This window comes from Bicyclus anynana, chromosome 4 (assembly GCF_947172395.1).
Source record: "Bicyclus anynana chromosome 4, ilBicAnyn1.1, whole genome shotgun sequence".
NCBI classification, from domain to species: Eukaryota; Metazoa; Arthropoda; class Insecta; order Lepidoptera; family Nymphalidae; genus Bicyclus; species Bicyclus anynana.
This window is the reverse complement of record NC_069086.1, coordinates 547,883-619,971: the sequence shown is the minus strand read 5'-3', so window position 1 is coordinate 619,971 and position 72,089 is coordinate 547,883. Positions and strand designations below refer to the sequence as shown.

The 72,089-nt window shown below is 36.8% G+C and overlaps 1 protein-coding gene across 2 annotated transcripts; it reads left to right on the top strand.

Moving 5' to 3' along the window:
• Positions 1 to 53,424: 53,424 nt before the first annotated feature.
• LOC112048935 (peroxiredoxin 1) lies at positions 53,425 to 67,628 on the top strand. 2 transcript variants are annotated; one of them, XM_052881148.1, is made up of 6 exons: positions 53,454 to 53,559; positions 53,949 to 54,054; positions 62,018 to 62,158; positions 62,844 to 62,983; positions 64,999 to 65,167; positions 66,353 to 67,628. In XM_052881148.1, exons 2-6 carry the CDS (start codon positions 53,963 to 53,965, stop codon positions 66,498 to 66,500), a joined length of 690 nt encoding a protein of 229 aa, XP_052737108.1. In that variant the 5' UTR covers positions 53,454 to 53,559; positions 53,949 to 53,962; the 3' UTR covers positions 66,501 to 67,628. The 2 variants fall into 2 exon arrangements, with proteins under 2 accessions (XP_023942413.1, XP_052737108.1); XM_024086645.2 differs by lacking the exon at positions 53,949 to 54,054 and having other exon boundaries at positions 53,425 to 53,559.
• Positions 67,629 to 72,089: the final 4,461 nt, after the last annotated feature.

The window sequence follows — 72,089 nt, the reverse complement described above, 5'->3', positions numbered from 1 at the left end:
GGTGTTTTATGTGCTAAAATAATAATATTTAAATAAATTTTAATTTGCATAGATTGCTTTTACAAACTTCATTGTAGCTATTATTAAGTAAATGTTTTTCAATAATAAATGAATAAATTTAAATACATACTTATAAGAACATTACACATATCGCCATCTAGCCCCAACGTAAGCGTAGTGCTATTGGGACTTGTTTTACCATAAACAATTTACTTACCATATAAATACTCATACAATGTGTAAATACACCCTTATGCTTGTCACAAAAATATTTTTTAGTAGTGGAAATCGAACCCACGGCCGTGGATGAAGTAACTCACTACCCCCTGCGCCTTAAAAACGATATTGGAAGCCTAAGATGCTTCTCTGAAGCTTGGGACCCCGTGTCGCAAACTGTCGAAACTATCTCTCATCGAGCATGAGACATTCGTTATAGCTCAATACTGCCGCGCCGTCCGAGGCTTAACCCTTGTAATTATCGGCAGACAACCGAATACCTTCTAATTCCAATTTCGAATTACGGGTCCAGGGGGTCGTTATCGAGGTAGTTTGGTCAGCGCGTTGAAGGGTTAATTGATCGTTTTACGTTCGTTTGCGTTAACTGGCAAAGGTTGCTTGATATAAACTTGATAAAAATCTAAAGTTACGAATTTTGAGAATAGAAACAAATGTCACATTGCAAAAGTTCTATATAAACAATTTTTTTTCTCTGTAACAAAGTTCCAATTTAAAAATTATCGTATTATGCTACTAAGAGATCGATCAATAACTTAATTTTAGTCTTTAATAACTATTTATTTAAGTCACTTTTCATGTGATCAAACTACAAATTATTCATTTTATTTGCGCTAAAACCCGTCAAAGCACGCCAGACTGACCTGACAAAAACCGCCAGCATTTCACTTCGAAAGCGCTGCATCCAAAGGAAGTATTCTCTACCGACCTGGTAAGAATAAGTACCTTTTTGATTGCAATAAATAATCAGGTTAGTAGCATTTTTAAGTTATGTAAATCACTCACGATAGTTTAAATTCTAAAACAGTCATATTAAATCAAAAAACTTAAAACAATAATCTCATACTACCCTCAATAGCTAGGACGGGTTGATTAAAACCGCAGTGGGAATGAAACTGTTCTACATTTTACAAGGCGCTCTGTCGCTGTAACTTATGTGCATACATTAGTGTACTCCGCAGCTTCTTGAGAATACTTGAAGGAGATAAAAAAACTAGCGCAGATAATGGCCTGTTCACATTATTCCAGTTCACATTCAAGCTTTAATTTTAACTATCTGATTCATACCGGAGTTCCAGATTATTTGGATACACGCAACTATGCCTCAGTAATTTTACAACCAATGCGATCCCCTACCGTTTTTTGCCGAATATTGTCATGCTTTTCCAAGGAAAAAGTAAATAAGGAAGAAATCTGGATGTTAGTCTTAATAATAAACTATAGTTTTTTATTCATGCTATTTTTATAAAATACTAATGGAAATATGCAAATTCATTGCATATTTCCATTTCCCATAAAACCGTATTTCCTCACTGGCCACAGGTCATCACAGGACAAGACACTAAAAATATTGATAAATTCATTCAATTTAAAATATACCATCTTTAACAATAAGCCTAAAAAATCTATTTTTGTTTATTTATTTTTTTTGTTATTTTTTATATATTTTTCATTACTTATATACGTTTTTACACTGTAGGTTGAACCGTGAGCACAATAAGTAACTGATTAATAACGTTATTCATAGCTAGCACTAAAGTAATCTACACTTGAAAAGTGTATATTGACCATAACATGTAAAACTCTTGTGTTAAGTTTTGCTTACATGGTAATATTTTTAATCTTATAATATGGTAATAGTGAGATCACGTCCCTTTACACAAAGGCACCATTCTACATTGATAAGGTTCAAAGAACAGAAAGAATATATTAAACATATTATGTAGGTACTTCATTATCTCTTTATTTATTTTGTTAGAGACTTGTAATATGAAATGTAAATTGAATAAAATATATATGATGGAAAATGAAGACAAAAATTTTGGCATTTAAAAATTGTTTAGAATTAAAGATTTGTAAATGTATTAAGCCTTTAACTATAAATACCGCGTTGGTGGTTAGCCCGTGTGGCTGCGGATCACGAGGTCCTGAGTTCAGTTCCTGTGTTGGGCTATGAAGTGCCTACTAAGCTTTAATAGAAGAAATATTCTTCAAAATGTATTTTTTGAAACTTATTTTTCAGTGTTTAGTTTCTGAAAACCTAAAAATGAAAAAAAAGCTCGTCAGTATAAGCAACTTTGTCTGCATTGTTTGTATTGATAGCAATATGATTGCAATTTTGTACATCCGCACGCTCTAGTGAGTTTTCGTTTAATTAATTGCAATATCAATCGATCAATCCTCCGCTGATTCGACACTGTTGACTATTGTTGAATTAATTACTCGAATCTCTAGCCCTCTGTGATACTTAACGAGGAATAAAAGCGCCATGGAGTCATTCTCGCTTGTTAAATAATAGCATCTTATTATTTCTTGTTATAATTCATGCGAGTAAAGTTGATTTCTGAGAAATGACATTTACTTTTTTTAATTTATTTATTAATTAAGGTACTAAGTGCAAAAAAGTTTTCATCGTTTTTAGATACATATCTACCTACATACATTAAAAAAATTTGCAAAATAACCAAAGTGATGCATAAAGGCGTAACTGCGTCCAAATACCAAACGATGAAAACTTTTTTTGCGCTTAGTACCATATTCAAATACTATAAAACAAAAGACGCGCGAAACGTCTAGGTCAGTCGCACGAGCTATACTCATGTAGTAGTAGGTACTGGAGAATATTTTGTTAGTCTCATTCGAAATTTAAAATGTTGTTCTTTGAAAATTAAGCAAAGATGTCATATTTTACGGTAACGGTTTTTTGTCAGACAGAACGTGTAAACTAAAGGAACGTTTATTAATAATTTTGTTCAATATAATACATACACACAGCAAAAACGTGTTGTTAAAATATTATTGTTTAGAGTGATACATGCAACTGCACCATATTGTTCCGGGCTGTAATTGAAATAAAGAAAAACAAAGCCCGACCTCACAGATCATAGAACTTAAGCTTCGAATTCAGATTTCTTAGCTAATGGACGAATAAGGACCTAGCTACTAAAGCAAATTTAAGTAAGAAAAATAAGAGCAACTATGCTCCTTCAATTACTGTTCTAAATATTTGGTGAGCAAAATTTGAAGAATCTGCCACTCCACAGAGTCTCTTATTCTCCTTGTATACTGTGAAGGCAATGTACCGATACAGGGAAATGGGATGCACTCACAGACGATGATCAGGTTGTAAATCGAGTTTGGCTCTTTAAGGCTGCTTAACCTTACAATGCAACAAGGAGCATTCTGTTAATTATAACTTTGTTAATACAGCCATACAATGGCTAATATGGCTGTTTTATGGCAGCTTTATAGCCTCAGAGTAGAAAACTGGCATCGCCTAATTCTACAGAATCTTATCATTATATTATCTTACTTGAACAATAGATGCATTATAAGGCCTCCTTATATTTATGAGGTTAAATTTAACGCAAAAGTTCATTGACTGCGTTTATATTACATTTTATATAGTTGCAATCCTAAGGTTGCAATCAAATATTTAGATTTAGGGTTTTTTCAGCACGAACGAATGTTAACCAACTATTTACATTTTACAAAATCTCAATTAAGTCATGTAAGAAAAACGGTTTTAGCTTCGTACAATTGCTTGTATATATATGTATTTCTATGTCCAAAAATATGACCTCGGCATTCTCAAAAAATCCACCAATTTAATTTATTATTTTAATTTTATATGTAAAATGTATGGTGTCTTATTAGTATTGAAAGTCACGCCACAAACGCACACTGCAGCCGACCCGGCAATAAGTTCAATTTCCCTAAAGCACGTCCAGCTCAGAGCTTTGATATCCACCAAACTTCGTAAAAGCATTTTCGTTGGAACCACCCTAAAAAAAACAAAGCAAAAAAATCATCAGTAGTGCAACTTTATTTCAATAACCAAGCTTTACTTTATAGAAAAAAAAAGTAATTGTACTTTTAACATAGGCGTCCACTTCTGCATCCTATGAATCGGACGCAGCGAATTAAACGGATTTTTAATTTTACTGTAGGTAAAATCCGTTCAATGCGATTCTAAAATCCGTTTGATGCAATGCATTCACTGCGTATTACGATGCGGATCTGTAGATCTACCGACTGCAAAAGGCGGGATTTAGACAAACTCAACGTGACGTGAATCTGAAACCATTATTAACCATGCCTTTTATTACATAGCATTTTAACAGTAGTAAATCTTCTCTGCTAGTTAGGCGTGAAGTAATATGAACACTGCAGACGGGTAACGGGTTGTAATTTCTCAAATCCGTTTGCAGCGAGTGAAAAGTCTAACAGCTAAACAAATCATCGCACAGACAGCTACAATTTGGCTAATGACTCGCCGCTCGTCGCTCTTTCGACGAAAAAACGTCTGATTTATAGGTTGCCCTACGTACGAAGTTTGGCTCGGTAATTTTGGGCGAAGCTTTTTCGACTTTCACAGTTTTTACGCTTTGCTTAGTGAAACTTGATTATGTTTCTTCATCATATATTCTGATTTTTTGAAAATGCTCTTGGTTATGTCACAAAATAAATGACAACTTCCTGTATATCCACCACGGGTCAGTTTAAAATTTAATATTTTCTAAATTGGTTCAGGTCTGGTCTGGTGACTTTGGTTGTGGCTGGTTACCACTCTACGGGCAAAGACGTACCGCCAGCGATTTAGCGTTCCGGTACGATGCTGCGTCGTATAGCCATCAGAGGTATAGGTACGATCAGAACAAACTTGTACCTCTTCCAAGGAATCCCACTTCCATCTTAGACTACGTCTTAATTTATAATCAGATCGCAGTCAAGAGTTAAATTGTCACAGAAAAAACAAAGAATACCTACACAACAGGGGCTTGTATCCATTTTTTCACGCCTCAGCATAATGCGACGAGTTTCATTTTTTACTCTGTAGGTACTCGTCAAATTAAAAACGATTATGTACTTCGAGTGCCTGTAGTAATTTATCACATAGACAAAAAGAGTTCAGCCGAGTTGTGAGTTTCACATTCTTTGTAAAATTTGGAAACTTTTGACACCATTCATGAATGGAACTATTACGAGTCTCATCAAGTTACTTATGGATCAGGATAACTAGATAAATTGATACTTTCGAAGTCGATACATGACCTGAGTAAACTATGATGATCGATGTACTTTACTCCTGCAGTACACCGTTTTGCTGACACAAGCGATACTGATTCTTCAACATGTCTTGATAAAGTTCATATTAAGTTAAGCAATAACAGTTATTGAATACCATACATAGTTTAGATCTTTTAACCAAATGAGCACCATAATACCTTCACAATAAAGAATAGATTAGCTTGTGAAGCAAATGATCGTAAAGGTTTATGCTTGCTTGTGAACTATAGAATAATGGCGTCTCCATTAGAACAGGATTAGCATAGGATTGAGTGGCCCTGGAGACTTAACAGTGTACAGTGTCGACTCTTAACTATAATATGGTTGTACTGTCGTAGCCAGGTTTCAATTATCAGTATAAGGTAACGACCACACCAGACGTACAATATGATATTTAGTGAACAGTCTCACTGTCAGTGCTAGTGACTAACTGTGTTCGGACTAAATACCAGACTATCTAGATATACATACCTCATTATGTATGTATAATATGAAGTTTGAAAGTTTGTCAGTCTATGCTCCTTATGTAAGTACGGTAGTCAAATATGGAGTTTGGACTGTTTCCGCCTTGGAATGTACCACGTTCCAAGGGTCTAGACTCTCAATCATTTAAGTATAAAGCGTATTTAAAAAATATACTGAGAATTACACATATTATATGAATATCATTAGAAATCAAGTTCCTACTTGCCCGTCACTTAGCTTCGCGACATCTTTTTTAAAAACACACACATCATTAATTGGTTCTCAAACGAATCACATTTAACAATATGCATTTGTCTTTCACCAATTAAAAGGAAATTATTATGGTTATTAAGTTAGTGAGTTGGGCATCATTTTCAGTCTAGACTTATCAAATTCATGGTCGTTATCATAAATCTCATCCTTCAAGTGGCTAGAAAAGTGGCACTCGAGAAACGATCGTCAAGATAAAGAAGAAATAAAAATAACCCGAAATGTTTAACTTAATTCTCTCTTTGTACGAACAAGTTTTGAGTGCTCGATAAAGGGAAATTCCGAAAGCCCTTTGTATTTGGGGTCGATTAATTAAGAGTGCCGATAGAGTGCCCTCGGCGGCTCTACTCTTATTTAAAGTTTGCCCAATAAAGGTTCGCCGAGTAGTTCTTTCGTTTTCAATGACTTTTCCAACTAGTTGAAAAAGTCGCGAGTTTCTGCTACTTGGAGTGGCGAGAAGTCCTACACTTGGCTTTCCTGAAAGAATTTAGTTTTTAGTTTTTACCAGTGGGTGAGGATTTTGTTTTTATTTGCAATAACTAATCCATATCTTATACTAGCTGACGCCGCGCGATTTCACCCGCGTGGTTTCCGTTCCCGTAGGAGTACGAGGATAATATAGCCTTCCTCGATAAATGGGCAGAAGTTCCTGAAATTAGCGCGTTCAATCAAACAAACAAATAAACTCTTCAGCTTTATATATTAGTATAGATTTAAGAGAGTCAACACTCAGTTGGTCGCCGATATCTTTCTTGCGATTGGTTAGTTGCGTAACAGTCAAAAGCGGAGCTTAGTTTATTCCTTCACCTAAAAGGAGGGAGACTTAGCCCTGTATTAGGCCTTTAAAATCGGCTGATAATTATGAATCATTATCAATATATATTTTGCTCACTGCTGAGCTCGAGTCTGCTTTCAGAATAAGAGGAATTAGGCCAGTAATCCACTACGCTGTTCCATTGCGGATTGGCAGACTTCACACACGCAGAGAATTAAGAAAATTCTCTGGTATGCAGGTTGAGAAAACGGGAGAAGTTACTCCATTTTTACAGCGATACTACTGTAAGGGCTCGATCAAAGCGATCTACAGGCGGACGAAGTCGCGGGCATCCGCTAGCTGAATAAATACTTAAATGTCTTAAGTTCTCATTAGAATGAGGCATGATCATACATTTACTCTGCGGTACGTATTAATTTTAATTACAATATCCGGAGGAAGGCGCAGCAGCAACAAAGCCTTTTGTGTTGCGGCAAACCAAATTTCTCCCGAGATTTGTTCACCGCTTTATAATCCACGTGCTCCGGAACGCTGCTCCGATAGCACACAGAATCCCGAGATAATCCCGCAGGTGTGAAGCCGACTCGCTAGCCTACATAGCCGTGTCTAACGCTTCTGAAGCCTGCTTTTTTAACTTTCCTCGCTTCAGCCAACAGCTTTTTCTGCGTGGAAATGAAGATGAGTGGCGTTTGTGTGCTATTTTATACAAGTTCAAATATTTAGGGTAATGTATTTAACCCTAAATATTTAAACTTGTATAAAACTTGGTTATGTATTTATGTTTATTTATTGTAAACTTGGTGATAGTGGCGTAGCTTGTCTTGAGGGGGGCAATAGACCAGCGGCATATCCCGAAAATCTCGTTTTTTTTCTCCGGCACCAAATTAAGTGAGTTTGTGTTTAAATGTTACTAATTTTAACTTTCACACTTAAGGGCCCCCTGTAGTCCGGGGGGCCCGTATCATTGAAACGGCTGATACGGCAGTAGCGACGCCCCTGTTGGTGACTAGCTATGTTTTATGTGCCATTTTATCAAGGTTTAAATTTTTAGGGTTAATAAAACCAACCATTTCAGCTTATTCCCGAATATGCACCCGTGTAGCTGTGGTTCAATTCGCGTATGTGTTGTTAGGTTAAAAATTGGAACTATTATTCCAAAATCATTACCAAAAAAATTATTGACAATTGATAACTTTTTTTTTGTTTCGTTGCATCATCCTCCTTATATTATAAATTAGCCAAACTTATTATATTGATAAATATCATGAAATAGCAATAGTGAAGTGCGAAGTGCCAGTTGTAATATCTCGTCGATATTGATAGTCTTAGGTACCTCTACGATTATGTATTTTAAAATGCAAATATAGATAAAGGCGGTTGTTATGGATAGTTGGAATTATTTGAATTACTTTATATGAAAACATAAAAAGTTCTTTTTTTAGTTAAAAAAAAATAGTTATGCAGTTCAGGTACTATAAGTGGACTTGTCAACATTTTGAACTTATGGGAAATACTCTGCAAAACCCTAATATAAATGGTCATAAATAAAACATCATCTACACCGCCACACAAGGATTTATTTTTTATTACACCGAGTATTGTTCAGCAGGATTCACGATTGACCTTGCATTCAGTACGCGTGGCTGAGTGCTAACCGCCCTCTAGCACAAAAACAAAATCGCAAAAACGGTTCACCGCATGTAAAACCAAATTTTTCACAAATTTCCCGTTTTATATATTTTTTGATGTTATTCCTTGAATATGATCTCATCCGATGTTAAATGACTGTGCAGTCCAAGATGGAAACGGACTTACTTGGAAGATTATTCCTATAGGAACAGGAACTTTAAAGATGATCCTCGTATCGTACTGGAACGCCAAATCGCTTGGCGGTACGTCTTTGGCAGTACCGTGGTAACAAGCTACAGCCGATGCCTCCCACTAATTTGACCCGAGCTGGTAATGGAGCAGGACCTCTCTGTAGATGCCCACTAGTATCAACTGCGCCAGAAAGGTTGTCAGCTCATTTTAAATGTTAATATGGATGTTTTTGGGAGAACTTCGCAAAAAATCGAATTATTAGCTTATATTGAATGTCTTATAACTCAGACAAAATTTTATTGGATTTTTAGGCAACATTTCAAACGCCAAAATGAAGGTGTATGTACCTACATAAAAGATTTCATCATTGACAACCCATGGTCGGCTCACTGTTGAACACGAGTCTCCTCTCAGAATGGGAGGGTTTAGGCTAATAGTTCACCACGCTGGCCGAATGCGGATTAAAAGATTTCAGCTTATTATATTTTTGTTGATCCTAAATTGACTGAATATGACGCACAACCGTGCGTACTTTGATTTTTATCGGTTTTTTATTTTAAATTCCATATTCAAATTTATTTGAATAAATTGAACAAAAACTGTTAAATAATAAAGTACATAGCTCAACCCACTTTCGCAACAATAAAAGCAATTAAAAATAAATATAAACCATAAAGCGTTCCGTAAATACCTCTTCATTTCGGATACTTTTATTCCGAACGGTTGAAATAACGGCTGGTATTTAACGGAAGAATTTCGCTGGAGCCGTTGAGGTGTCAATAATTATATTGGAACTTTCATTTTAATAAAAGTTTATAGTGTTTCGTTGGCGCGTTAAGTGTTGCCAATTAAACTGTATTGAGGATTTATTTAAATGAAAATTTACGTACATCAAAAATACCTTCATATAAAAAACTAGCTCCAATATTTATTCCTATCTTTTAAAACGCATAAAAGTCTAAACCGCGCCATAATAAGCCCTGAGGCTTATTATTTAAGATGTTAGATTTTTTCAACGGTAATGGAATCGTACTCATCACCGTTGTCGATCGTCATCACAGAGGTCGTAGTTCGATCTCCGCCTTCTAAGGCTATTCTCCTAATACAGTCTTTCCTAACTAGTTGGAGGGGAATAGGTCATATTTAAAATTAAAATCTAAACTATATAATAACAAATATTATAAAGCAAAAGAGTTTGGTTGTTTGTTTGATTGAGATTATGCGCTAATCTCAGGAACTACTGGTCCGATTGGAAAAATTATTTCAGTGTTAGATAGCCCATTTATCGAGGAAGGTTATATTGTCTGTTAAAAAAACAAGACAGGGGTAGGGTATGGGCAGGGCATGGGTATACATCGAATTTCACGACGTCACGCGGACGAAGTCGCGGTCATCCGCTAGTATATGATAAAGCTGAAGAGTTTGTTTTTTGTTTGTTTGGTTGAACGTGCTTATCTCAGGAACTACTGGACCGATTGGAAAAATGCTTTCAGAGTTAGATAGATCATTTATCGAGGAAGGCTATAGGCCAATATTATTTCTGTATTCCTACGGGACATGAACCACGCGGGTGAAACCGCGCGGCGTCAGCTAGATTAAAATATATGGCAAATATTAAAAATAAATAATGGTAATAAGTGTTTATTTCAACGCTCCTCTCTAAAAGGCGAAATCAACTAAGATATTTGTCAACATTAAAAGTAAAACATCTGTATTCCTAGCTTTCTAGATTTAGTAGTTTTTCCTCCTGTGTTGAATCATGAATGAATCAATTATTCTGTCAGTCACGTGAAGTACTTATACAAAACTTTGGCCTTTTGGCCTTTACATTTTGACGGCGGTTTCTAAGATTTTTGTATCACCATCACCACGTCACATACCATCACCTGATGGTAAGTGACGATGCAATCTAAGATGGAAGCGGGCTAACTTGTTTTAGGAAGAGGATGAAAATCCACAACCCTTTCGGGTTACACGACATCGTACTGGAACGCTAAATCGCCGAAAGCCTCCCACCAGCCAAAAAATGTGATCCTCGTAAACAGTAAATAGTTACAAAACAAACTAATAAGCGTCACTATTCAAAGTCACTCACTAACTCTATAAACTCGTAATTTGTCAGTGTGACAAATCCACATAGATCTCTCGGACCGCCTTTTCCTTGTAAGCAGCTCCCGGACTAAGATTAAGCGTTCCCGGACATTGGACTTACATCATTTGTGTTTTAAGAAGTTCTACTGATTTTTTAGTCTTTATCTCTATTTGCCTGTTACTATCTGCCTCGTACATAAGAGTTAACAAATAGGATATGGGAGTTTTCCTTTCAGGAAAATCAATAAATAAAAATCTAAATTATTTTATGCAAGTAGACTTACAAGCACATATGTAGATTCTATCACCGGTTTGAAAGGCAGATTCTGCTGAGAAGAACCGGCAATAAACTCAACAGCAGAAATTCTTAGAAGCAGTTTTAAGTTGGAAAGTTGCTTGTATGATACCCCAGGCTCCCCGGCGAGTACGTTAAGCCATCGGTCCAGCTATTATCATTAATATCAACACGTCCATCCATCGGATCCAAGGATATGTCCTGGGACTTTATTTGGAGCAAAAAAGACCAACGTAAACACTGAAAATAAAACCAAGTGTAGCTAGACAAACCAGGGCCCTTAGCCAAGTGGCACGTCGATTCTCTTTCTACAAACGCTAACGTGAATCGAAAACTAACAAAATGTATGCGAATGACAGATCCGATCGACAACTTGATCACGTGACCTGGCGATAGTGAATGTCATTTCGGTACATGTTTTAATTTTCGAAGCGTTAGCGTTTTTAGAAAGAGAATCGACGTGCCACTTGGCTACAAAGTAGGATAATGAAAAAAGAAAAATATTATCTTTATTATTTATCCCACGAACGTACACATTTTCACTGTGACAAAAATGGTGATAAATGAGAAAAAACTTGTCCGATCTCCTGACAGTGGAACAATAAAGATGTCATGAATAGTGAGCGCGGGGTTAAGGGTAAAGGGTCACATTATCACAACCCGTTTTATATTTGTGACAGATGTCTGTGGAATTTGTCTGCAAACAAATATTTCAATAATATTTGGGCAGAAAATTTCTTTCAATGTAAATCGATGTATCCAAAGTGCATCGGCCTCCAGCGGGTCGACAATTGTCTACGCTATCTTCTAAAACGGCTAGTTTCAACCCAACAGAAATCACGCAATTCTACGTATCTTGTTAACCGTGAGTTAGCATAAACCCTGCTCCAAGTTTAATTAAATTAGTTGTATCTTCGATATTTTGATATCAGTCCATAATAATTATTACACATTAGAAAGGTGTAATGATTATCAAATTTATACAAATATTTGTTTCATTTAAAATTTGATTTTTATACATTTACACCAATGATTTTATGCTTTTTTATGATTGTTCATTAAACTTTTTTTTATATAAATGAAGACTAAAATAAATTAAGACTAAAAATAAAAAGACTAATGAAAACTAAATTTTAAATAAATAAAATAATTATAAGAAATACACATCTTCTAATTGTTCATTTATAGACCACTCAAGGTACCCAATACACTGGCGATGTTTCCCCTCTTGATGACAAGCTGACCCATAATAGGTATCTTATAAACCAAAAAAATTAAATAACGATAGATTTAGAAAAAAAAAAAACAATAAAACAACAATTGCTAAAGTTATTTAAACAATAGTGTGTATAAATAAATCCACAAAATATAAACCACATGAAATAGTGTTTTTAAAAATGTACAGTCAACATTTTAGCGAAGCGTTTCTTGTTTTAAAATCAAAACGTTGCACTTAACAACAACTACAGCTCAGGTTCGAGTTTTAATATTTTCAATTAAGGCATCGCCTTTGATATTTCACAAACACTGTCGTACACAGCCCTCACTATATAGTTCCGTTGCTCTGTACTTGGCAAAACATTACTTCAGCGTTTTAGAGCCTTTTGTATAAAGTGCAGGCAAAATGGGATGTTTGATAAAAGAAAAACGGTATTTGAAGAGGTATTTTAGTTTAAATTATTTGTTGACCACGCAATGATACTGGAATCTCCTCTCTATGGAGGGAAAAAGCTTGTTTTTTAAAATGGCTCGTTGGTCTAGTAGTTAGCTTGTAAGGCTTTGAATCACGAGACCCTGGCTTTGTGTCCTGGGTCGGGGTATTGCTACCTCCGTGGTGCAGTATACTACTGCGGTGGATTTACAAGACGGAGATTCTGTGTCCGATCCTTGGCTGGGCCGATTGAGATTTATTTAATTGGTCCAGCTGGCCTATTCACTATTTTGGTCTTTATTAACAACCTATGTCTTTATTTATTTATTTTTTATTTATTTTGGCAAAAACAGTCATTACAAAACAATATTACTAATTATAAGAAAATACAATCAAAATAGACAATGCATTACCGAAAAAGTACTTATAAATATAAAAAAGAGTTTGAACATCGGAAATAGTGAGTAGGTACAGAAGTTATAATCGAAGTATTATTATTGATATTTTTTAAAACATGCTTTTTTAATTACATCTAAAGAACTAAAACTTAAAACTAAAACTATGTCTTCTATATACTTAATGATATCCACCAGTAAGCACCGCATGACATTTGTTACATTGAATCTCAATTTCGTATATGCCAACTAGCTTATGTCAAAGATAGTGAATTAGCCTGCACGACTAGCTGGTGGGAGTTACCACTCTACCGGCAAAAACGTACCGCCAAGCGATTTAGCGTTGCGGTACGATGTCGTGTAGAAACCGAAAGGGGTGTGTGGATTTTCACCCAACTCCTAACAAGTTAGCCCGCTTCCATCTTAGAATGCATCATCACTTACTATCAGGTGAGATTGTAGTCAAGAGCTACCTTGTAAAGAATTAAAAATAAACACCCCCTCTCCTGTGAGGAGGGGGCCTGGCCCTACTATATACTTATACAGACACTGCAGTCGAGATGTATTAAATGTTTGCACATTAATTGTTTACAAGGAAAAGGCGGAGCAGGAAATCACAGCGGAGTTGTCGTTCGACGAAATTCTCCTGAATTTACTACACGGCTACTTTATCTTGATAAATAATATAAAATTTTGAAATAAAAATCCGATTACTACATTCTCGTTTAAGATATCACTAAGGCGAAATCTGGAGTATTGTCTTTTACCTTAATATTCATATAAATGCGAAAAATCATTCATCACGAAATCTCTAAAACCGCTTGACTGAAGTAGTTTATACCAAGTAAACATCCACTAAAAACAAATTTTGTGACAAGGCCGGATTAAGGAGGTAGTAATTTATAAACTTCGTTAAGACTACTATAAAAATTACACCGAAGTTGGACCAAAAGTTACATAGGAAAGGATGTCGATACATAAAACAATTAGTCGGAAAATAACTTACTTCTTATCTGCCCGTGAGTACTATAATTAATATAACAAGAATAGTAACTTAATTATCCTTATATGTATTAAACACATTAAGCCGAAGCATACTCAGATAAGATATCCCCATTGAGCTCTACATAACTAATGTACTCTGTCTGATTAATGCATACCTTATTCACCCTCCAGTAATAGCATATTCCACATAATATAATAACTTCAATAAGTAATAGTGTTTAGTAACACTATCTAGTAATAATGTTATTTCAATGAGCTTAAGTCCTCATTCGCACGAGAGTTTTTTTAACGGACGTTTAAAAAGCGTTCAAATACAATAAATGCATTCCCAAGTAATATGATCACACGACATTAAATTAAAACACGACGCTTTTTTCCAGCAATGTTGCATTTACAATTTTGGGCGTTTAAAATAGACCTTCATTTAACTTCATAGTATATTTTAACGCTTATTTAACGTCCGTTAAAAAACTCTCGTGCGAATAAGGGCTAAAATTAGGAGAGGACTAGCCCGCGAGAGTCAGACTTACCTCAATGCAACACAATGCTCCTGTCACTTTTGTTTTCTGATTGTGTAAGTGCCTTAATGTGACCTCAGTGGTGTCACCGGGGGTTTTAGACGAGCGCAGAAGCCTATCACCTAATGGAGTCCGAAGGCAGAAGCAGAAGATGTGAGCGGAACGACTCTCTAAGGGCGTTTCCTCTGAGACTTAGACCTCGGCTTAGAGGATCATTCTGGATTCTGTTTTGGTGTATCAATCCGATCGGCCACGAGATCGTGGATTAAAAAACCTACGTCCGGGTTACCTCAGATATTGGGGATCGTCTTCGCCGTCGAAGACGCTTTGTAGCTTGTGTTTGTGTTGCCTGGGAAGCATTGTCGGTTGTCATGTCATCGTCAGGATTGGGCTTGAAAACTTGGGTTCAGCATGATGGGAGCAGGGCAACGCATTGCGGTGAGTGTTCATAAGATGATGATGATTCTTGTTTTATCAGTATTTTTAAAACAGAATATTATAAAAATGTTCTTACAGATATACAAATGCATTGTAATGTAAGTCACTTTCTACACATAAAAACACGGTAAAAAGCTAGGTTACACTCCTCACGTTTTTCCTTGTAGGTAGTCTTTAATATTTGAGATGAAATTGTAAAATCTTGCACAATGTTCCACTAGGGGGCGAAAAGTCAATTACTGCGGTCCGAGCTCCGGCGTCGTCTGACGTCGCTATTGTGACGTCACAATGATGACGTAAGCGCGCTGTCGGCTGAGGTGTCAATGCAGGACTCGTCCCCGCACTAATTGCTCTGAAAGAGACGAGAAATGACACAAAGTCGTATTATTCGTTTAAATCTTGAGCTGGTGGAATTTTCCAAGCCCCGAAATGATGCAAAGGATTGATTTAATTGAAAATAATTGTTATAAATTTTATTTTAATATAGCATAAAATAGTTATACATGCATAGGTTTAAGTAGAATTTTCAATATAAACTCACCGACCTGTCTGTTTGCTTAGGACGAACAATTACGCGCGAGGTAGCTCTCACAATGGCGCGCTGATCATTCGATACGGTTTTAGAACACGCTGTACATTTTATCAATAAATAAAATAAGTGCTTTTTATACATACACGAGTAATTTACATGTTAATGAATTCCCTGCCTAGCGAAACAAGCCGTTTTTATGTTATTTTCTAGTGGGCCGGGCTGTTTTAATAAGTACACAAATAAGTAAAACCACATACATTATTCTGTGTAAAACTGACAAACTTACGTGGCGTCACATTTCTTTTGTTATATAAAAAAGTACGACACTAAAAAATGCACAAAAAAAATATCTGTATATTAAAGTCCAATGATATAGCAACTCAACACGATCGTACTATGCATAGTCTGTAATTAATATTACCAAAAAAAGCTTTACTCTAAATTGAAAAATATTTTTAACAGATTCGGGATTCGAACCCAAGACCTCTGCAATTAAATGCAGTACAGGTAAGCCTTCCGTTCAACACTAGTTTGTGTTTGCTTAGGATGAACCATTACGTGGAGGCTCGGCGCTATGATAGTATAAACAATCTCTTGCTATCATTCTGAAAGCACCCTACATACATTAGGTAAGCGAAAGCATCAGTGGGCCTTATTATAATTCTTAATTCCTCATAGGCCCAGTGGTATCTTATGGCTTCAAATCACGAGGTACTGGACTGGAGTCCTGAATCGGGCTATTAAAATATTGAGCTAATCCGGGGTTAAGAGTGAAGAGAAAGGTTGTTCATGATTTACATCCGTGCCTAGAAGAGTACATTGAGCCGTCGATCTTGGTCACTCTACTATGTGGACTATCATTACCATCTAAAAGTGATCATTACAAAACCCTAAGCCCGTCAACTCACTTTGAAGCAGCGTCCCTCACCTACAAGTATCTCGTCATAGCCAATGCATGCCGCAAAAATAATGTCATATCACACTTCATCATCATCATCATATCAGCCGATGGACGTCCACTGCAGGACATAGGCCTTTTGTAGGGACTTCCAAACATCACGATACTGAGCCACCTGCATCCAGCGAATCCCTGCGACTCGCTTGATGTCGTCAGTCCACCTGGGTGGGGGGTCGGCCAACACTGCGCTTACTAGTGCGGGGTCGCCATTCCAGCACTTTGGGACCCCAACGTCCATCGGCTCTTTGCACTATGTGCCCCGCCCATTGCCACTTCAGCTTCGCAACTCGTTGAGCTATGTCGGTGACTTTGGTTTTTCTGCGGATCTCCTCATTTCTGATTCGATCACGCAGAGATATTCCTAACATAGCTCGTTCCATCGCCCGCTGTAAGACTTTGTATGAACCGAACAAATATCACACTTCACACTAATATTATAAACTAGCTGGCGCCGCGCGGTTTTACCCGCGTAGTTTCCCTTCCCATAGGAATACGGGGATAATATATAGCCTTCCTCAATAAATGGGCTATCATATATAGGCTACTTTTCATCCCGGAAAAGTCCATGGTTCCTGCGGGATTTGTGAAAAACTGAATTCCACTCACGCTGGCGTCCGCTAGTAATATTATAAATCTGAAGAGATTATTGTTTGTTTTACAGAATTAAGCTTAGTGCTTTCGCGGTTATACTCAGGTATAGCTATTTATCTGAGTTAAACCGCGGAGCAAAGCTAGTACAGTATAATTAGGGTTACGTTCCAAATCTGTCTGCTTTATCTATCTGCAACTAAGCACTTGAAACAATGAATGTAAATTATTATAAAGCAATAAATCCCTGAATAAAGAAGCACGGGGCTTACATATTCAAATAAATCCGCCACCACTTCGCCCCACTGCATTGTGAACGAAAACTTTGATTAAAGGGATTAGGCCGCCTTACCTGCCTCCTTCAATGGAGAGATAAAAGCTCGGCTTGGTGTCCATTGCACTATCGAAACGACGGATTACGGAAAATATAAATTATTTCATTCATCATTATCGTCCTCATAATCATTAGTACAATTGATGGAACAAGCAGATAGATCAGCTAATGGTAAATCGGATCAAAAACTTTAAATGTCAATAAAAAAATTAAAATTATGTGCCGTCATTTAACCGTGCCGTGCTACAATGAAAACGCGCCGCTATTTGTAAGATCCAAATCTGTGCCCAGCGGAAAGAGAATTCATTAGCGCAATCCGAGACATTCCCAACTTGTTACTATAATTGACGAGAGAACACAATGGCGGGCTTAGCGGGATAGCGGGATAGCGGGATAGAGGGATAGCGGGCTTTCCCACCCGGGGAGCTAGCAACCGTCGTTTCCTTGCAGCATCATACCGAAACGCTGAGTCAGTTCACTGTAAGTCCAGCGGGTTATTATATCTCGGTGTACCATTCAAATAATGATTACGACGTATGTTCATTTTGTGATCATTACTTATATAATGTATAAATACACACAGACACTGGAAAAAAACCCATGCTCATCACACAAATATTTTCCAGTTGTGGAAATCGAACCCACGACCGTGGATGCAGAAGGCAGGGTCACTGCCCACTGCGGCCGTCAAATCAGCTGCATGTGCAACTTTCAGAAGAGATAAACTGTTAGCTATTTTAGAATTCAATAAATGGAACTTTTAGCTTTTATAAAATACTTAACGAAAGTCTAGCCATTACAGGCTTACGCTCTACGGATTATCGACTGTTGAGGGTATACAAAAATCAAATTAATTTTACAATAAAGCTGTGGCCGAGCAATTGTAAGAAATAGTAAATTAATTTATTTCACAGAAATATTTTACACCGCTGCCGGAGCAGCCCAATTATATTATTTGAGTGAAATTTCCTGTGTATTTGTGAAAGCATCGATCATTTCGAATGCAAATTATTATATTTCAGCACAAAAAGGCTTACGGACTAAGTGCCGGCGTAGCCAGGCTTACTTCATTTTATGAAGGTTGATGGTTTGTCAGCCTATGCTTCTACCACAGGTAAATGCGGTAGCCAATTATATAGTTTGGGCTTATTTGGCTAAAGAAAGTAAGTTTCAAGAGGCTAGATCCTCAATTGACCCTTAAGCCTTCCAAGCCGCATTGGAAGCGCAATGGGTCTATATTTCAAAGTCCCTCTACGACTACAACGAGATGAAGTTTGTGTCCTTGTTTCTTCTGATTGTGTATCGTAAGCTCCTTAATGAGACCTCACCGGCATCACCGGGGGTTTCGAGCAAGCGCAGATGTATCATCACCTGATGGGATCCGAAGGCAGAAACTGAAGAGATGGGCGGAATCATTTCCGCCAAGCGATTCAGCGTTCCAGTACGATGTTGTGTAGAAATCGAAAGGAGTATGGTTGTTCATCCTCCTCCTAACAAGTTAGTCCGCTTCCAGTCAGGTGAGATTGTAGTCCTGGACTAACTTGTAATTTAAAAAAACGACTCTAAGGGTGTCCTACAATGGTATTAAAAAAACATACATACAGCCGAACGTAAAACCTCCTCCTTTTTGGAAGTCGGTTAAAAATATATAGGCTGATGATAATTTATATTTAATAACGAAATTAACTTATAACTATTTATTAATAACAATTAACTCTCATCTATCAGGGTATGTGATTTAGGAAGTAGGTCAGTCTGTAGTGAGTCCCCAATAGTCAACAATTGCACGGTTTACGTCACCTAAGTCGATAATGTGACCGATTTTGGCCTTTACCTTTACCCCGGCTCTCGGGATATTCGTTAATCTGACCTCGCCCAAATCACTACGCCACTTGAGTAGACCATATTGGTGCGGTTCTATTATTGTTTCTACTGAAACGCGTAACTTGGACATTTAACATTTATAAATATAGCACACATATGATCTAGGAAAGGGATCAGCTGTGCCTCACTGTCAACCAGGAGTTGACTCGGTTTCGGCACTTACTCGTACGGCTCGCCCTTAATAACATTTAAAAATACTATGAATAAATAATCGATTATATTCTCGGACCAAGGAGCAATGGAAATACTAGTTACTTTAATTTTAAGTTCTACTTTACTTTTTACCATAACAACATAACATGACGTTGCAAAAGTACTCGTAAACTTGAAATAAATGAATTTTGAATTATTTTAATTTTCCACAATGTAAGTAGTATTGAGCAGATTTCGAAAGAGATCTAAGGATAAATATTTAAATATTTAAAATCAAAAACCAACACATGAATTATATATTATATATTATGTATATTTTATATTTATACATGTAGTATATATAAATATACTATTATTAATATTATATATATATTTTTTTTTGTTGCACTATCCCGCATTTAATTACATTAATTCCTTTATCCAAAGGTTGTCTGGTAGATATTGCTATAAGCAATAAGACCGCCTTTGCACATACTTGTTTTCTATGTTTTCCTTTGTTTTCTTTGTTATTGTTTTTGTTTTGTGCAATAAAGTATAAATAAATAAATAAATAAATGAATGCGATTAATATTAAGAAATAAAACGAACTTATTTGATACAAAAATGTTAAATGTACACAAACAAAACGTAATCCCCAAAGTGTCATTTGAAACTCATCAAACGTCAAACTTCCTCTCTCCGGCCTCCGATGAAGCAATCAACATAAACAAAGTAGCCAAAAATGAAATCACAGCCAAGAAAGAAACTTTTATCTCCCCCACTAATGCGCAGATAAATCTGCTGCCGACAAAGGAGGCTGGAGATGTGTAGACATAACTTACTTTTATGGTACGCGGCGCAATAAGCTTCGATAGGTCTAAAGTCAACATGGACACAAATAACGTGGAATTACAGTTACAGCTCTATTATCTTGTACGACATAATACGAGTACATGTTATTAACAATGAATGAATACCTAATTTTTTTTTTATATTTAAATTTAATATTTCTTTGATGGAATAAGCAGATGTATTATTTGATGGTAAGTGGAACACCACAATCCATCAGCTCTATCGCCTTAATAAAGCCTTTACGAGGCATGCAATGATCACGTCCTACAAAATTCAACCGCAAAACTATTTCGCATGAAAAACACAAATGTACATAAAGTGTACCTACCCATAAAACAAAGCTAAAACATGCTACCTGCTGATCAGTTGGGATATGTTGCCAAGCCTGTTAATTTAAGCCATTTCTGAAAGAACCACATGAAATAACTGTCTGAAAACCCTAAACTATTGTGCTTCATGTGCCTAATTACACCGGCAACCGTACAAAATAAACACCGGAACACAGAAATGCTATTTGATGGCAGAAATAACCATGGTTGTAGTACTTCCCTACATGGCGCTCTACTACTACATGGCGCCTTTAGATAGACTTTCAAAGAAAGTTGAAAACTACTAATTAAATACTCATGTACTTAGTTGATCTTCATAACAAGGCCTGTACCACCCTGTACGTCTAAAGGTCTACGCAAACAAGAAAATTATGGCCCCAAAATATAAAAAATAAATTTTCAAAGTCATGTCATAAATATTTATGCCTCAATTTTTAATTTGTAGTTTTGATGTTCTTGAGGAGGATGTTTGTTAACTGAAGTATTTTTAAAATGCGTGATAAATAACATTTCACGAAGAAATATTCGTGTGTTCTAAAGGGGATTATGAATGTCTAAATCTACATAAATTCCATAAGTATAAGCTGACTTTGTATATGAAAACAAACATTGAAACAACAACACAGATAATCCATATTCACAGAACTGTAAAGTTGGGCACGCCGTCCCAAAATCATTACTTATATTAATGTTTTTGTATTTTATAATTATTCAAGGATACAATATGATCCTCGGATAGCCGTGACAATGGAGGCCTGTCTGCGTATGAGGGGCGCATTAATTTCCATTTGTCGACTGACAGCGGGTAGCTATGCTGAGGGACGGGAAAATTCACTTCATTGTGCGTCGTACCTTATCTGTAAGCTTTATACTGCTATCTGTAAGCTTTATCCTAAGGTGCTAAATTGGCACCTTAGGATTTATACACTTTTTTCCATAAAAAAATTGACCACCCTCACGACACAGCGCAAGCTTGTTCGTGTGGACTTATATCATTTGTACGTACACATATGATTTCATAGTAATTTAGTAATACGAACGAAATAATAGAACAGCAAACGAAATAGCAGCGACCGTGTGATTGCAATGCGACGCGCGGAAACCAATCCTGCACTTTTACGAGCTCCCCCCACCCTCTACTCACTACACCCCCCACTGAGCGTCAGTTTCATGCCGCAAGTTCAGCTGACACCGTGAAATGACTAAACTGATTACTGCGTGCACAACGCGATTATTTCTACCCTAGAGAGTCATTGTTTATGTTCTAATCTCGTCATCGTTATTAGCATAATTTACCACTAATTTAATTTCACAATCAAGGCTTTGGCTTTTAACAAGAGGGGGATAAAAGCCAAAGTACACCAAAAATGCTGATTTGTAACTGACATTCAGTTTATAGTTTGCTTTAAAACATACATGGCATATTTTATCTCGATCTGTCTGTGTGAAAGCAAAAGTGTACTATTTATTATTTTAAAAACTTGTACACTTATCGAGGTTTATAAATTGGTATAAAATTTGTTTACTCTTTTTGTAGTTACAAAGTTGCTGGTAAAAGTGTTGGTGACAATTTTCAATACAAGAAAAGGTTTTTAAAGTATGCAAATTTCAACTTTTTTCTTCAAAATGTATTTAATATCTGCCTACTACGCTATAACAGACCTACCTAAACGCGTCATGATGGACAGTGGATACAGAGTGCCAGGACAAATATGTTTTTTGGATAGGCAATAATTTTTTAATAATCAAGACGAGGATCATTCGCTTGATATTTTTCTTTTGAGGTAGTGCAGATCAGCTAATACTCAAATTACACTTACAATTAGGTACATACAAATTACAAACTTCATACATTTAAACTACAATATTGAAATGTAATAGATTCAAAGCGTTCTAAAGCTGTAATTAAGATACAGGAAAAATAGCCACTTGATTTAATTAGCGCACATTTAGCTCACACGTGGAAGCAGACCGTATGTAGGTACAGTCGCGCGCAAACGCTGTTAGCGAGAGAAACAATAAAACGCTTTCCATAATAATTAATTGAAGGCCGCGAGCGCTTGGCAGCCGACCAACTCAATCGTCGGTGCAGCTTGAAAGAGATATTTTTATTAGAGAATTCATATCATACTGAGTTTGCCCTTTGAATTTTCACCGTAACTTAGCTGTCCATTCGCTCTGTCGCTAGTCAAACTACATCGACTTTTTATCATTTCAGTATATTAAATAAAAAGTTGTACGTCCAGTGTATTTGACAAAGCATTGCAACTTTATTTTTTATTATAAATGTTTTTCAACCCAACCCTTTGATGTCCCGTCAAAGAGTAACTTTATATTTTAACAGTGTCTGGCAAAGGGTTACTACGAAGGTAAGTTAAGCCATCAAAAGACTTAGGTATACTACGAGGCGTCTTTGTGACGTAGGATGTCATCAACCTATACTAATATTATAAAGCTGAAGAGTTTGTTTGTTTGTTTGATTGAACGCGCTAATCTCAGGAACTACTGCTCCGAATTGAAAAAATATTTCTGTCTTAAATAGCCCATTTATCTAGGACGGCTATAGGCTATAAATTATCCCCGTATTCTTTACAGGAACAGGAACCACGCGGGTAAAACCGCGCGGTGTCAGCTAGTACTAAAATATGGGAAGCATAACTACCAGACTCAGGGAGGTCATGCTTTCGAACCCCGCCCGCTAGACTAATATCCCACTTACACACTTCTAACAAAGTGTTTGCTACTAATTGCAAAAGAATACTACAATATGTAATATTCTTAAAAAAAACAACACTAACAATCTACTAACTAACACTACTAATAACAATCGAAAATCAAGTAGTTGCCAATCAAAAATTTTAAAGCCCTATTAACTTTATCTTATCTTATAAATGTCGTAAGAATTTTATTTGTTATTCATCATTTCATTACCAATATGGCCAGCAACTCTAATTAAAAAAACATGTTTAATCCTATTATCAGAGTCTCGAATCAGGGTCAAATAAACCCTACCCTTCCTGTTAATTATTTCCAAAAATTAACCAGAATTACGACTAATATATAAATTGAAGGCGAAACTGTAATAGGAAACGGACCTTTATGAATTCAAGTGTACCCAATAGTTTGACCGAAACATTCTTGATTTGCGAATTTTATCCTTATGCATAATGGAATAGAGTTGAGGTTTGGGATACGTGGTGTAAATATGAGTGCGTACAAACAGACCAATTTGGCTCGGCTTAGTTCGCAGGCTGTTATTCCGTTTACGAGGTTTGTAACTAAACAATAATAGGGGGTCGTTCGCTATAAAAGTTAATAACATAATGGGATGTTTCATGTTTGCGGCAACAAGCATACTTCAACGTTTTAGCGGGACTCGCTAAAAAGAAGAGTTTCCAAGCGTATTTTTTGGACCCGGGACGAAATCAAAATTTTTGATTTTTATTTCGTGAAGTCGTGTGTGACTAAAAATGTGTTATTTATGATGTTTATATTATTTGCAGGATATTACGTAAGCTTTTATTGCTATCATAAAATCATGAATTTTAACATCTAGGCATCCTTCCGGTTGATGGACCAGGGCGGTACAGTTGCAAGCAAAGTTATATGTGACGCCACGTACAACACGTGTAAAAACTCAACTTGACTAAAAATTTATATGGTACAAGGTCTAGTTAGGCGTGTCAGAAATAAAAATCGTATTCAAAGTTTTTGTAATCCTAAGCAAACACAAAACCCACAACAAAACATTTTTTTAATCATATTATTATTTTTTATTTTTCAAAATGAAAAATAAGTATCAAACTTGATATAAAAAACGTACAAGAATACTGAATACTAAAACGAATAGCACCTGTAACTTAGCGCTGTCATTTTTTTCCACAATCTTTTATGTAATTTCCGAGAACTTTCAGTGAAGGCTTTGTTCTCATTTAACGATGTACTCGACAAATAATGACGGACACAGCGTAGGAAATTCTGCCTAATTTTCAGAAAGAAATGGACGGTGTAATAAAGGGATGTACGGTAACTTTCTACCCTACTTCCTGACGTGGGTTCTGCGAAGAGACGACACAACTCATTTGAAACTCCCGTTTGGTCAATATATTTTTGAAATCCATTCAATTTATAAGGTTTTCACGTCAGATACAGATAAGTAGAGCGGAAATTGTAAAAGTTACATTCTTTATAACTTATTTTATTTTATTAGAAGATAAAATCGTGTATTCTAAGAGACGTTCCTGAATTTATCTGCGTAATTCATTCGAATAACAGAATATTGATTTTTTATACAATGTTAATGAAACAAAGCCTAATATGCACCTCTCCTCAGAACATACTAATATACTAATACAAGAAAAACAAGTATCAAAATCAAAAATCCAAATTTATTTATTTTAAACACAAGCTGATTCAAGTACATATGTTAGCTGCCTAGTATAATTAACACCAAATCAATAACAACCTCATTTTAGTATTCCGTAATCTCAATTGTTCATCTACCTACTCTATGATATCCACGGAGGGTTCTCAGTAGGAACCGGAATGATTAACAATAGCTAGTTAGTGAACGTATATGTCCACTAACATACGTGAACGTAATGATTTGTCGTGCTGTAGTAAGCCTTTAAAATATACTGATTGCGTTGAGCTATATCACCACCCCTCTATCTCTATCTATTACCTCTATGCAGCAAACGCAACTCCTCACTTAGTTTGAAGCGGCCCCATGAACGAAGAGCACTTAAAAATGTTAAACAAATGGCAACAAGCGCAAGTTTAACGCAACAACACAAAATGGCCGCTGCGCGCTGTTAATGTAATGTACCAACTTTTGGTACTGAGTTACATATACTACTGGACTCGTGTGATGTGTTTTACTGAATGTTACCTACGATTAAATAATCATTACATTGCAGAAGATCATGATTGTTTTGTTTCCATACCTCAAAAGGAAAGAACGGAACCCTTTTAACGATCACTTTGTTGTTCGTCTGTTTGTCCGTGTAACCGTTTGACAGACAATCACTTGTCAAAACCCCTTTCACCAAAAATCTTTGAAACGCGTACTTAGTTCTCCAAAAATCATTGCCTGTTCCATCAACTTTTACTGTAAAACACTCCCTTTACACACATGTCCTCTTACCATCTCTTCATTGGCCTTCCTCTCCTCTTGTGTCCTTCTATTGCAAGTTCAACATTCTTCTGGTTATATTACTTTCATATCTCCGCAATACATGCTAAGCTAACCTTTTACTCCTCAATATTTCTGTCACTGGCGCCAGAGCAAATATTGCATTTAAATTTCAAAAAGGCTAATGAAATAGCTAACTGGACCGAATTTTAACTAAAAATAAAGAGCTATTAGGCGTCGGTGATAATTGAGTTGGCGGCGCGCCAGGCGGAACGTTTTATTGTTTCAAAGAGAGGACTAGCGGCTGCCTGATGTAAAATTTATCTAACTTATGGCTTGCTAAGCCTTTTGATCACCTTGCTAGCTTGAATTTAAAGTTAAACGTCCAACAGTACCGTCAATCGTTAATTTAAAATTTTCTTGACGCAACGTTTGTAATTGTTTCAGTAGATTTAGCCTTCCCCTTCCACTTCTTACCCCTTAAAACTACTGATCACCATAGACAGATAATGTAAAAAAAGCGTGTAATTAGAGGCAAGGCCTAACACTAAGTCACTGGATGCAGGTCTCAAGACTTATAAGGACTTCTAAATACCACGGTGTTTGGATCGGAGCGATGGACAAAGACTAATAATAATAATGATAATGGTGAACACTTTTACGTATTGTATGACGTATCTTTAGCATGTTCTGCAAAATGTTGCTCTGTCAAAGGAAGACTTTATGGTTCCGACTGTATCTATCAGAATAAAATCTGCAGATGGTAATTGTAGTGTTTGTGTATACAGGAAGAAATTTTTTTAAGTACGGATATTTTTATATTTTGTACATAAACAAAATTTAATAAACACGTATTTTTTCTTTTTTTTTTAACTCAAAAATAACAAAGTTATCGTTAGCTAAAGTTATTTACGTTTAAACAGAATTTGAGGGTCACCCTATCGCTGTACTAGGTAATAGGCAACTACAAAATCAGCTGGTAGGTAGGTTAGCGAGCGCCCGCGCCGAGGGCCGTTGACCTTTGTGCGTTTATTTTATTTTTGTTTGATACCTATTATTTTTATAATAATTAAAGGTCGTCACTTTTGAGCTGAGTACCGATCTTCCTTTCATACTTTATTGGGCTTAGGACCATCAATAATGCCTGAAGTGCATGCGTAATAATAATAATAAAAACTATGAACTTTCGATTGAAATAATGAAATACAAATGATAATTATTATTACGCAAACTTTTGCATTAAAGGCGTATTTAAAAAATTGTAATCAGCATATTTACATTCATCAATATCTACTTATGATATCTACTTACTAAGTTTGTTTTTGTTAATTTGAAAATTTTAATCACTGTATTTTAACAATTGTTCGAAATGAAGTCCATTCCTTTCAAGGCACAACCGAGCACGTTTTAATAAAATTTTCTTTTAGTTTATTTATAACACTTGTTCCTCACATTAGGCACTGCGGGGTTCAGGATTCCTTGGGCTCGTGGCCTAGGAACACTCACTCATACATTGTGCAAGCTGCACGAAGGCGTTCATTGCTGAGCAAATACACTCGCCCTATTTCGTAATAGTCGCGATTTGAAAATCCCGACATAGTAAATGCGCAAGCGACTGTCACTGGTCGCCCATCGGCAATTCGGTAGGCGTCCTCAGGGATTTTTCGATCCCCTCACCTCTGCCACCCCCGTCAGTCGAAGCCGAAGCGATATGCCTACGGCCGGTATTTCTTTGTCGGCGTCTTACAAAGTGCCGTCAGCATTTGCGCAGTTTGTTTGGTAATGTGTCCATTATTTTGTTATTTCTGAGACATAAATTGGTAAAAAAAAATTACATAAAATGTATCGAACTGTTTGTAGATTTATGTTCTATTAATGATACTGAACCACGAAAAAAAATATCGGTACTAAAGTCCGAATCACCCTGTATATAGACCGGTAGTCTGACAAAGCAGCGTCCCACAGGGAGCTAAACGGCATTTACTCAACAGGAAAAAAAAAACAAAGCAGCCAGTCTGTCTCTGGCATCGAGAGGAGGCGGACGTGCGCTGCTGGCCAGTGTAGTGGTGAGATGGTGACTTACTGCTATTACAGTAAGGACAAGGGACCTTACAGTATTACTGTTATTTACTTACATGTATGTCATATGCCACCAGCATTAATCGTACTTCGAAGATACACAATTTCCTATATATCAACTCCAGAAAATCACATCAGAATTTAGATCAGAGATAATTAAATCTTATTATCGACGCTGGTGTGATGATTTGCAAAATTTCATACAAACGAGTAATTGGAATTTAGTTTAGTTTAGTTTAGTTTCCATAAGAGATAAACAGGGGAAAATTATACCGTCCATCGGTCTCTATCTTCTCTCACATTTCACTAACTTTAAATTTATTTTTTACTGACAGTTATTTTCACCAGATAACGTAGGTACACGAAACGTCTTACAGTATAATGCACATCCTTTTCACGGAATATCAACAGTCAGGGGTCAAAATTACTACTAATTGGGCCTTAATCCGCCTCGGGCACTACTTGATTTCGTCCGAACTATAATAGATCCGAATATTGCGGGGTAAAATTGGACTCAAGTTTGGTACATTTTAAGTATATCTACAGTTACAATTTAATAATATCATGGTGTCATGGAGCTGGTATGATAGAATCGGAATGTGACCATGAGAACTCCTAAAGTAATCAAGATCGAGTGTGGTTGTATTAGGCTTAAGAGTAGCGTACGTTTAAACTTAGCACAAGCTTTGAACTTATTTGACAAACATGACACAGTTATTATTTATTGCTTAAATGTTCCATATTGTTGGAAATCAGTTAAAAAGGCAATTACCATGGCACACACAATTTCGACCTCACTTCGGAGGTCACAAAACCTCGTCAAAATATTAATTTACTGAGCAAACGGGTACAAAAACGTTTTATATTTTTAAATTCCGCTGATGTGGCCCCGTATGCTAATTCGACATGGGCCGCCATCGTTTAGGGCAGCGGCTGCCAAAGTGTGGGTCATGACCCGGGGCTCGGGGTCACGAAAACAAAATGCTAGGACGCATTTTAACATGACGGCTCGGCTCCGCTGCAGGGATCTTAAGTAAGAATATAATATGAACCTACACTAATATTTTATAGAGGAAAGATTTGTATATAGCAAGTAAACTGTACAGTGTTGAAAAATTCTTTCTCCAATAGAAAGCAACATTATCAAAGAGTAACATGGAGTAACTTAACACTATTTTATTCTCACGGGAATATGAATTATGCGGGTGAAACAGCGAGGTTCTGCTAGTAGAGTGAAAATATAGAAAAAAATCAGTTGAAACATCGTCGGCGACACCGTTCGCGTATAATCCTTCTTCTTATTTCGGACAATTTCTTACGTAAAACTTACGATCTTAATGAATCAACAGACTGAGGATAATCTCCTAGCGGAAACCACCTAAAACCCTTTCGAGTGCTTCCGTAGATTAGTGCGAACTTACAGAAAAGCAGAAAAGAAATTAAGAAAATGTTTTATGTTCTGTTATTTTTTGTCATCGCTCCAATTTCAATTTCTGGATAATTTACATTATAAAATATAAATAAAGGGCTACAATTAGCGCTTGTATAGATTCAGCAGGCAGCAAAACAATTTATAAAGCAATTAAAAAACTAAAAAACGCACTTTTAGCACGCACTAAAAATTACAAATGGTTTTTTCGTATTCCTGACAGCAAACCCTTTCATTTGATATCCATATCATGGGGGTGCATTTCAAATAACCTGTCCGCCATCTTAGACATCCGCCATATTAGATTTAAGTCACGTGACTATTTTTTTCGTATTCTTGACAGCAAGTCCTTTCGTTTTATATCCATACATATCATAGGGGTGGATTACAAACAGCAAGTCCGCCACCTTGGGGAGACCGCCATATTGGATTTGTTTCTTAACTAGTCATGTATTGTCATCAGAACTCCGAGCGTGTATCGGCGTGTAAAATTTCATCCTAATCGAAGACCGGGAAGTGGGTTAAATTTAAAGTGGGTTAAAGATTTTCTTACATACATAGTTAGTTACATGTGAAGCTACTATAAACGTGTTAATAATCAAAGGTTAATAAAAGGCATAAAATATATGGAGTACTGAATTAAGTTTGGGAAACAGTCGGGCTTAGGGTAATAAATGACGTGGCGAAAAATCCCGCTTAAAATGCGTTTCCACGTCATCCTTCAATGTCGTGATTGATAGGCCAATGGAAAATGTGTCGCTTATTACAATTAATTTTGTACGAAGCATATACCTACAAGTGGATTTCCAAAAGAATAGGGTCTCTGGAAATCTCGACCGGTAATGTACCAACTATCACCATGGCAGTAAAATAAAGCTTTGACCACCCTACGAGGTTATTTTAAGTTAATCACTAAAAGCAGGCGTTTGCTTTTAGTGATTAACTTGGAACATGGATAACCTGATGATAATAATAATAAATAATAAAACACTTTATTACACCAAAAACAAAATAACAAAATTTTACAAAAACAAACCAAGTAAAATACAAACAATGATAAACAATGCAAACAATGAAAGATAATATTATAGATGCAAATGTAAGTTTGCGATAAGCGTAACCACAAAACCGATTTTAAAATCCTTTCACCAATGTAAACCTACATTATCGACGTATAACATAATCATAAGGAAATGAGAAAATAGGCGGATGAAATCGGGCGGCATTATCTAATGTTAGTTACCTACTCAATCGTGCGAAAACGGCTGAACCTCACTGACCTATAACTGAACAAGTATTGATGATATGTGGCGTAAATACTTCTCATCGAAACATGAGAGCAAATCGCGAGACGCAGTTAGAATATAAAATCGTATTGAAGATTCCAAGTCACAATGACTCCCTTTGAAGAATAGCAAGATACGAGTACGATGACAATACGGGAGACAATGGAACGCGATACAACAATAAACAATAAACAACAATACAACAACAACACTCGTTAACTGCTGTATAATTGTGCCGGAAATCGATACATTATTGTTGTAAGAACAATGCAAACTCGTATGTTGTATGGAACGAGTCACTGTGTACGTTACACTTACATCTCTCTAAACATAAACAATTGCTAACGTTAACAGTAAAACACTATTACAGCCATACCGACTCTTAAATCCATGATTACAGCCGAATTATTATCATTATCAGCCTATATCTCATATTCATCAATTATCTTTATTTTAGGAAAGGGAATATGGAGCTTTCGCCCACCACGCTATTCCAAAATAGCTTTTTTTAACGTGGGGAAATCCTCATGAATACCTTCTTGCCGCGTAGAGAACACTTCGTAAGCTACTGAAACCCAGCCAGCGGCACTCGTAAATCGAGAATCCTGTTGTTTATTGAGATCGCTTCGGAAACACTGAAAACGTTAAACTCGAGGAATTCCAAAATGGCCTGCGGTAACCAGACATATCTCATTTTGTGAATGCTAAAACCAACCTATAACCACTGTTGAAATTAAGTCTCCTCTCAGAATAAGAGGGCTATGTCTACCACGATGTGGGTTGGCAGACTTCACACACGTAGAAAATTAAGAAAATTCTCTGGAATGCAGGTTTCCTTATGATGCTTTTTCTTCACTGTTTGAGACACGTGATATTTAATTTCTAAAAATGCACAAAGGGGTACATGCCGCGGACCCGAATGTGCGCTATACGAATCAAAAGCAAAGGTCATACCATACCACTGGGCTATCACGGCTCTATCAGCCTATCGTCTTACCATAAGTAAGTACAGTAACCAATTATTGAGTTTGAAGTAACGCCAGTGAAGTAAAGTCTTAGTCCATTATCGGTTAGAGAAAATCTCGTTTTCCTTTCACGTGAAATTTTGCTGATACGGTATAACGTGCCCGTATGCTAATTCTGCTGGTTTTATCGCCGAGGGTGGGGGTGGGGAGTGACGTAGCCAAAAATTCGCATTAAAATTCGTTACCGTTTGCACGTGATCAATCACTGATATAGTTACTAAGGTGTTAAAATAGCGGCTCATCTAGACATTCTAGACCAGTACTGTTTAAGCTGCCGCCGAATACGGAGGGCGTGGGTTCGAATCCGGTCCGGGGCATACATTTCCCACTTTTCATTTGTAAACTTTTTAAGAAATTAAATCATCGTGAGGAAACCTGCTTATCAGAGAATTTTCTTAATTCTCTGCGTGTGTGAAGTCTGCCAATCCGCATTGGGCCAGCGTGGTGGACTATCGGTTTAACCCCTCTCATTCTGGGAGGAGACTCGAGCGCAGCAATGCGCCGAATATGGGTTGATAATAATGAACAATGATGACTGTTCAAGCTACTTGTATATGTTTTCTATGCTACTAGCCGACGCCTCGCGGTTTCACTGACTCAATTCACGTTCCCGGGGAAAGACGGGGATAATATATGATATTCACAAATGACGTGATTTTCTATTGAATTTCTAAAATAATTTTAATTTCAACATTAATTTTGGTAGATGCAGAGATTACCCCTACAACCCACAATCTCTCAATCAGAGAAAGTCACAAACTTTACCCTACGTACTAAAAAATCAAAGACATATTATATAAAAATCCATAAAACCATGAACCGGGAATGTTCATGATTGTGAAAAACCGAATTCCCTGCGGACGAAGTCGCGGGCGTCCACTAGTAATAATAATAAAGTTAGAAGCAATAAACCATGATCAACATAAAGAACAAAGAGCAAGCAGCTGCGAGCGATCACAGATAACACAACAATACAGTTGCCGCAATCACTGCGAATATAATTGCGTCGGAAATCAATACATTTGCCGCTGTAAGAACAAAGCCGCGCCGAATATTTGTCGACCCCAATCATTGTTATCTACAGGATTGAGTGCCTGCGACTGTCAGACACACCTCATCTTTGTTTGTCCAAGCTTCTACCATAGGTCAGAACCTACGGTGGTCAATCATAGAGTGTGCACAATGGTGACTTTGGAAGATGCAGCAGCTCCTGGCAACCCTTCGCTAGAGACTCCTTAAATTTCATCTCTTTAAAAGTGTTTTTTGAATAAGAAGTCTATGCGTGATATTCCAAAAATTTCTGATACCTATGTTATATCCACAGACACAAAAGAGAAGCATGTATGTATACGTACCTTTAAGTTTGTGTATATGCAGTCTATATCTGCTTTGAAACCTAAATGACTTTTTTATTATTTAAAATTAACAAATACAGAATAGTTAACTTACTCGTAGTTACACATGAATTGCTCATGTTGCCATGGAAACCCTTGGACGCTGGACCCAGTGCCAAAAAATTTCCTAAAATTATTTTAGCACGGCTAGTTGCCTCATGATTTCCTACGGTTATTAGGATAATTTTGCTTAAGTTTCTCGTTATGTACTTAGATTTTAAGATTTTATTGCCAATGGGCATTATATTCACAGTAGCTTGCCACATATGCACTGAAGTTCCTACTTCCAACTGAAGTACATTCCTCACGAACCGGGTCAAGATCGCTAAGCTTCTAAACTCTCCTAATCCTATAAGCCTGTTCTAATGGAGACACTATTAACGTATTCTCCACAATAAACATAAACCTTCACTCACCAGTAAGGCTATTACTGAAATATGAACCGTATTGCCTTGAAATATGATGTGAAATCAATTAACGTTATACCTAGTACGTATTATTATGTATATTATTACTGTATAGCACTAAGACGATTTAGCCACTTACTTTAATATTGTAAGTTGAAATTTAAACTCGGAAAATGAAGTATCCATTCAAGGTGACGTTAGATTTAAGTTTTTACATGATAATTAAGTAACCTGCTCTTCTCCTAGCAGATGTAGGCCAATACCTAGCCCCTTGTATGGGGCCGATAAAGTGAAAATGAAAAATGAAAAATGAAAATGAATTTTATTCGTTTTATAAACATTACATTACATAATAGGGCTGAGACCTTCTTTTAAGTAAAAACCTGTGTCAGAAGGTCTCGCTCTCGCTAGTAATTAAAGACGGCATATGATTCGGTATAGGTTGATTTTATTATCAATCAATTTACCTAAACCAAAATTTCATAGCTATATAATTGCAAGAAAATTGTCGTTAAGCTTCAAAGATACGCATTACTTATTGTATAAATCAATCATACATTAAGTGACTTTATAAAAAAATATATACTAATCACATGAATTTTCCGAAGGTCCAACCAATATCAGGCATTAATCAAAAAGTTTGTTGACATCCCTCTTATTAAATTCCGAAAAGTTTTCCCAAGACTTGTCCCACGGAGCACGGAGGCTGAGTGGTGTGTCGGGAGGCTGATTAACTTTGGATTTGGCAAAGCACATTTGACGCGGTCCACCGCACTTCTCATTAATATGGAAATGCGGTAAATATTAATAAGTTAATTAATCATTAGAGACAGTACACATCTGCTTGGTACATACTTGGTTCTATACATACATAATTTCGAAAAGTAAAGGACTTTTAGCCACTTGGACATGCTTCATAAGGAAGACGTCTCATTACCAGCAGACTATTTTGGTTTGGTTGGCAGGCTTAAGAAGGCAACGCGTTTAACGATCATGATCACATTAAGATATTGACCGGGACCTACGGCCTATTGTGCTGTCAGCATAAAGGTGTCAACTTCCTAATTCCGGTCTGACAATTACTAGGAAGAAAGCAATGTTAGTATTTTATAGCCCGACTCAAAATCGAACTCAGGACCTCATTGTCTGAAATCAGATACCATTACGCCAACGATGTAAAATTATAATAACAAATACAAGCTAGCCATAACTGCGTTACTTGCCAGCTTAAATATTCATTCCCTCACGAACTAATAGAGTCAATACAAGTAGAAAAACTGACCAATTCTGAATAAACAGAGCCAATAAACGAATTTAAATTGCCGTGGCAGTACCAAACCAACACACATCTTCAAACGGGCGTTTGTGTTCGGACGTACAAAAGTTTTCATTGTATGTTGTGTGAGTAAATGCAGCACAATATAAAGGCAGCTGTGAGCTATTGCAGACGAGAAGTAACCACAAAGTAGCTGCATCTGTATATTGACAGCCGACAAGGGAAATACATTTGCGAATTGAGGGAATGGCTGCCTCCCATTTATATTAATGTACGCGCATACATTGTATTTGTTATCAGAACAATTCACTAAAGGAATAAAGCGTGTAATTTTATTTGTATTTTATCCTTTTATGAGTAAATAGTGCCCAAATGAGGCATGCGAGTCATCTGATTGCAGAGGCAACTACTTACGAGTATCAGATACGAAGTTACCACCGCATTTCTATAGTTCCAATATCACAGGTATTGCTAATCTATTATTATGATAAATCATACGAATTAGTAATTCAAAAATTAAAAATCCCTGTACCTGAGTAGTAATAGTGTTTTAACTCTTATTATTAGATCTCTTAATATAATTATCATTAAATTTTTTTTAAATTCTCTCTTTTTTTATATAGATTTATGTTTGTTTGTTTTTTTTTTAATTGATTTATGTTTGTGTATTTTGTGACGCCATAATTTTCGTATGTGTATTCGTGGATAGTATCGTTGTTTACATGTTTAAACTATTTTTACGTTTATCTTTAGATTTAAGAAATAATATGTAAATGTTAACTATCCCTAAGAAATAAAAATAAAAAATAAATAGTAAACAAAAACGTGTATAGAGTGAGCTGGGTAAGCAAGACATAACAGTTATAATGTCAGATTGTTTTACTATCCATTTAACTTTTATTGATAAAAGGAAAAAAACCAGTACCAGTAGTAGTAGTTAGTAGTTCTAATATCGACGTTTTTATAACTCGACAGTGAAGTCACGAATTGATCTCCGTCTCTTTCTTCCTAACATGATTTTAATCTTCGTCTTCTTCTTCATCATTACACTCACGCAGAGTAGTCGTGATTGTAGCATTAGGGATTTATGATCCATACTATTATATTAAGACCGATAGAGTTAAAACTCACACTATCTAGATATGAAAACATCGTTACAAAATAGCTGAACCGAAGATATTAAATTTCATCTTTTTCAATTAAATTGATGTCCTTTCCTCCCGGGCTTCCAGTTGTTCACATCGCATCTCAGCTCGATATCACTTGTGTTTTGTAATAAAGAAAATTGTGTGAAAAAAAGCTTTTCCTCAAGTCTTGATAATGTATTCTAAAAAGTCCCCTACGCGTGCTACGTGACGTTGGCAAATTGAACTCATCGGCGTCTTGCGCCTCGCCTGCGGACGTGCCTCCTAGCTCCTAACGTTGTAATTACGAGATTACTGTACATGTAAATGTTGTCATACTTATATTTTAATATACAGTTTAACATTTGTAAATATACGAAGACGAGTCTTCATCAAAAAACTGCGTTCATTTCGTAGCGATGTGTTCGTGGAAATTAGATGGACAAGGAAAACAAAACTATGAAGAAGGAACGACGTTATGTTATTGAGGTAACAATACAAAACATACAGTAATTAGTCACTCAGCTCGTGAAGAAGAGTAGGGGTTGCATGGAACTGGACCGGATGTAGATCGAATAACTTTTGTATCCTGATTGCAATTTGATCTCTTGGTGGAAACCACGGGTTTTGTCTTACACTTAGAGATGTATTGTCACTTAATATCATATGAAATCGCAGTCAAGACTTAGCTTGTCTTAGAGGTAAAAAACCTACCTCAAACAATTTTGATACTTAGGTTTGCATAACCCGAATATAAAACAATTTCGGCTTTAAAAGGGTTTACTCCGGTCTGGTAATTATTTTTACACAAAGGAGAGCCGTTGTTCACTTAAAAAAATACTTAACTATAGTTTAGTACGCTGGTCTTATTAAGAACTAAGTAATGGAATGTAAGAAAGAGCGTTTGCATTTTGCACTCTGCATGGCGCACTGTCGGAATAACTAATGTGCATACATTTAGAGCTGACTGGCAGAGAATACACCCTCTTGAGGAGAGAAGGTTTGATTAACTCGTTGACCTCCACCTGCACTGGACCACTGGGTTTTAATATAAATATAATTACTTAATAATAGATTAGCTTCATATCCCATTCCATATAATCTCTAATCTCCAGAAGCATGTTTAATTATTTAGTGAATCACCAACAGTGTCTCCTTATTATTTCGGCATTTTGTCTAGGCTTTAGAGGTAAGTTTAGCTAACTAGACAGTCATGCAAGCTGACTCTCTTAGTTTACCTCTAACATTTACAGTACCTACTTGCTGAGTTCAGGTTTTGTGGAAAAACACATTTAGTTGGCAGTGGACGAAACGTATGTGGTAAATGACAATGATTAACAAAGCTAAGTTTCTTCTCGGTTCATCTCTGTAAGTAAATATGTAAGAGGGACTCAAGTCTTCTCCCTGAAGTGTTAATTAACGAAAAACCAAGAACCAAGCATTGCAGCTTCTTAAATGTAAGTCGCGAGAAAACCTCCGTTGCAGGAATTTCTATCCGATTCTATTTTTGGCTTCCTAACAAAAGTAGTTTCTCAGCGATGTCCCTTTAATAAAATAAAAACGTCCCGGCGTTTATTCTGCACTTTTAGCGCAGAGGTGCGATTTTTCTGAATAAGTTTTGTTGGACGAAATTGTCGTCACTTTCAATTTTTAATGAGTTTGAAAAATGAGGTGTTTAATCTATCGCCAATTATCTAGGATTTACCCAATTATGGAGTTTGGACTGCGGTGGCTTTGGAAGGTTTCATGGGAGCAGTAGTAGCTTTTAGCCTTCATAAAATTAAGTTTATCTGACTGTCACGGCCTCTTAGTCCATTGCAGTATATACAATGTAGTATACCAATATTTATAACTTACAAAAATTCAAAACAAACGTGAAGATACATTATGAAATCTATTGAAAAACCATGAGATATTAGAATTCAAAACTGTAGTAGAGTAGAGTAGTTTTTTAACTCTTATTTTAGGTCTTTAATTCTTTTGTTTGATTACCTGTATAAAACGATTTAAAATTATAATTACATGCTCAAGCAAATTTTAAATTCTTAAGAATTTATAGCCTCCAAAATAATTAATGAAATTTTCAGATTATCAATTTCTAAGCTTACAAAAAAAACTGTGCGTATTACCGGTGAAATAGAAAAACAAAGACACCAGACAAGATACAAAGAATAGACAAGAAAACTCATACTTTACGTAGAGTGTAGACATTGTGTCAATCTTTAATTAACTCAAAGCGTACCGCAGTATCTCTATAGACTGAGGAGCTGCATATTTCATTTCGCCCAGTTTCCAGCAATACAGATTGAGCCACGGCTTCAATATTTACACGAATTGACTTGAACATTGAATCCAATTTGTTTGAGATGTGACTTTCCATTTAGCGAAGACGTGCTGGAATGGACCAATCAGATTATTAACAAAAGACATCATAGTTTTATCAAATGATTAGCAGGTTCCCGCGACTTTGTCTGCTCTTTAACCTCCTAAATTCGGCCTCCTTAATAGGGGACACCCTAAGAATGGATTTTGCGATAGGGATTTTTTTATAAATAGTAGGTGTCCCTACTATATATAAAGGTAACACTCTTTCAAAAATATCAAAAACCGCTTTACGTACAGACATGAAATTTGGGAGGGAGGTAGTTTATAGTTACTAGACGTCCGCCAAGAACGAATTTAGCGACAGGCCCGGATTATGAAGGTCTAAGGGCGGACGAAGTCCCCATAATTAAATAGAACAGCTATTCGCAGTATCCTATGTGTGGGGAAATCTAGATTTTCTATTTTATAAGAAGAGTAGATATAGAGTTATAGATCTAGTGACCTAGAAGAGAGAAAAAGAGTCAGAACAAAAGAGAGAGTGAAAGAAAACTTCAGGAAGGTCAGCACGAAGAAATGCAAAGCGGTTTCGTGCTGACCTTGGAGCACAGGGGAGGTTAAAAAGTCCGTGCAAGTTGGACATGCCTTGCGACTAGCCGGCAGAAGTCCTGAGAGATTTTTCCTCCCTGAAAAAAAATAGATCTAGTTATCTAGATCATAAAGAAATTTCGGCAAAAAGCGGTCTAGTCTTTTAGTTTGTATAAAGTGAACTCTGTAGTAACGTAACATAGTAGTTCATTATTATCCTTCATTATCGTCACACAGCTGTGCAAAGCCATCCTCTCTTCACGGTATAGTGTTGTGAAACTCTTCCTAATTATGTCAAAATATTGTGTACCTAGAAAATCTCTAAGCACAATTTTTACTTTGTCATTAAACGTCAGGAATGATAAACAATCTTCGCCCTATTAAACGTTTAATATTATTTATTAAACGTTGATATATTATTGTTCTTACAATCAAGTGAAAACGGTAATCAGGCTAAACAAAAAAAAAATGTAATGATTAATGTAAAGGTAGGTATATCTCATGATGAAAGATATAATTGTTGCCCAGTTATATACCTAGTCGACTAATAGAATCCAAAATATCACTTCTCTATATTTCGTTCTATTGCAACAAAAGAGATAGCGGTATTTTCGATATCGTCGCTATTGGGCAACAATTACGTCACTCTCATAACAACACTCATGGCGGCCAAAGCTTAAAGACCAGCCAAGAAGTTCATGATAACTTCCACAAAGCAACGCTTCTACTTCTATTCAAAACGAAACACCTGATGACCCATCATTTGAACTAGCGGACGCCTGCGCATTTGTCCGCCCTTAGACCTCCTTTATCTGACCCTGTCACAGAATCCGTCCTTAGGGGACGTCTAAACTACCTCTTTCGTGATTTCGTGATGAGTATTTAGATTTTGCAATGGCAAGTCCAAACTTCCTATCCTTACAGCATACGTAGGCGTAAATGTCTTGGAGGATATTACAATACGAGCAATTTATACAACCACCGCGAAACCACCTGCGGCGTAAACAATGAGGGTGCGTTGTAATAAAACTCAGCGGGGGCGTGCTTAATGACGGTACTATTAAAAATGTGAGAAAATACAACTGAAACTGTGTTAACTGTTACCGGATAAAATTATTGCATTTTTATTTTATTTAAACTGCTGATTTCTACGATTACTTGAAATAACAGTGACATTATAACTGTTATATTTTTAACCGACTTCCAAAAAGGCGGAGGTTCTACGTTCGGCTGTATGTATGTTTTTTTAAATATTACGTTACGTCTTGCATAAAGTTGTGAAGTGAATGATTCAAATAAATAACGAAACGGTCAAGTCACACATCATTCATCATCATCAACCCATATTCGGCACACTGCTGAGCTCGAGTATCCTCTGATAATGAGAGGGGTTAGGCCAATAGTCCACCACGATGGCCTAATGCGGATTGGCAGACTTCACACACGTAGAAATTAAGAAAATTCTCTGGTATGCAGGTTTTCTCACGATGTTTTTCCTTCAGCGTTTGAGACACGTGATATTTAATTTCTTAAAATAGCCACAACTGAAAAGTTAAAGTTGTATGCCCCGGACCGGATTCGAACCCACACCCTCCGGAATCGGAGGCAGAGGTCATATCCACTGGACTATCAGCTCTCCATGAGACGAATTTTTTATTGGCGTGCAAACAATAGAATCAGCCTAACTTTACATAAAAATGTTTTGGAGGGATAGCCACCTATCCATGTAACATTATTAACTAATAAACAGAATGCTAGTTAAATTTTAAAAAATCAAATTATTGATAACTGATGATACGGTATTCTACTTCAGTTTAAATATCTGTCAAGCTATCAACAGAGTCACTTTGGGTTTCCGGTTAAGCTGCAATCCTGTTTTGAAATTTCACAGACGTAATGTGCCAATGTCTTTTATCTGCAGACTATTTACAAGCTGAAAATTTCGTGTTATTTCCTCGAAGCAGTTCAGGAATACGGCAGTAGGTACTCGCGGCAAATGGAGTTTCTTTGTTGGCAGTTAGCGCGAGTGGGTCGTATCACTCGTCCACTCGCAGCTACTTAACGACTTAGCGGTGACTTGAGAATGTAAAAGGCTCAATTTACTTTCAACTCTGCTCTAAAGTTAAGCATTCTTGATATAAACATTCACCGTTCCATAAATGTACAAGTCTTTATGTTTTCCCTGTCTATGTGAAGTTATGATGAAGACAGAAACCTGAAAATAACAGAAAATTCAAGCCCCTTATACAAAAACGTACTTAATGGCTTGTAAAGCTTCAAAAAACGGTTCTAACTTCTAAGACCGGAGCTTGAGCTAAAGTTTGCCTAAAATTGCCTATTCATACTCTGATTTTTTGTAGTCAGTGAAATATATTTAAGCAAGGTGTCATTCGATTCGGTACAATACGTTAATGATTTTTGATACAAACATCTTGTTCGTATTTCCGTAATTGTTAAATAAATTAACGAACAATGAATCGTCCTTACGAATCACTAAAGATGCAAAAGTCATAAGTATCATAGACCTATGAAAGAAAATTCCATATCATGCATACTTAAAAAAAAACATACAGTCGAATTGAGAACCTCCCCCTTTTTTAGAAGTCGGTTAAAAAGGTAGTCCTATCTAATATTATAAATGCGAATATTTGTTTTGCTTAATCCACTAAACTCAGCTATACCTAAATATAACTACATAGCAGAGGTTAAGCCGTCATAATCCACGACAGCGTTTGTAATTATACAAGTAGTCAGAGCTAAAGCTACGGTAAAGGAGTCATAATCATCTTGTTGTACGATTTGCGAATAATACGCCAGAAAGTGGGCCAACAATTCAGTTAAGATATTACTCGGTCCGCAAATTACTTTATACAGTTGACCGTCACTGTTACCGTTACAGTCACGGTTACCGCTGCCGTCACCGTCGTCGGTGGCGGAAGAATGAATTATGCGATGCCTTCATCAAGAAATAGCGTTTGCCGGTTCAGGAGAATTATGCGCCCAATAGTGTTGCCAGGTGTCCTGTTTTTAGGGGAATGTCCCGGTTTTCAGGAAACATAATTATTTATTCAACCTTCATCAAAACGTTAAATGTCTTGTCTTTTCACGAAGTTAAATAAATATTATTATTATATTATTCGTTAAATCTAACAAAACAAATCAAATAAGAGGATCTTTAGACTATTACGATACTAACTAGGTAAGGCTTGCCAAAAACAGTCATTGGATTTCAGTACCTACCTATAAAATTTTCTTGCGCTTACTGATTGAAATGGACCTTATTGAAATTAATATTTTAATTGTAAAATTTTGCATACTTTAAACATGTACCACATTCTAGCAAATAAATGATTTGATTGATTGATTGATTGATTGATTGATTGATAGCTCTAGCAGATAGCCCATCTGACGGTACTCGTAAGTGAAAAATCATCACTTAAAAACATAACACAACACAGGGCATGCAAGGAACACCCTCTACGAAGTGTCGCCATATTGTGTCCCTATCAACCTGACGAGTGGAATGGTAAGGTTACACCGGCAACCATGTTTTGTAGACCGGAACTCAGCAATGCTGCTTGGTGGCAAAATAAACTTAAAAAAAAAGTAGGTACTTATGATACAAATAAATGTGGGTGTGCACTGTTCATAAAACAAAATCCTTGTATTCCTAAGTTTTACACAGGATATGGCTACACTAGCGTCGGGACAGCTAAGTATTTAAATGAATAGCGTGGAAATTATTCCAGAAACTTAAGTTTTGGTGAGAATAATATATACCTATTTATAACTCAAACCAATTCTCAACATTTATACTGACTATACTTACTTTTTTCGCTGCTTCGCTCACGACGAAAGCCTTTACTTTTACTTTTCCTTACCCCTTGGAATAGATGTTATAATTTTGTCATGTTGTGTGTATCTTTAAAATTTTTGTCTATCTGTGGCACGATAGCTGCTAACTGAAGGTGCCGATTCAAATGTGTTTTTTATAACCTCTTTAGCCTGTTATCATTATCATGTTCATATTAATCGTCTGCAAATCAAAAAGAAATCATTATTTTAACAACCACGTAATCATTTTAAATTAATTAATAACTTTTATCACATGTTAACAATAACGACCCGAACAATCGGCTTAACGTGATCTCCAAGGTATGGGGATGAAAAACCACCAACTACGGGTTGCGAATTGTGCTCACAACTCACAACCCGACCCAGGATACGAACCTAGTACCTCGTGTTCCTAAACCCCATAACCACTAAATCTACGAGGCAGTTAGAACAGTATTACACCAACTTAATCAGAAACAGGGTGCATCTTCTAAAGAAATTCAACTATGGACAACAATTACGTAATAAACAGTAAATACAATTACTTACCTATTAACATTCTTCCACTTCTGTAGTGCATATAATTTTTCCCAAACAACACAACGGAATGGCAACATGGCGTCGCTCGCCGCTACCGCGCCACCTGTCAACTGAAGCCATCCATCATGGCGGCGCCACGGAATGAAATCCGCTTTGTACCAACATTGCTTTGCGCTCCAAATACTACGACTGTTTCTGAAAATCAGCGATATTTTACATTTTACTGTTTTAGATTTTCTGTTCAAAAAGTTTAAAACAATTTCGTTTGTTTTGAACCTTTGAATTTCTTTAAAATATACCTACACTAATTAAACAATACACACATCACTACTTAGTAAGCCCTAAAGCACAAATACTATACCTAAAGTAAGCGTAAAGTGCGTGCGTTAAATGTTGCCAGTTCTAGTCGTCGGGGTTGGCAGCGGAATCTACCCCGGAGATTCTTGACACCCCTTGCCCCGCCGTTACCATAACCGCTGCCAGAGCCAGGAATAGCGGGGCCACCGGGGACTAGGGAATGTTTATTTTTGGCTTTATCCATAAAGGTTGACGCCCAAAGAATGACCACGCTGGGCATGCGGGTTGGTCATTCGCAGGGCTGGACATGTGCCATTTATAAAAATCCAGCCAGTTGAAAATGGTTATACCGCCATTAGTCGGTCGCCAGAGCCTCGTCCGTCAATCCGTAGGGTACACCACGAGCAGGTGAGGTTGGCAGTTAGGGAGGCTACTAGAGAAGGGACTGGTGCTAGCCTTCTCCTTATACCTACGGATCCGTAACTTGGTCGCTGACTATGGGCCTTATTAGAAGGCTCAAAGTCAGCGGGCGATGGAGCGAGCTATGCTTGGAGTTTCTCTGCGTGATCGAATTAGAAATGAGGTGATCCGCATACGAACCAAAGTCACTGACATAGCTCAGCGAGTCGCGAAGCTGAAGTAGCAATGGGCAGGCCACACATTACGAAGAGCCGATGAACGTTGGGGTCCCAAGGTGCTGGAATGGCGACCCAGCACCGAAAAGCGCAGTGTTGATCGACCCCCCACTAGGTGGATCGAGGATATCAAGCGAGTGGCAGGGAGCCGCTGGAAGCTAACGGCTTGAGACCGTTGTGCTTCGAGGTCCATGCAAGAGGCCTATGTCCAGCAGTGGACGTCTATCGGCTGATAAGGTAAGGTAAAGAAGATAAAGTAAGCGTATAGCCTGTGCTATGGGACCAAGAAAGCTGATTTTATCAATCATAAAAAGTTTTTGTTTTGTATGAATCGTTTTTTGAGTTGTTTCGTAAAATTATTAATATTAAACATGCAAAAATATAAATAGTAGAGGTGAAATAGGGTGTGAAAGTTTACTTCGATTTTCACGCGAAGGAAGTCGCGGGCGTCTGCTAGTACATAATATAAATAATTGTAACCACAATACCATTGGTTTTAGAATACAATATTGATGAGATAATTATTGTAAAAGCTTGAATGTATCAGTGTATGGAACATTAACAAATTGAATTGTAACTAATTGAGAGTGATTAATAATATAATGGTTCAATGATCCTACGGTTTTATCATATCGAATTTATTGTTACTTTATTATGGTTTTGCATTTTAGTTAATTATAATAGTGTCAATTATCTCTTATGTTCAATTATTGCAATCTATACGGATAGTTAATAGTAATTATACCTACTCAGGTATCAACGATATAAAATGTCGTTGTCAAGTATTATAATTCTACGTGAATTTCCATGCTAACTATATTATGTACCTATACTTACATTAATCATCATTCTATCATTATCACTCTACAAGTATTATAATTCTACGTGTATTTCCATGCTAACTATATGTATACTTTCAATAATCATCATTCTATCATTATCACTCTATTATAATAGTCCAATACAGGGCCAGGCATCAGTCCATAAAGGAGAGGGCACATGCAGCTCTTACTCACCATGCTGCTACTATGAGCGATTGTATCGTGATACCTAATGTTTGACTAGTATATGTATATGTTGATGATTAACACTATTAAAATATTAATCAGGTGTAAAGACCGGGACCGAAAACACCAACTTCCCATATCCGGGATGAGATTTTTTACAAACAATTAAAATTAAAATGTTCAATACTTAATTGATAGCTCCAACCTAGGACTCGAACCCAGGACCTCACGATCGGAAGCCACATAGGCAAACCACTGGACCAAAAAGTCATTGGTTCGTAATAAAACACCACATGACAACGCCGTCACACTTGCAATATAAAAGTCTAGAGTGTGCGCACACTCAAGTGGCTAAAGTGTAACGGGTTCGCCCGTAATGGAATCGCGGAGTTTGATAGTTTCAGACATAGTTGTTGTTCACAGTTCTGTCCTATCGACCCCTACCATTAGCTCTCGAAGTGATCGAGTGATAACATACTCGTAGATATGCGCTTGCTCCTGCCTCGTTGGTCAAATTATTAACCTGTTTTGGTCGCAGATCTTCAATTCCTTGTTTTAATTCCTAAATTTCTTTCATGCACGAAATACTCAGTAGTAGTCCAGAGCTGCGTAAACTAACGGTTATAGTCTTAACATCACCTAATCCTACTATTCGATAAAGATCTTATATTTTCCGAAAATGACTTCAGTTGTAATAGGTACAAGTGTTTGATCAGCAATTTTGGAGTGAATCTGGAGGAACGTTTGAAAAGGAGAAACATGTTTACAATTTTTTTTAGAATTTTAGAATTTAAACTATCGTGAGTGTTATTCATATTAATTGATTATGAAACACGACTAAAACTCACGTGATGTTAGGTCGGAGCATCGCGACACGATCCAAACAGTTTGGATCGTGCCGCGATGCAAGAACCAGCTCGTGACTAAGGGCCCCGCATGGGTTCGAAACTAGTCGGGCATACTCCGACCTAATATCACGTGAGTTTTAGCCGTGTTTCATAATCAATTAATATGTTTACAAATTATCATTTGTCTGTGACTGGTTGCTAAGCAACGGTTTCTGCTGTTTCGATTGCACGCGCCTCCTCCAGTATGCATTACTGTGTGTATTTTTTGCTGTGCTGATGTTTCTTTACTTTACACAAAGATGTTCTTTCAACTGACTTTTAGGTTTTATGCACTGTTGATAGGTACTCGTACATTTAAATATCAATTTCTAATCAATTGCGACTATGTTTGACAAAGTCGTCGAAGCCAATGGTATGAACCCGTGGTAGGGTCAAAGCTTCGGCAAAGCCATCGTCGCTTTGCCATCGAAACAAACTTATACACGTTGTTCTAAATGGAGTAAAATTTGAGATTGCCTCTGAGAATCAACTGTTAGTACGTTTGTTGCTATCTGTTATCGCTTAGCGCAAACTTGGCTCAAAGACGCTGTGTTTTAGTAGCTACTAGCTAGCGAATAGTTACTTCGATATAAAAACTATCTCGGTAATTTTCTCTTTCATTTACTTACACATGTAACTTATCCATAAATAATATTATAAATGCAAAAGTCTTTTACCCTTCATTTACCATTTCTTGGCTAAGCTATTGAACCTATTTAGATGAATTCAGTGATAACTGGGAGCTTTATTTGTGATTTTAATAAAACTGGGATTTTGAACGTGAGTTAAGAGAGAAAAAAGTGAGAGAAAAAAGACCTAGGTACACATTATCTTGTAAAACCTTCCCTGAAAAATATGCATTTAAATATCAAAATCACTTATTATAATCAAAGTATAGCTACATACATATAAATATATAGATATTATATCACATGGGTTGAAATATACTGTGTATAAAATACCTACCTATAGATATTGGTGAAATAAATATTTAAAATAATGTTGGGTTCTTTGATTATGAGATATCATAAATCAAAATCTCATCAATGATGGAGATAAACCAAAAATCTAATCTAAGGAAGAAGTTGACAGCCGAAAAAAATGGTAAACCAGCCGTGATCGCAGGATGAGAAAATAACCAAATCGCTTAGCAAAGTGGCGCGGCAAATTAAATGTTGACAGGGCTGCCACTCTCTGATCTACCGGGTTCCGTAGCCCAACGGACTACATGGTCGTAGTCACAATACACCGTGTATTCTGACCATGAACATGGACCTTGTGATTGTGAACTTAGATTATTATTAGTGGTCTCGTTTTTTTACGACCGAAGCGAGATCAAGTATATATCTGACATAATATTTGGGTGAACGAGTTTCTCTTTGCTATGTATTTTTATTTGTTACATCGCGATTGTACAGAAATGCTAAATTTTCATTTTAGGGTCTTAGTGGCACTTTGTTTTAATTATTGTCTAGTGAGTTTCAGGTCATCTGTACCTTGCTCATCATCATCATCATTATTAACAACACCATTCACTGTTGAGCTCAAGTCTTCTCTCAGAACGAGAGGTGTAAAGCTAATAATATTCCACAACACTTGTCCAATGCGGATTGGCACAAAGGAAAATTCTCACGATGTTTTACCTTCACCGTTTGAGACGCGTGATATATAATTTCCTAAATCAGAACTCCCCTTTACCTGTACTGCAGTGAGCGAGTGGCAGCCCTAGCAGGTAGCCGCTAAGGGTCGCCGGGGGGCGCAAACTCAATATCGTCCCCTTTCATTTTCCAGGTACACGCGCAAAGGTGATTGCTGTCTAACAGATTAACGAGTAACTGCTGATATATGTACGGACATGCATACATACATTGATAACTTTAGTACATTTTTAAGTACCGACTTCCAAAAAGGAGGAGGTTCTACGTTCGGCTGTATGTATATTTTTTTTTTTTTTTAGGGTTTACATCCAGGGTGGTCCCATTTTTTTCATGTCAGGATCTGATGATGGCATCCTGGAGAAATTGAGGGGAACTTTCGAAAGTTGTAGAGACGGCTAGTACGTTTGTTAGTGTTTCCATAAGGTATTTTAAACCACTACAACTTTATGAAGGTTTGGAGTTGGTCTGATGATGGAGCCGAAACACAGACGATGGAACTCTTCAAGCTACAGCAGTCACCTTTTGTTTGGGATTGATTAATTTGTATTGATGAGTACTTTCCACCTATATGGGTTGTGACTGTATTAAGGGTCTGGTGATGAAGACGAGGGACAGTGAAGAGAACTCCTCGACAGTTCACAGTAGCTACCTTGTGTTTGGACTTGATAAATTTGTATTGATGAGAACTTACCACCTAGATGGATTGTGACTGTATTAAGGGTCTGATGATGAAGACGAGGGACAGTGAAGAGAACTCCTCGACGGTTCACAGTAGCTACCTTGTGTTTGGACTTGATAAATTTGTATTGATGAGAACTTTCCACCTAGATGGATTGTGACTTTATTAAGGGTCTGATGATGAAGACGAGGGACAGTGAAGAGAACTCCTCGACGGTTCACAGTAGCTACCTTGTGTTTGGACTTGATAATTTTGTATTGATAAGAACTTTCTACTTAGATAGGTTGTGAATGTACACACGCAGTGGGTATGCTAACACTAAAAATAAAAAAATAAAAATTTTAATAAAAAAAATTCAACCGACTTCCAACTCAAAAAATAACTTTAACTAAAAAGCAAAAAATAACATCCTACCTATGTGCTACCTTCTGATCAGTTTGAAGGCGGTGCCAAGCCAGTGTCGTGTTTTAATTAAAGCTGTTTCTGTAATAACCACAGAAATTTTGTAGTTCAAACGTATTTAATTAAAACATCACTGGCTTGGCACCGCCTTCAAACTGATCAGAAGGTAGCACATAGGTAGGATGTTATTTTTTGCTTTTTAGTTAGTTATTTTTTGAGTTGGAAGTCGGTTGAATTTTTTTTATTAAAATTTTTTGAGTTATACCATATTTAACAAAATATTTTTTTTTCTAATTATTATAACTGCCTCGTTGGGCCAGTGGTTAGCCTATGTGGTTTCGGATCACGAGGTCCTGGGTTCGAATCCTGGGCCAGGCTATATGAGATACTAAACTTTTCTTTCTTTTATAAAAATACAGTTGAATTCTCAGCTCGGAGTTGGGAAACCCGCAGCACCGAAGCAGTGTGGTGGGTCTAAGCTCCATAACCTCTCCTAAAAGGAGGGAAGCCTGGCCCTGTAATTGCTCCCAACTGGAAATAGAACCTGTGACAATCCGGATCAACTTACGCGAAGATCCGAATTCATGAAACGTCGTAGGAGCTCGTGCGGGTCAAATGTGCCAGAATCAATTCGATCCCTTCGTCATAATACAAGTCAAATAAATACTGGCGCGATTGGAGCAATAACTCGAACATGTAGGTATGACCAGTGGCGTGCACAAAGTTTTTAACTAGGGTATGCACTATAAGTGAAAATTGGAAAGTTCCTTGTCCAACTATGTATTTTGTGGTCCAACATAGGTTTGTATCGAGTCTTTAGGGTAGGCAGTGCATTTTTGCATCTATGAAGTGCACGCCACTGGGTATGACCTACTCGTTATTGGCCGGCCAGCTTCAATAGTCCCAGTAGATTTTTTTCTCGAATCATACAGCTTGCCTAGAAGGTGCCTGTTCACTCTTGACTTGAAAATATCCACTTCGTTGGTGGAAGGGAAAACGAAACTGAAAAAACACTAGGCACAGGAAAGGGCCTAAGGATATAAACTACGTAAGCATGCATTCATGGCTGCTCTCCAAAGCTCAGCCAGGTAAGCAATAAGAAATTACCTGATAATATCTATATTATGGATAAGGCTAAATAATTGATAACGCACTTTCCAAATGGAATTAACACCAAAATCCGTACGGTCAAGAACTAAAAATTTATGTAGATTGTAGGTACTTTTAAAAATTTTACCTTAAATGTAAGTTAGGGCAATAAAGGGTGTTTTGCTAATTAAGAGAACGACATTTCGTATAAAAATCCTTCATCCTACGTTTTTCATCAACCAGACCTACATTGACACTCTTGACAGTGACGAAGCGAACACTTAGAATCTTCATTAAAGCTAGCATACCTAATTATTTATTCATTAATTTAATTAAGTCTTAGCCGAAATAACTTCGTCGTGGTAACCGTTTCGTCAGCGCAGCAATCTAGGCAAAAATAAAAACGCGAATTGCCCTCGGCTAATTAATTAAGCTGTCGGTAAAGTAAACTAATCGGTCTTCCCGAGGTAAACATGGCTTAAGGCGGTCACTCATCCATCTTAGCTGTAGTATTTTCATTGTGACATGGCGCGGGTCATTGGCAACTCACACACATGAAGATTCGTGTTATTTTCTGGTCAAATATAGTATATAGTCTGGCAAAATCGTTGATAACCATGATAAGCGGGCGACAGGGGGAAAGACTGGCCGCCCGCCCCGCGCGGTACATCGAGAGTGTTACGAACGAAGATTTTTTATTTTATTTTTATTTTATTTTTTTTATTTTATTTATTTTATTTATTATTCAACAAACAACACATTTAAATTAAGCCTAACCATAGTGCAACACAAACCACAGTTGGTTGGTTGGTTTTACTGTGCACTGGTTATTATTGCATAATACAATAAAGTTACTAAGCTATAGGTACCTACTACAGATAATGTTGTACTTCATTGAAGAGCATAAAGGTTCATTACCTATTTTTATTTTTACAGTCATCATCATCAAGACAGCCGATGGATGTCCACTGGCAACAAAAAAATACTTCAGCGGTGTATGCCGCAAAACGGCAAATATATGTACTTTTCGTTGACCTAGAACTATGAATTTTTACAAATAACACCGTCTAATACATCAAGTATAAGGAAAAATTTTAAATTATTTGCAATTAAATCATAAAAATAATAAGTAATTTTTATTTCAAGCAAGTAAGTACCAAGTATTTGTACGGAACCCTCGGTGGGCAGTCCGACTTACACTTATCCACGTTTTTCATCCTAGTAGCGCGAACTCAGCTTAGCGCTTCATTGATTCAGCCTCCGTGAACACGAACGAAATAAATCGAATCAAACCCCAACTTTCCTCAACTTCGCAGCCCTCCAATAGTTATTCAAAAAATGCAAATCCCGACAACTGTTAATTGCTATTCCAGCCGGCTTCCAAAAATGTTGGAATGGAAATAATTACGGAATGCGCCGCCAGATCGCGAATAAAAATGTAAAAGGCAAACGGCCAGTTAGCGCGCACCCATTGTGTTGAAACGCGATCCTCACTATTGTGTGGCGAGTTTTATTTTAACTTTTAACTGAACTTTTACCTAGATAACTAGTTAAATACATGTAGGTATTCTTATCTACACTGTGGCAATTCATTTCACATTCATCACTTCACATTGACAGTAGCTGCCTGTTTTAATGGCCATAAAGTCCAGGGCAAAAATTTAATAGGTAGCTACTTTAGATATGTGTATGTATATCCATACATAACAACAAATTCGTTCGTAACACTACCGATGGTCCGCACGGGCCGGGAGGGGGGTAGCGATGCCCCGCGCGCACGACTTCATAGTTCATACACGCGCAGTCTTTCCCTCTGCCCCGCTTAACGCTTCAAAACTGAGGCAAAAAAAAATGTGGCTAATTGTCTTAATTTCATTTAGTCTGAGTAGCTAAATTTCGGATCCCTTTTAGCGGTGATGTTGTACGTACGTATCTAATAATATAAAATCGTTAGACCAGCGCTCACTCCTCATAGGAGTGGGGATATTGAGTTTTAACCCACCATGTTGCTCCAAACCGGGTTGGCTAGCATAGGTGAGTGAGAGTATGAGTGTCAAATGCTTTCACGATCACTATCAAAGGTTAGTGACAATGATCGGGACTGACGGCTGAACATGCTCTCCGAGACATGAAAAGTTGGCGGTGTTACATACCACCGACTTTCCAACTCCGTGCTGAAAAGAAGAACTTAAGTTGATGTTTCTTCAGCGAAATTCTCAATCCGAAGTCGGGAACTTTATGTTTCCACGAGCAGAAGAGTGTAAAGAGTCACACCCTCGTGAATCGGAGTGTACGTTAAATCAGCTGATTGGTATCATAGATTAGTAACAAATCTCACTCCAATCAAATATAAGCCACTTTGATTGTTGGAAGTTAAATAAAAGCTCGAAAAGTGTGGCATACATTAACAGAGATACAATCCTAAAATCACCGACACAAACGGCTGACTGAACCAAACTTCTGGTACTGTAGTCTGTAGTGCAGAGTGCACTGCAGAACTGCAAAAGTTGAGTCGACTCATGCATGTTTTTAAATCTGCTATTGTACATAAAAAGCGACATCTGTCCTTATAAAGTGAAACATCCAAGTAATTTTCTAATGTGACTAGCCTTAAGACTAGCTATGACTAACAGCGACATCTATGATACACTTCGATACAATCTTATATATCTATGAGTATCTATGGATACACTTCTTGGTAAAACTAAATTGAATACAACTTATTATGTTATTATTATGTTGTATTCAATTTAAAATAATAATACATAATTTATATAATATTAAGCAAGATTTTACTCTGTTTTAAAAACTTAGAAGTCGAAATTTAGTATATTTTATCTATGGCTGTTTATTTTAGCTGTGATTGTATTAGTGTGACCAGACCAACCTCTCCATATACTGCTACTAATTCGTACGAATCGGTAGTTTCTAAATAATATTTTGTTATTTTAAAATGAACTTAATTACTATTTTAAATTTGATAATTTCAAATTATGTTAATCTTATATTTTTTATATGCTGCGACTGCTGCTTACTTCGGTAAGCGATTATGCAGCCTTTTGTGATGATACGCGTTTTCCTTGCACCTCCTTTAGCCACATCATAATAGTGGCACAATATGTTAAGTTTTTAGGAAAAACGTAGTCTAGGAAATCCGGGCGAAATTGACTTTAACGTTTGACAGCTTATGGAATAAAAACTATATTTATCTAGAGGGTCTGTTATCGTGTTAAGTTTATCGAGTCCCATACCTAAACTAAACTAAACAAAATTTTGTTTAGTTTTTAATATAAGTACTTAATAAACAAAAATAACGCTACATCAATACATTTAAGTAATAAAACTATTAATAATACTGATAATAATATGCATCGCTGTCCGCCGTTATTGAAAGGTAGGGGATGAATCACTTAACGTACGACGTCAGCAGTGAGATCAGGGATGCATAGTTTAGAAATTATTGAAGGTTGAATTGCCCAAGGTGTCCACATTGCCCAGGTTTCCCGTACGTATCTAAAAATAAGCAATAAAACCACTTCCACGTACGCGTCCAATTATTAATTAAGTTTTAAGTATGTAGCAGTACTTGTATATTACCATAATTTTACGTCTATGCTTTGATTTTTTGTTGTAAAAAACTTGTTTTGGTGGTTTGTGAACTGTTTAAACTAGCCACACTATTTTGACATTTACGTCATTTACCACTGATTCCGTCGTAACGTTTTTTTCCGGCCGGCTAATTTGATTAAATTTCATTTGTCATTTTCACGCCGTCGATACAGTCGAACGTGGTGTTATTCGTGTATTTCTACAAAGCTCCAGTTTTCCAAGTGAGTAATTTTTATTTTAATCTTTCAAATTCGTATTAGAGCAACGTCTGGCAAAGCCACATCTTAATGCACTGAAACAAAAAACTTATAGATCTTTCTTCCGCCTAATTTGTGTTAACAATACAGATTCATCTAGAAGCCGATTCTACGAATTATTCACGGGGATCTTTTACAGATCGTATAAATCTTTTTTTTTTCCGTTACAAACAATAACTTCAAAGCGACTTACACCCATATTTGACCTTTAAGCTTTATACTCAAGGTTATTTTAAGTAATTGTTTTTTCTCTTACCTTCATATATTTTTTTTATGTTTTACATCGTAAAATAGGTTTTAATAAGTACCAATAATAATATTATTTCGTAATATTACATTGAGTGTCGGTTTAGGGTCAAAGGTTAACATGGTGCAAGAAGTTCCGAGTAGGAAAAGAGAGAGAAGTGATTCTGGAAATGAAATGAATGGAAACATTCCAAAAAAATTACTCATAGACAGGTCAGTAGACTGGGGAGAGGGCTTGCCTCGCTTTGCACGACAGACAAACTATAATCTTCTGGAAGAATATCAATTATGTTCTCACAACAATAAAGATATTATGCATTATTCCACTATGTGGGTGATATTATAGTGTATTTGCAAAATACTTGTGCATTCTATTTTCTCTCGAACTATAATATTACAATACTAATGGGGCTATATGTATCTTACAAAATGTACTTCATCAATTATAATTTTATTTAATTGCTTATAAGCTGGTTTCAGGTATCTAGTAAGACTTATTTAATTATTACTTACCCATAAAATATCTAGCCGTGGGGAAACACATTATGGTTTTTCCTTCCTATTTGTTAGCATGCGTTTAGCATGAAATACATAGTAAATAAAATATATTACATTTAAATTAATCGAATGTACTCATTATTCGTCAATGTTGTAAGTTTTGCTCTATGCAGCTTTCAAAAATGATTTACCACAGACATAGCCAAATAACTTAACTATTCCCGTTGTAAGTAAGATAAGGCATTTTACTAAACATTTTTAAGCAAATAGTAAACCGTCCTTGACAGCCTCTGTGGGGCAGTGGTATGTCGAGTCCAGATTTCCACACGACATCATACTGAAACACTAGTCTAGCTAACTAGCCACGGCCAGAGCCACCCACCAAGCAAACCTGTACCAATTCAAAAAACCTCAATTGACCCAGCCGCGGATCAAACCCAAGACCTCCGTCTTGTAAATCCACCGCTTTTAGCTGTGCCACAGAGGCCCTAAATTAGTATAAACTCCAAATTTCTCTATCTTGGATATTATACTACAAGACAGACAAACTTAAAAATGCCCATGTCTTATAACATCCTTTGTTTTGTGTTTAATTATAAAAGCTACACAATACAGTAGCTATATTATCTGATTTGGAATGTTTCATGTTGACAAATAATGATTGTCAATCTGATCTCTCTATCTTATATTTTTATCTTTTACTGCAAGATGTTTAACAGTAATGTGAAAAATTAGTACATATTATGAAATTTGTAAAAAATTTAATCTTATCAGACTGGTGATACCGATTGTCATTCCAGACATCATAAAAGTATTTAATCACTGCAATTATACAAATGACTAACAGTATTAAATTATATCCTATGTTATATGGATTTAAATATTTTAATCCTAGGGGTTGTAAATGTGTTTGTACTTTGTGTAGATGGGACATCAATATGAGTAACTATTGGTAGTAAGGCCTCGCACAGACAGAAAGAGTTCTGAGATCTATGTTCTTCGCAAATGTTGGTCACTTTATACCACCCTGATAGCAGATGGCCAGTCTGTATGCTGTGTGCTGTTTACTCACATTGCCCAGTTATTATATGGATGTCAGAATACCTGAATACTTTCGGTTTGTGTATTGCATAACATTCTAAATCAATAAAGCTGTCGTTTCTTCTTTCCTAGAACTTCCCTGCTCTGGATTGTTACTGAGGATTCTTGAAAGGAAAGCTATTCCAATTTAAATTAGTTTATATTATTCTATGGTTTACAAGCACTTTTAAAACATCAAGTTTTGTTCATAGTAACTTTACCACAGCTTCAAAAGGCAGATGCAATTGTTTCATAGCCTGATGTAGGTATTAGCTTCAAACCTCAACCAAGACCTAATGCTAGGTACTCTAATATTAATGAGGAAAAAATAAAATCATTGATAGTTTTTTATTAGTATTTTAATATAATTTCTTGTGTCAATTTAAATTGTCAAGCATCAGTTGTGAAAATGTCGATGGAACACAAATGCTACTGCCGTGGTGATGACGTCACCAGTATGGACCTCAAGAAACCAGAACACCTCATACCTATGATGAGGCCATTCTCCATGAGGTTTATACTCATTCTACTAATTTGAGATGTAGAATAGGATACAGTTGTAGATTTAGACCTCTTTTTAGTTATATTTGTAAATTAATATTAGAATAAGATATCTTAAGTAATAAGAACAACTTTTTAATTGGTAGTAATGATGTACAACTTATAAAAGTGTATTGTGTAGATTGGGATGAAGTTTGGTTTAGTATAAGAATTGGATTTTCCAATTATTATTATTTAAATGCCTCTTCACAACTCTGGCGGTGTTTCTTATTTTATGTCTCAGGTGATTTTTATTTTACTAATTTTTAAAAGCTAAAAATATTTTTAGATAGATAAATAGATTAGACATATTTGACAATTAAGTTTATTCCATGAATGATTTGCTATAGTCAGCGCTTCATCTTAACAGAATAGAAGAGCCGTGATAGCCCAGTGGATATGACCTCTGCCTCCGATTCCAGAGGGTGTGGGTTCGAATCCGGTCTGGGACATGCACCTCCAACTTTTCAGTTGTGTGCATTTTAAGAAATTAAAATATCACGTGTCTCAAACGGTGAAGGAAAACATCGTGAGGAAACCTGCATACCAGAGAATTATCTTAATTCTCTGTGTGTGTGAAGTCTGCCAATCCGCATTGGGCCAGCGTGGTGGACTATTGGCCTAACCCCTCTCATTCTGAGAGGAGACTCGAGCTCAGCAGTGAGCCGAATATGGGTTGATGACGAAATAGATTAATTTGAATTAACAAATTAGGTAATGTAGTTCATTGATACTATTAATTTAATTAATGTAAGTTGTTTACATAACAATGCAAACGCAATGATCCATGATTTGTTTCAATATGTATGCGGAATACCCAATTTCTTAGTTAACAATTGAAATTTGAATACACTTCATTGAATAAATAACATAAGTAACACCACTTTTATATTATTCTATACAGATATTATGAAGAGGTAAAGTTTGTCGTCTTGTATTTGCTGGATCTACTAAACCGATTTTAAAGATAACGTAATTTTACGGTATTCGTGCGCTAGTTTAGTATAAAGTTAACATAATATTGAAAATTTTGAAAAACCCTCGAGGGTCATAAAATCATTAATTACACTCTCGACTATTTATATTTGCAGACATTTCATCAAACATGTCTAAGAACGCTCGCGCATAAGTCACCTTTCATACAAAACAAACTTAATTTAGGTCGCTTCATTCGTTCGGAAGCTATGGTGCCACAGACAGACAGACACGTCAAACTTATAACACCCCTCTTTTTGCGTCGGAGGTTAAAAATAGTTACAGCATCGTAAGTAATACGATCATACCGTGCTAGAAACGGTACTCTAGCATTTATGAAGTATGTAATTGAAACTTGAGTAGCTAATACCGCTATCGAGCCAAAGTTTGTCACGTTCTAAGATAGTATATTTTTATTGATAAATAATCGTTAACTTGCAAGTGTCTACTAAAATTCAGCTTAAGATAATGTTAAATGTTATTCGTAGATATGTATGAAGATAGTTCATATCTAGGTATGTCTAATAGATTATGTTTAGTTTTTGTGTGTAGTGTATCTACTTATTATTGGTATTTGAATAAAATATATTAGAATAAAATTATACAGCAGAAAATGGATTAAACAAACCCATTGTGTTACTACACAATATTGCATTACATTATGAAACTAGTATGGAAGTCATACTGTGAGCGCCAACAGATTGACCTTGGCTGCTATGCTGAGCGTCTTCACTTCCTTCTCCTCCGCGTAAAAAAAATAATTTAAAAAACAAAGTGTGTGCCCGACGCACGAATGGAGTTTACTCTTTCAGATCGACTGTCTAAATAGGTGTATGTTGCACTACACGCATACACTATGTACGTCTCAATACCTACGCCAGTGAAAGGTGCGCAACCGAGGAGGATCAGGCGGAAAGCGGTGAAAGGTGCGCAGAATCGGTTGCGCACAAAAACGTGACGCTGTCATTCGTTCATCGAATTTTACTATCCATATTTTTTTCATACCGGGGGCTATATATGAAATATCAACTAAGTAACCAAGCAGGAGTAGGTATTTCGTACATCGCTTCTCACGCGTGAAAGCAACACATTATATCTATATAACCTTCAAACACCTTCAGTAACAGTAAAAACTAACACGTAGCTAATTAAAAACATCGTAATCAAGTCTCCCAGCGATAATTCAACGGAATTATTCATACAGCAGGCATTGTAACGTGTTCCCAGAGCCCGCAACCTCGAGGCGATACTAACCAACATGCTAACTAGCGGTATACTGACGGATTACCTTTGCCACGGCAACGGGGAGTTGCTAGTCGAACTGTGGAACTGTACAGAGAGAAATATCTATGACGTTCACTTGGTGAGAGCCGAGTATCTGACCGAGACAGACTTCCTTGACCTTAGGTTTGTGTTTCGCAACGCTACGTAGAGCAGTTAGAACTTTGGCCTAGTATATCATAGTTGTTTGAACATTTCACATTTTGTAAGTGCTGCGTTTTTTACACGGTCTGAATATTGTGAGTAATTGTTTTCATATAAATTGTTTCTGTGATTTGGCAATGAATATAAAGGACATGTCCCAAAATGGGCCTTTACTATTTATAATTTATGAGCAGGTCGATAGTATTTTTTACGGATAGACGATACAGATTGCTGTTGAGAAAATAATTTTCAGAATTTTAGGAACCCGCATTAATTAGATAAATCATAAGAATTCTTAAATAATGTTGTTAGCTTATGAAAATAATACATTTTTTTTTAAAATGCGGATTCCAAAAATGGTTTTAAGCCCTATATTTTATGTTCTTTTAAGAAAAAAAAATATTTGTTCTGCATAGACATTCGGAATAAAGGCCCAGCCTCCATACCAAATTGGGACAAGTCCTTTTGTAGTCTTAAAGTTATTTACAAATAGGTACATTATTTGGACCAGTAATATTCGTCCATATGGTTATAAAAAAAAAAATAGCTATTATAAGTATAAAGGTAAAATGCGTTAGTTAATCTCACTCTAACCTATAAAAGGTATCTCTTTTGTTCGATTCAAAACTACATCTGGCAAACCCAAACCAGATATTTACAACAATCGGTTTCTTTTAAGTACAACGCAAGCGAATTACAAATACTTACCTGTAGGCTGTATTCTTGGAATTTATAAAATACTAGCGGACGCCCGCGACTTCGTCCGCGTAAAAATTGATGTAAACTTCTCTACCTCTACCTTCCCCTGCTCATAAACCTACCCAACCCTACCCTACCCTATCCTACCCTACCCCTACCTTACTCCTACCCTACCGCTAACGCTAACCCTTCCCTCCCCCCACCTACCCTAACCCTACCCGTAACCTATCCATACCATATCCTACCCTACTCCTAATCTACCCCTACCCTACCCCTACCTTACTCCTACCCTACCGCTAACCCTAACCCTTTCCTACACCTACCTTATCCCTACCCTAACCCTACCCTACCCGTACCCTACCCCTACCCTACCCTACCCCTATCCTACTCCTGCCCTACCCTATACGTTCCATATCCTTCCCCTATCTCTACCTTGCCCCTACCCTACACTACTCCTACCTTATCCGTACCCTACCCTACCCTACCCTACACTTTCCCTAAATTACCCCTACCCTACCCCTCTAATTACCTCTATCCTACCCCTTCCCTACCTCTATCCTATCCCTACCCTCAGCAAAATTGGTCCAGCCTTTTGTGCGTGGTGCAATGACCAAAAGACTATAATTTCCCAAGCGAGTTCTATGCTAATACTATAAAGAGGTATAGTTTGTGTGGTTGTCGGGGGTAATCTCTGGATCTACTGGACCGATTTGGAAAATTCTTTTACCAATAGAAAGCTACATTATTTGCGAGTGTCATAGGCTATGTTTGGTCCTCATATTCATACGGGAACGGGAACCACGTAATTGAAACCGCGGGGCGTCATATAGCGGCATTTCTGCGACTTTCAGAAATTTTGTATTATCTCCGAAACTATATAACTAATTAACATACTGTAAAGGGCAAATCTTATCTCTATAATATCCTTGTGATTATTAAATAATTTATTTTGATAAGGATTTAAGTTTAGTTGTGTAAATAATGACGTAAACCTTAGTTTAAAATTTAAATAATTTATTAAAGTACTAAAGGTACTATATCTGCTAAAATATAAAAGATAGATATATGGTGTCGCGGACTTTTTTGTAGAACTTTTAAAGGTTCAAAAAGCCTCCATACATTTATTTCAGTTATACGCAATGGTTGAGGCAGCGCATGCGAATAAGTAAGTTTTTCGGTCTGACCTGTAAGAGAAAACCCGCGATATCTCAGTAGTTATATATGATAGAAATATAAAATATAGCCTATAGCACTCCCCGATAACGTAGCATTCTACTGGTGAAAGAATTTTTAAAATCGGTCCAGTAGTTCCGAAGATTACCCAATTTCAAAAAATTGTTACAAACTTACAAACTTACAAACTTACAAACTTTACCTCTTTATAATATTAGTATAGATCAAATTACATTCCTTGAGTTTAGGTCTTGTATCGAAAATCTGGATTGCATAGGTATCGTGGTGAAAAGCAAAATAAATCTTTTATTTACATTTCTGTTTCTATTTTATACAAATAGCGGTATTATAACATTATTAGTCGCCTTGTTGATAAACTATGTGCCTCGTGATATAAGTAGGTACCTAATGTTATGACTTTGTTTATGTATTTAGCATTAGATAGTTAACGTATCATAACAGTAACCTTAGTTTGTCGCTTTACGCAATACGTAATATTACCAATGTTCTTGATACACGTAATGTACTCATGTGTTATTATAGGTAGCTATGTGACAATATTGTATTGAATTAATTTTGTTTATCATATCTGGTTAACCACTTGTGTGGTTCCACGTTCGCTTATCAATGGTAATTTTGATGTGTTTTTACATTTCTCTGTTAATCGATATGTTTGTATTGGAAATGTCGTGAATTATTAATGCCATAAAATTAAATTACAACAAAATAGGTACACGATTTTACATTAGGTAATATTATATTTAAACTATGTACAAAATAACCAGACGTCCCACCTAAGTTAATCATAATGAATTACAAAAACCTATAAAACTGGATCGTGTATTGATCGCGATGTGCATAACATCATGCCGATCGCGACCAACACACGATCAGTTTTATCGGACGTAAAGCCGATAGCGCTGCAGGCATGTGAGATTACTTGATCATCAGTGGCTGACATAACATCACATTTCAAAGTACACGTTCTATGACCTATATCCTTAGGTCCGTCAACCATAGAGAAATATCTAAGCATGGCTGTATCAATTACCTTCAATTACTGTTTTTACTGTTTCATTATTAAGGACAGATTAACAATTGTTGCGAGTGAGAAAATCATTCTTCCGTGTCCGGACACGTATCTCTATCCACATTACACGTTCCATTCAACAAGAAGCCATTCTCTACACTATCTCTTAACGTCCTGACGATGACATAACGAGAGACAACGCCTCCCAGCAACACAAACACAAGTTACCAGCGTCTGCACCGGCGAAGACGAGGTCCCCGATATCTGACGTCACCCAGACGTTGGCTTATTAAAACTCACTATCTCTGGCGCCCGAATTGATACACTCAGGCCAAAAAACCATTCCAGAACGGTCTAAGCCGAGGTCTGAGTCTCAGAGGAGACGCCCCTTAGAGAGTCCCGATGACCAGGCTGAGGTCCCATTTAGGAGCCTACGGGACTTACAGTGGATTTCATAGACGTTGTAGGGGCTCTTCCAGGGGTTCATTCAGCCGCTGAGTATCGTATTTAGCCTCTATTTGTTTGAGAATTTGACACTCAGGGTGAATGATCCCCTGAGGGTGCCCCTGCAACGTCTATGAATACCTGTTACACAATCAGAAGAGCAAAACATATTTAGTTTTAACATGATGCCACTACGAGTACATTTGACGAGACTTGTCAAAAACACTTTCTTCAGACGATTGCACTAAAGCCTCACTATCTCAATCAACAACCGGTCAGTTATCTCTACCTCACTGTGACGTCACGTTCCAGCTTCAACAAGATGCCGCTGCAGCTGACCAAGCCCGCGCCGCAGTTCAAGACCACGGCGGTGGTGAACGGCGAGTTCAAGGATGTCGCTCTCTCGGACTACAAGGGCAAATACGTCGTGCTGTTCTTCTACCCGCTGGACTTGTGAGTGTGCGCCTAGCATTACCTGAGGTGGTACCTCATCAGCCTATCTTAAAGGCCCACTACAGGGACCCCCTGCTTATAGGAGAGGGGGTATGGAGCTTGGGCCCACCAAACTGCTCTATTGCGGGTTGTCGGGATACCACTATAAATTTCTTGGAAAAAAAATAAGTCAGTACTTTATAGTCCTTACACTATAAGCCAAAATATATTGATTGTGCCTGTAAAAACTTGTCAGCATAATGCTTGACAAGTTTTTAAATCCATTTGAGGTTATCTATCATGAAATTATGTATGCAACGTGACTAGACCATACATTTAAATTTCACTTTAGTTAAGTCCTTTTATATAATGAGTATAATAAACATCATCTAACGGGTTTTGTTAAACTTTGTTGGCGCTAATTAACCTGTTGTAAAAACTTGAAAATGTACATCCAGTGTGCGTACTATGAATTTACAACATTAATAAATTTGTAAACCATGTTTAATGTTTAAATTCAAATTATAAGGACAATAATATTTTTCTTTAGAAAATTATTTTTAAGAATTGGGTAGAATTTTAGTCAGAAACAAATAACCTCTTTTGCTAAAAATCCCAAACCAAAATAATTCTATAAATAAACTTTTTCACACATTGGTTAAATAGGAACTTAACAATATTATAATTCCAATAACAATAATTCCAGTACGTTCGTGTGCCCCACCGAGATCATCGCCTTCTCCGAGCGCGCGGACGACTTCCGCAAGATCGGCTGCGAAGTGATCGCCGCCTCCACCGACTCGCACTTCACCCACCTCGCCTGGATCAACACGCCGCGCAAACAGGGTGAGTGACAACCGCCGTAATGACTCGCGGTTTTAGAGCGATGCCCCATTAGTGCGTTGCGTTACGTTGCATCGTCGCAGCGACGTTTCAGCTCCGTTCCTACGATGGACATTGTTTCATCTGTTTCGATCCATTTTTGAAACTGACTGGATGCGTGCGGTTTGCTTCACCGCAACCGCCGGCCGTTGCAACACACTGCTGAAGTATCTCCCATAGGTGATGTATAGGTTGATTTTACGAGGATTGTGGGTGGGCGGGCGAGGGAAGCCCTCTCTTAAAGCTTATGGTATATTAAGAACTTCTATAAATTCTTAATTTAAAAAATGGGGATGGATTGCAGTTTTGTACTGGGTACTCTGACAACATTAGTATTAAAATGAAATCAAAAATTGGATTAAATATTTAAGAACCTAATAGCCACCAGGTCCAATTGTAAATCTACTAGTAAATAATTTATGTAGGGACAGACACAATCACTAACAAAATACAATGAATTGATTTATTTAGAAATACTATCTAGTACGTTAGGTTTATTAGTTTACAAAACATTGATGCAAATGTAATGTTAATCTCAATGTCTCACGTTGTAACTGTATGACTTGTGTATAGTTAACATGAGCTGTGGCTTTCTAGCTGACGTAGTGTCGGACATTGGTACCAAGCAAGTGCATACCGATGTCAAGCACAAGAGATCGTCTCTGTCACTGTGTCTGTATACGATCGCGCCGTGCTTCCGTAGGAGAAGCGAGCCGAACTTAGGGGTTGCTCTGGTGAGGGACAAAGAGACTGGCACTGATGGTATGGCTTTATATGGGGGTTTACATTTCTCGGTATATTGTCGTGCGCTTGCAAATTGTATAGCCGGGTATTCAGCCACTTTGTGATAGCTGAGTGGTATTACATCAGTGTTTACAATACGTTTCTTGCTGTGAACTTTATAAATGTTTACTTGCTTTGGCCTTCAATATAAAATATGTTATCAGCATCTTTGCAGCATTTGTTTTTCGTATCCAACTAAAGTTTTGGAATTGAGATATTTTTCTTTTATCCCATTGGAAATTTTATTTTAGCGATAATAGTTAGCATAGCACACATTCCTTTTAAGGTTATAAAAAATATATGGAAATTAATCTAATAAACGCAACTTTCCTCATAAAGACATAAATAACTTTTAATTTAAAAAAAATAATTTAAAGAAGAGCTATCATAAAGGACTATTATTACAAAACCCCCTAAAGTAATCAAAACACGTAACGTCGGATTAGAAGTTGGTAAACATGAAAAAATCCACAGTTAAAGTATATTTAAATAATGAAAATTTGGTTCTAACTGCGCTTACTGTGGTTTTATCTAGACGCAGCGTGAGACAAAGTGACGCATATAACCGAATAACTCCTATACACTTTCGTCGCGTCAGAGTATGAGCGATGCCTCATTAGTCCGTTGCGACACGTTGCATCGTCGCGGCGACGGACAGTGATCAATCGTTTTCTATACATTGTTGAGATTGACGTGTGTCGTCGTGCGTCAATGTAACGCAGGTTAGCATTCAACGTTTTGATCCGTTGCGACGACGCCACGCAATGCATTAATGAGGTATTGTATTAAGTGTTTATGCTGCGCTAACGTCAATATTGGCAGCTTCTGCGTGGCTAATCGTCCGGCTACACCTAATTTGGCTTAGGTATAGCTAATGGAATTGGTATTGTTTAATTCTTCGCAGATGGTTTGAGGTGTTCTATGTGCAATGTTATATTGAGTTTACCTTGGGAATATTTGTGTATGTTGTGTTGGGTTGTTCATTTACATTTAACTTTTTAGTATTTAGCTGTATTATATTAGGTTTTCGTAAACAATTACAATCGAATAATTTTACATTCGCGGACAAATGAGGGTTGAATAGAGAACTAATCCGCTCTCAAAGGCTTTAGGGGTAGAATTTATCAGTATTTTATTTTATGATTTTGATATGAACACCATATGGATCCCTGTATCTCATGAGCTGTTGTCGGCAGGCGGCCTGGGCCCCATGAACATCCCCATCATCAGCGACAAGTCGCACCGCATCGCGCGCGACTACGGCGTGCTCAACGAGGAGACCGGCATCCCGTACCGCGGCCTCTTCATCATCGACGAGCAGCAGAACCTGCGCCAGATCACCATCAACGACCTGCCCGTGGGACGGTGAGCAGACGTACAGATATATGCAACGATATATTGTACTATTAGATATGTTACGTGTCTATCACTACAAAGTGTTCCAAAATCCGCTACGTAGACAGACACACATACATAATTATATTTTTGTGTACAGGGTGTCCCGTAATTAATGGATAGAACGCAAATGTAGTAGTAATAGATACAGCAAAATTAATCTAATTCTAATTGTCTATAACTAATTAAAATAATTTTCCAAAAATCCCTAGGGTGACCAAGTTATGTTTTATTTTCGGATTTTTCAAAATTTTCTCTCTTGAATCAGTTTTTTCAATGCTACTGTAGTTGAGATTTTAAAGATATGATTTTTGTAAAAATTACGGTTTAAATTACCAATGTATTATATGTTTTTATAATACATTGGTAATTTAAAACTTCTTCTACAACAAATATATTATTTATAAAAATATAAATTAATTTTTGTTGTAGAAGAAGCTTTAAGTGCAATAATTATTTTCTTTCATTAAAGTAACCTTATTTAAAAAGCTATCTTGTAAAAAAATCCATGTAACTAAAGTGTAAGACCATTTTAAAAACTTGTACAGTTATCGAAGTTTGTAAATTGGTATAATACTTGTCGGCCGTGGCTAGTTACCACCCTAATGGCAAAGACGTATCTCAGCGATTTAGCGTTCCGGTACGATGTGTAGAAACCGAAACGGGTGTGGATTTTCATACTATTCCTAACAAGGTAGCATGCTTCCATTTTGGTTACATCATCACTTACCATCAGGTGAGATTGTACGCTAACTTGTAAATTTTTTTTTTTATTCTCTACAAGTTAGCCCTTAACTACATACAATCTTACCCGATGGTAAGTGATGATGCAATCTAAGACGGAAACGGGCTAACTTGTTAGGAGTAGGATGAAATCCACACTGCTTTCGGTTTCTACACTACATCGTACCGGAACGCTAAATCGTTTGTCGGTAGGGTAGTAACTAGCCACGGCCGAAGCCTCTCACCAGCCAGACCTGGACCAATTAAGAAAATCTCAATCTGCCCAGCCGGGGATCGAACCCAGGACCTCCGTTTTGTAAATCCACCGCGCATACCACTGCGCCACGGAGGCCGTCAATTAATCAATTTAAATGTCAATAAATATTAAATAATGTATTTTGAATCTCTTAGTAAAATATAATGTTTCCGCAGCTCGGTGGAGGAGACGCTGCGGCTGGTGCAAGCGTTCCAGTACACCGACAAGCACGGCGAGGTGTGCCCCGCCAACTGGCGGCCCGGCGCCAAGACCATCAAGCCCGACACCAAGGCGGCGCAGGAGTACTTCGGCGACGCCAACTAGGCGCCCCCCACTCCACCACCCACTCCACCCGGCACCGAACCTGAGCACCAAGTGACGACCATCACACTGGCTGATAATATTAATAGCGTTCATCTGTAGCGTGCACATCATAGATGCAAAAATGCACTGCCTACCCTAAGGACTCAATACAAACCTATGTTGGACAAGGAATTCTCCATTTTTTACTTAAGTGCATACCCTAGTTAAAAACCTCGTGCACGCCACTGGCGTTCATTTATAGTACTCTAATTAACAATAGTTTTTTTAAATCCCAAGTTAACTTGTTCATTTTTAAAAAAAATTTTCTCTAATTTTGACTATGAGGACATAAAACTTACTTTTCATTTAACTGAATCTCCAATATATATAACAGTTTTAATGTGTTTAGAATAGTGTCAGTAGAAAAATTATTATCAAGTATTATAGTAGTAAATAGTAATATTGACAACACGTTAAAACTAATTGCATATCAATTAAATTTTAGTAAGAAAAATCAGCCAAATAAGTTATTGTGATCCTACTATATCGCTGTGTAATTCGGTGCTAGGGTTATGTTTTATTGAAACAATTTACAGATGGCGCTGGGAGCTTTCGAATAGTTTTAAAAATCATCTAATATAGTGTCTTTTCCTAACCGTACTATACGCATCCTCTGTGATAACTGTTGAACATACAGACAATATTTTAACATTTGTCTTATAAACGTTATCATAATATCCAATCCCCGAAAAGCGGGACTGAGCCTGTCCCGCGCAGAACATTTAATATTGATTTAAAAATCGGGACATCTGGCAACGCTGGAAGTGACGATTTCATACGACTACGATTGTATTCATCTGTGTTGCATCTATATCATAGATACTATATCAATAATACATGTATGAATGTTTCGGATAGGTTATTATGATAATTGTATTGATATTATTTTATATGTATGCATTTTGTAGAGTATGCGAATCTCAGTGAAGCATACTGTAGTACTGTATGTGACGAAGCGAAGCAGCGTATTGTTCATATGAAAGCCTTGTGTCAAACATAATTATTGTGAACTATATCAGTATTGGATGGATATGCATAATGATTGTTTATATTGTAACGTGAGGCTGTAATTAGATGCTGTAATTAAATTATACTTGTTTTATTTCTTACCTGCGCATTATTTGATAATTTTAATTTTTAATTATCAAAGTAAGATAAGCTAGTTGGCACTTTTTATGTTCTTAAGTAGTTCATTATCATTCTACTTTGGTTATACTAGATTTAAAAAAAAAACATATTTTTTGAGACGTGATAATATGAACATTTTTATTTTTAAATGTTTTTGGCAATAAGAGTCGAAACGCTTGTCGGCCATGACGATCTATTATTTCAACTGTTTCATGACGTCACTCTAACAAATCCATTACAAACGGAGCGTTTGACAAAAATAGTAGTTGACAATTAGTTTGAAGTTTAGTACATCAAGTAACATTGTTGTCACAAAATGGACGACAGCGTTTGGAAAATTTGAAAAAATACATTTTTTTTTAGTTTTATAAGAAATCCTTCATTTTTATTAATTAATATCGATATATTTCAAACCCTTATTCCATGTACTATGCGAAATTGATACAGTTTATATTAAATTTGATATGAGTAAACTACTGTTCTGAATGCAAGAAAGTTTGTTGAGTAGCAAACAAGCTAATAGAAAAATCTAAACTGAATCTCAATAACATTGAGAAACGTGATTGTGAACGCATCTGCCACAGTATCTGTACTAAAATATGTCTTAGACGAAAAGCTCAGTAGGTACATAGGAAGCAAGACAATTAGAACCCAGGACCTCACTATCCGAAATTCCGAAGCTACCGCAGGAGTCTGCAACCACTGCACTAAAGAGCCAGAAATTACTTTCCATACATAGAACAGATTCCATTTGTATTAGTTCCACTGATCTTTACTAGATGTCACTACTCTTTGTCCAACAAAGGAGTAGTGACATCTAGTGAAGATTAGTGGTTCGTGGTTCTAAAATTGAAAAATTGTAGTCTTAACTGTGGAGGAAAGCACAGAGTACATTAGAAACAGGTATAACGAAAAATTGTCTCATGGGATGAGAAGTTGACACCTCTCCTTGTCCCATAGGTCCATATAAAAATTATGTTTCTAAAGTCGTCGCAATATTGAAATGCAATTAAATCATGGGTATAATTTAATGTGAGTTTTAAAATTACTAAAAATCAGGAATTAAATGTAGCTTAAGCGCTTTATGTCCTGTAGCAAGGCCATAAGGCCTCCGCTCCGAATGGGGCCCAAAAAATAAGGGGGACGAAGTTCACCCGCGTCTTTCCTTGCCAAGGAGGCTGCCTAGAGGCCCGTTCCACTGACTCACTCTGAAGGAGATGATCCACACGGCATACACCATTACCTTTCTTGAACACCAAGTTCAATCTTGCTTTTTCCGGGGCTTAGTAGGTATTCTCTATACATATTTTTGACGGCCTCCGTGGCGCAGTGGTATGCGCGGTGGATTTACAAGGCGGAGGCCCTGGGTTCGATCCCCGGCTGGGCAGATTGAGATTTTCTTAATTTGTCCAGGTCTGGCTGGTGGGAGGCTTCGGCCGTGGCTAGTTACCACCCTACCGGCAAAGACGTACCGCCAAGCGATTTAGCGTTCCGGTACGATGCCGTGTAGAAGCCGAAAGGGGTGTGGATTTTCATCTTCCTCCTAACTAGTTAGCCCGCTTCCATCTTAGACTGCATCATCACTTACCATCAGGTTAGATTGTAGTCAAGGGCTAACTTGTAAAGAATAAAAAAAAAAAAAACAGCGGACGCACGGAGTAGAAACGCGAACTTGAAAGGCATAGACTAGACGCGTTAGAGAATTTATTGTGCTTGGAGGTGAATTTTAAGAATAGATAAGAATATTTTGAATAGATAATAGACCTTAAGCTTTGGTCTCTTGATCGCGATGTAGGCCGCAGCGGACGTTTCAACGACGGAACAAAAGACTACTCAATACGTTTTTTATACGATTATATTGTGTACTAGCGGACGCCCGCGACTTCGTCCGCGTGAAAGTCGTTGTAAACTTTCAACTACCCCTATCCTAACCTACCCTCTACGCTACCCCTACCCCTACCCCTATTCCAACCCTACCCCCTACCCTACCACTACCCTGCCCTACCACTACCCTACCCTACCCCCTACCCTACTCATTAAGGCTGCACTTCTTTATTTATACGCCTATTTTTTTCCTCCCACCGCGAGTCGCGTCGAGCGCGGCAACCGTTACACAAAAATAATCCTTAAAGCATGAATTAGTTAGTATTCACGCACGTATGGCTTAGCGTATTTCATGTATAACTTTGGTGTTTCTTTACCGATTTTTATGATTCTTTTTTTATTCAATAGGTAATAATGTTAACTTTTTTATTAGGGATGACTGATGAGTGTTATAAACATAAGAGTAGACAAATATAATTAGAAAGCTCCGAACTGCTAAGCTATCGGGAGTTACAAGTGTTAATGTGAGTCAACCATAAAAGATAGATATATATTTAATATTAAAATTATTAAAAAAAACACAACAGCATATATATATATATATATATATATATATATATATATATATATATATATATATATATATATATATATATATATATGTATGCTGTTGTGTTTTTTTTAATAATTTTAAGGAGAACATTTCCGTCATACATGATTTCTATGTAGCTGCTCCTATTGATCGTAGCGTAATGAAAAGTATACTATAACCTGCCCAGGAGTATGTAGAATAATTGTACCAAGTTTCGTTAAAATCCGTCCAGTAGTTTTTGTTTCTATAAAGAACATACAGACAGACAGACAAAAATTTTACTGATTGCATTTTTGGCATCAGTATCGATCACTAATCACCCCCTAATAGTTATTTTGGAAATATATTTCATGTACAGAATTGACCTCTCTACAGATTTATTATAAGTATAGATTTCCCATAACTTCAAGATGTTGACGAGTCCACTTATAGGAGCCGAACTGCATAACTAATATTTTTTTACTAAAATAAAAACTTTTATGTTTTCATGCAAAATAATTCAAATAATTCCGACTATCCATGTAACACACGCTTTTAAATATATCCTTGCGTTTTACTAAAAGTAAAACTTGGCTACGTCATCATTAATGGATGCATATACCTAATAGGTATATGGGACATAATATTTTAAGATGTATTTCATCATCATCAGTAACAACCCATATTCGGCTCACTGCTAAGCTCGAGTCTCCTCTCAGAATGAGAAGGGTTAGGCCAATAGTCCATCAAGCTGACCCAATGCGGATTGGCAGTCTTCACACACGCAGAGAATTAGGTAAGAAAAATCTCTGGTATGCAGGTTGTCTCACGATGTTTTCCTTCACCGTTTGAGACACGTGATATTTAATTTCTTAAAAATGTATTTACAAAAGAAATATTATTTATCCTGAAAATATTTATTTTAGAACACAATATGTTCTTTGAACATTTTTAATTAATATTTGGTAAAGAATATAACCCCTGAGTTACGGGAAATACTCCCCAGCACCCTGTATAATCACAGTGCCTTGTTGCCGCATGTAGTTGCCTATGACTTCTTATCTTAGATTAGACCATTAATGGTCTAAGCTTCTCATTAATAACATCAGCGGCAGAGTAAAGATGTTGAGACTGTCGACCGCGGCCGCTGTGGGGTTTTCGATGATTACCCGCATTATATAGAAATAGCAGCGTTTTACCTGAAATAAAACGCATATTAAAATACTTACCTCACTGGAAACTTTATATTGAGAGTAGCATTTCCGTTTCCGTCGATTTCATACCAGTTTTCGTACTTTTATTGACGTCACGTCTGGCTATGTGGCGCCACCTGGCGGTGTCGGGCTCGGGAAGTTTCGTAAATCGCTGAGCGCGACTTTAGCTCATTGGCTCAATATATCACCAGGCAGGAATTACTTAAAGTTTCCAGTGAGGTAAGTATTTTAATATGCGTTTTATTTCAGGTAAAACGCTGCTATTAAAATATTGACCGTAACTGGAAACTTTATATTGAGAGCCTGTTTGTTTTCGCCTGGTGACGCCACATTATGGTATTATTTCGCCAATGTGATTATTAAAATAAAACTTTTTATAACAATATTATCTCTAATTCGATTAGGCTTTATTTAGAGAACAAGCTAGTAACGAAGTTTGACTTACTGTGTCTGTGCATAATACAATATTCCATTTTGTTGGAATGTAGCAAAAATACATGTCTACGGTACAATGGTAGCCAGTAATAAGTATCTATTGTCTGTGGATATTATTTATTCAAACTGTCAACTCATTCAAGTGTCATTATATGTCATCAGCCATTTACTATATTTTACAAATATTAATAAATAGAACAGTTAGCAGCATAGATGATACATTATATATTGAGATAGATACGCAACTCTCATTTCGGTTAAAAAAAGTTATGTACCTTGATCACTAGATGGCGCATTCTAATTAGATTTATTGGCTACCCATAGATGGCGTTCTCTCTACGAGTACAATCTATATTTTAGTTGTATGACTATTGCTGT

What these genes read in the sequence shown, in the direction of transcription:
- LOC112048935 (XM_052881148.1), top strand. Translation starts at nt 53,963, where the DNA reads ATGGTGCAAGAAGTTCCGAGTAGGAAAAGAGAGAGAAGTGATTCTGGA. An exon ending in CAACACGCCGCGCAAACAGG is followed by an intron (nt 62,984 to 64,998) that starts GTGAGTGACAAC and finishes TGTTGTCGGCAG; the next exon opens with GCGGCCTGGGCCCCATGAAC. An exon ending in AACGACCTGCCCGTGGGACG is followed by an intron (nt 65,168 to 66,352) that starts GTGAGCAGACGT and finishes ATGTTTCCGCAG; the next exon opens with CTCGGTGGAGGAGACGCTGC.